The 72,089-nt window shown below is 42.4% G+C and overlaps 1 long non-coding RNA gene across 1 annotated transcript; it reads right to left on the bottom strand.

Annotated features, from left to right (window-relative positions):
• Positions 1–48,676: 48,676 nt before the first annotated feature.
• On the bottom strand, positions 48,677–71,036 carry LOC117509863. The gene is made up of 3 exons (XR_004560575.1): positions 71,025–71,036; positions 52,647–52,651; positions 48,677–48,756 (listed from the first exon to the last, which is right to left on the bottom strand). It is a non-coding gene; the product is annotated as an uncharacterized LOC117509863 (long non-coding RNA).
• Positions 71,037–72,089: the final 1,053 nt, after the last annotated feature.

Below are 72,089 nucleotides of genomic sequence, written 5' to 3'. Positions count from 1 at the left end.
TTCTGTGGCGGCGGAAACCGTGTGGTTCCGGCTCTTCTCAGGACAGACGTCTTCTATCCTCGAGCCTGCCCACGTTGTGGATTGACTGTAATCATATTCTGAGATTGTCTGTATATTCGTTGTGCACATTTCACAACATTAAATTGTTACTTTTTGGCTCATCTATTGGCCGTTCATTTGCGCCTCCTGTTGTGGGTCCGTGTCACTACACTTTCCCAACAGGATATCTCGGCCAGCGTCATGGACTCTGAGGGGCGTCACCCGGCTGTTGAACGACCAATGGGAGAGCAGGGAGCCCAGGCGTCTGCAGGAGGCGTGATTGGTGAGCTGCAGCACATTCTCACCGCCTTTACGGCTCGGTTGGATCAAATGACCGAGCAAAACATCCTCCTGAACCGCAGGGTGGAGGCTCTCTCCGCGCAGATGCGCGCGAGCGCTCAGGGCGCTGCTGCAGCTCCTCCTCCTGCCGGACCTGTACCAGGATATGAACGTTCCAGTGGTGGTTCAACAACCCCTCCCACCATCCCCTGAAGCATACATAAGCCCTCCTGAGCCGTACGGAGGTTGTGTGGAGACGTGCGCGGACTTTCTCATGCAGTGTTCGCTCGTCTTCGCACAACATCCCGTCATGTACACGTCAGATGCTAGTAAAATAGCTTATGTGATTGCTCTGCTTCGGGGTAGGGCACGCGCCTGGGCTACGGCGCTCTGGGAACAGAACTCATGGTTGTTATCAGCATACACTGGGTTTGTGAGGGAGTTCAGAACAGTGTTTGATCACCCTAACAGAGGAGAGACCGCTTCAACAATGCTGCTGTCAATTCGACAGGGGCGCCGATGTGCAGCTGAATTTGCAGTCGACTTCCGCATCGCGGCTGCGAGGTCCGGCTGGAATGACGTTGCGCTCCGCGCCACCTTCATAAACGGACTATCGTTAGTCCTGAAGGAGCATTTGGTTGCTAAGGAGGAACCGCGGGATTTAGATGGGCTTATCGATCCGTTATACGGTTAGACAATCGGTTGGAGGAACGCCGTCGGGAGCGAGGCGAAGGACGTGGCCAGATACGCGCCGCCCCTCTCCCTTCCGGTTTCGAAAAGGGGCCGCCCTCCCCATGCTCCACAGCCGCAGCGCTCTGTGGGGCAACAGCTCCCCCTGCTGACGTTGTTAGGGAAACGCACAGGGCCAAAATGAGCAGGCTGATCCGCGGGGAGTGTTTTCTCTGCAGCTCAAAAGAGCACACACAGAAAAACTGCCCCAAATGGCCACAACAACCGCCCTCAGAGACTGGACTAAGGGGGGGTCAAACATTCACGTGAGACACACAGATTGCCACACGACTCCAGTTACAATCTGAGCGGGGATTTAACCCTTCAAGCCCCAGCACTGGTGGACACGGGGTCAGAAGGGAGTCTGCTAGACAGCAGGGCAAGGGAGGTAGGGCTCCCTCTGGTGGCGCTTCCTTCGCCATTGCAGGTGCGGGCACTAGATGGCACCCTCCTCCCTTTAATCACACACAAGACACAACCAGTAACTCTGGTGGTGTCTGGAAACCATCGGGAGGAGATTGAGTTTTTTGTAACTCCTTCTACTCCCGCGTGATTTGGGCTTCCCATGGATGTTGAAGCACAATCCCCGGATTGATTGGCCATCTGGGGTGGTGGTTCAGTGGAGCGAGACCTGCCATCAGGTGTGTTTAGGATCCTCGGTTCCTCCTGGTTTACAGGCTAAGGAGGAGGTCAAAGTCCCTGCCAATCTGACGGCAGTGCCGGTTGAGTACCACGATCTTGCTGACGTCTTCAGCAAGGATCTGGCACTCACCCTTCCCCCGCACCGTCCGTACGATTGTGCCATTGATTTGGTTCCAGGCATTGAGTTCCCGTCCAGCAGGCTGTACAACCTCTCACGACCTGAGCGCGAATCAATGGAGACCTACATCGGGACTCATTAGCTGCCGGGCTGATCCGGAACTCCACCCCGATGGGGGCAGGTTTCTTTTTTGTGGGCAAGAAAGATGGCGGACTCCGTCCATGCATTGATTACAGGGGGCTGAATGAGATTACGGTTCGCAACTGATACCCGTTGCCATTGTTGGATTCCGTGTTCACCCCCTGCATGGAGCCAAAATCTTTACTAAGCTGGATCTTAGAAATGCGTATCACCTGGTTCGGATCCGGAAGGGAGACGAATGGAAGACAGCATTTAACACCCCGTTAGGTCACTTTGAGTACCTGGTCATGCCGTTCGGCCTCACCAACGCCCCCGTGACGTTCCAAGCCTTGGTTAACGATGTCTTGCGGGACTTCCTGCACCGATTCGTCTTCGTATATCTGGACGATATTCTCATCTTTTCTCCGGATCCTGAGACCCATGTCCAGCATGTACATCAGGTCCTGCAGCGGTTATTAGAGAACCGACTGTTTGTGAAGGGCGAGAAGTGCAAGTTTCACCGCACGTCTTTGTCCTTCTTGGGGTTTATCATCTCCTCTAACTCCGTCGCCCCTGATCCAGCCAAGGTTGCGGCGGTGAGAGATTGGCCCCAACCAACAAGCCGTAGGAAGCTGCAACAGTTCCTCGGCTTTGCTAAATTCTATAGGAGGTTCATTAAGGGCTACAGTCAGGTAGTTAGCCCCCTGACAGCCCTGACCTCTCCAAAAGTCCCCTTCACCTGGTCGGATTGGTGCGAAGCCGCGTTCAAGGAGTTGAAACGACGGTTCTCTACTGCACCAGTTTTGGTGCAGCCCGACCCTAGCCACCAGTTTGTGGTTGAAGTGGACGCCTCTGACTCAGGGATAGGAGCTGTGCTATCCCAGAGCGGAGAGACCGATAAGGTTCTTCACCCGTGTGCCTACTTTTCACGCAGGTTGACCCCGGCTGAACGGAACTATGACATTGGCAATCGAGAACTCCTTGCGGTGAAAGAGGCTCTTGAGGAGTGGAGACACCTGTTGGAGGGAGCGTCTGTGCCATTCACGGTTTTCACTGACCATCGGAACCTGGAGTATATCAGGACCGCCAAGCGGCTGAACCCCAGGCAAGCCCGCTGGTCACTGTTCTTCGGACGTTTTGACTTCCGGATCACCTATCGCCCCGGGACCAAGAACCAGAGATCGGATGCCTTGTCCCGGGTACACGAAGACGAAGTCAAAACGGTGCTGTCGGATCCACCGGTCCCATCATTCCGGAGTCCACTATCGTGGCCACCTCACCTGGGACGTGGAGAAGACCGTCCGGGAGGCCCTGGCACGGAGCCCGGACCCCGGAACCGGTCCGAAGAACCGTCTGTACGTCCCACCAGAGGCCAGAGCTGCAGTCTTGGACTTCTGTCATGGTTCCAAGCTCTCCTGTCATCCAGGGGTGCGAAGGACCGTGGCAGTTGTCCGGCAGCGCTTCTCGTGGGCATCTATGGAGGCCGACATCTGGGAATATATCCAGGCCTGCACCACCTGTGCCAGGGGCAAGGCAGTACATAAGAAGGCCCAAGGACTCCTCCAGCCGCTGCCGGTGCCTCATCGCCCCTGGTCCCACATCGGCCTGGATTTCGTCACGGGCCTCCCGCCGTCCCAGGGCAACACCACCATCTTCACGATAGTGGACCGATTCTCCAAGGCGGCCCACTTCGTGGCCCTCCCGAAGCTCCCAACAGCCCAGGAGACAGCAGACCTCCTGGTCCACCACGTCGTCCGTCTGCATGGGATACCCTCCGACATCGTCTCTGATCGTGGTCCCCAGTTCTCCTCACACATCTGGAGGAGCTTCTGCAGGGAACTGGGGGCCACCGTGAGCCTCTCGTCCGGGTACCATCCACAGACGAACGGACAGGCAGAGCGGGCCAACCAGGAACTGGAACAGACCCTCCGCTGCGTCACATCTGCGCACCCGGCCTGGAGTAACCATCTGGCCTGGATCGAGTATGCGCATAACAGCCAGGTGTCTTCTGCCACCGGCCTCTCCCCATTTGAGGTGTGTTTGGGGTATCAGCCCCCGTTGTTTCCCGTGGTGGAGGGAGAGGTCGGTGTGCCCTCGGTCCAGGCCCACCTGCGAAAGTGCCATCGGGTGTGGCGCTCTGCCCGTTCTGCCTTGTTGAAGGCCCGGACGAGGGCGAAGACCCATGCAGACCGCCGGCGATCCCCGGCCCCTTTACCAGCCGGGCAGGATGTGTGGCTTTCCACGAAGGACCCCCTCCAGGTGGACTCCCCAAAACTTCAGGACAGGTACATTGGCCCCTTCAAGATCCTCAAAGTCCTCAGTCCTGCCGCAGTGAAGCTCCAACTCCCGGCTTCACTGCGGATCCATCCGGTTTTCCACGTGTCACGCATCAAACCTCACCACACCTCACCCCTCTGTGCTCCCGGACCGTCGCCGCCTCCTGCTCGGATCATCGACGGGAGCCGGCTTGGACGGTGCACCGACTCCTGGACGTCCGTCGGATGGGCCGGGGGTTCCAGTACTTGGTGGACTGGGAGGGGTAGGGACTCGAAGAAACGCTCCTGGGTGAAGAGGAGCTTCATCCTGGATCCGGCCCTCCTGGCCGACTTCTACCGTCGACACCCAACAAGCCGGGTGGCGCCCGTTGAGGGGGGGTTCCTGTTGTGTGTGGGGCCGCCAGAAGAGGTAGGTACTTGCTGGCCCACCATCAGAGGGTGCCCTGTCTTAGTGCTGGGCTTCAGGCACGAGAGGGCGCTGCCGCCACGGACACAGCCGGGAGTGACAGCTGTTACTCATTACTTCCTGACAGCTGTCACTACATTCTTCATCATCTCACTCCATAAAACCCTTACGTCATCTCCACCTCATCGCCGAGATATCATACTTCATTGGAGGTAATATCCTCAGCCATTGTGTTTTCTATATCTGTATATGTTGAGTGTTGCAGGAGTAACCGGTCCCTCTTTCTGTGGAGGCTGAGTGAGTGCAGGACGGAACTCTTTTCCCCTGAGGAATCACTGCGGTACTCTGCAACATATTGAGTGAGAGGTGGAGGTGGCATTCCCACCGTTGTTGTTACTGGGTGTGCACACACCCACACTTGACTGTCTTTGTTCTCGCCAGCAGTACCAGATCCGACCAGTCCGGGGACGGTGATCACCTGGGAATCGGGACTTGGCTGGCTCCAGTATTCACCAGGGTCTGTGGCGGCGGAAATCGTGTGGTTCCGGCTCTTCTCAGGGACAGGACGTCTTCTATCCTCGAGCCTGCCCACACGCACCTTGTGGATTGACTGTAATCATATTCTGAGATGTCTGTATATTCGTTGTGCACATTTCCAACATTAAATTGTTACTTTTTGGCTCATCTATTGGCCGTCATTTGCGCCCCCCCCTGTTGTGGGTCCGTGTCACTACACTTTCCCAACATGACCACAATGATGACCTTTGGTATATTTGATCTCACTTGGGCGATGCCAAAACTCACCTAATATGTGAGGCAGTTTGGTGAAAATCAGATGAAAAATCTTCCTTTTGGCCTTTGAATTTATTGGCCTTGGCCTTTCCCAAGAACAAATCCCTTTAACAGCAATTCTGGGGTGACAATTGTCGACATATCAAAATTAACCAAAAATGGAATGAAAGGGTTAAATTCTAGCTTTTGACCCAATGATTACCCTTTGTTAAATTTGATCTTGCCTGGGTAATTTCAGAACCTGCCTCCATATGTGTACCAAGTCTGTGAGGTGGTCTGAGGTTTTTTATTTTATTTTTTATTTGTTAAGCGGTCCTTGGTCTAAAACAAGTTTGTGAAACACAGAGTCCCAAGTCGGAGTATTGATTTTAATCCATGTGTGAGCAAAAGAACACAGAGTTCAGATCTATTTTGGACCAAACGTAGGAGAATGTTTGAGGGTCAGGTCAAGGGATGTGATTCTGATTTAAAAAATAAAATAGAAAATCAGCTCAAAGTTAAAGTACAGGTTGAGGTCAATAGCTGGCCCAATGTTTATATGTAGGGGATATTTAGAATGGCTATTCAAAAGAAGTGGTTAGCGATAACTGGTAAATGGACTGCATTTATATAGCGCTTTTCCATCTGCATCAGACGCTCAAAGTGCTTTACAATTATGCCTCACATTTACCCCGATGTCAGGGTGCTGCCATACAAGGTGCTCACTACACACCGGGAGCAATAGGGGATTAAGGACCCTTGCCCAAGGGCCCTTAGTGATTTTCCAGTCAGGCGGGGATTTGAACCCAGGATCTTCTGGTCTCACAACCCAACACCTTAACCACTAGACCATCACCTCCCCTAGCGATAGCCCTATGGTACTATTAAACACGAATATGAAGTCATAGATAACTTTTCTGTTGGTCATTGTCCAATGTCAAGGCCACACAAAACCATATATTGCTCTTAGAATGCCCCTTCTTGTGCATGCAGTGATATCCATTTGCAACTGGGTGGACTGAGACAATGCACATGAAGTGTTGTCGTAGGATACAGACAGTTAAGGTAACCAGGAACCAAACCCAAGTCTACATATTGTTAGTCAGTGCCCATGTCCCACTGATCTACCTCCTGCAGTTTGTAGAGAGCTGTCCACTAACCCAAAGGCGCAGTGGTTTCTATCACCATTTGTAGCTGTGTGGCAAACTGTCCTCAAGCAAGCTGCTGAACCCCCAAAAAGCAGCTCAATTTTGGGGCACATTGCCCTCAAATACCCCACAGGTAAACCTGTTGAGAACAAAGGTATGTTTTCACATTGTTTCTGGTGCAAGATTATTTGTATTTTCTTTATGCTAATGACAGGTTTTGCGAGAACATGCAGACAACGAACTATCGTGACTAATTAGGATTTGCACATGAATATGAACAAATAAGTGCTTTCTGTTCATAATGCAAATCAGATGTAGGGTTTTCTCATTTGTTTGTTGTGGATGCTGGATAAATGATCAAATTACAAACGCTGCAGTTGAACGCACATAGGTTTCTCCACCTCGTGAACACTGGGCACGTGTACCTGTTTGTTGCACCACTCAGGAAACAAAGCATGAAGAAAAGACAAATGTGCGCAAATTCTGCACACTATATACGGGTGATTCTTAGACTACGGGCACTTATTATGTCCTTTGATCATATTGTATGAAAAACAGAAAAAAGGGGAATTCACACTTTTATAGTTATCTTTACAATGAAAGTGTGTTTAAGAAATTTGTTTCTAGTAGTCTATGATGACTTTTTCACCTTTGTTCAGCATCATTATAATGCAAATATTGCCGTTTTGTGCTTGTCCCACACCCAGACTTTTGATCTTCAATGATAAAAATGAATGGTAAAGAAATGTTTTTTTTCTATGTTTTAAAATATCTCTGAATAAAATATCAGTAAAATAATCAAAACATAATTGGGGTATTCAATGTCATAGAACTGTTGTGATTTTTTTAAACAAAATGTAGTTGTCCCACACTATTGCCGTAATTCCACCACAACACTGGTAATGTCCCTTTAAACAGTTTGTATGAAAGATTGTTTTGGATAGTTCTGTGGAGGATAAACAGTTGACATCAGAGCACATGTATATAGCGCCACATCACAACAAACAGTTGCCCAAAGGTGCTTTATTATGTAAGGCAATGGTGTGGTGGAAATTACATTTACAAGGCCAATAGTGCCCGTAGTTAAAGAATCACCCATACAACACAACGGGGAAATAGCACTGTAATTAGACAAAACGTGCGGCTGGACATGGTGCTAAAACTTTTGTCGGTATTGCAAATTAGTGAGAGCTAACTCAAAACTGCTCCAGAATATTTAGAGACTTGTTTCAAAAACTGCTTGAATCAAAAGCAATTGAAACAATGCTTCAACATACTCCAGCTGATTTGACATTGAAACATACTGAAATGAAAATGCATGAATTAAGATCATTTGTGAATTTGCTGTTTAAACGCTACAGTGAACATAGGGTTTATACATGCACAAGCACATACTCGGTTTAAAATTGGATGGGGAACAAAAGGATCTCATTGTCCAACCCCCACTCAAGTGGCCACAGTCAAGTTCTTGGTCAGCTGAACTGATGGGAGCAAATGTCCATCTTATCTTCTTACATTTGTCAAAACTAAAAAGGGGACAAATGCACATAAGTTCAACATGCACCCTTGTAGTTTCTGCAAGAAAATGATTCATTTTCAGTATCTGCAGAGGTCCTCAGCAGTACCTACAGTGTGTCAGGTCAGACAACTGCATGCAGTAGACAATGTGGACATATTGGTCCAGCACAGCATCTGTTCCCGTGGAGACGTTTATGCTGAGATAGTGCACATTTTGTGCCAGTGAAAGTAACACCAAGGATATAGTCATCAGGATTGTGGGGATAACCATGAGTTCACGTTGTGGCCTCCCACAGCTTGGCCCCTTTCATCATCCATCCCAGTTGTTGGTTTAACTCTGGCTCTTCTCAGTAGGCCCACACGGTGGAATGCCTGTGTCCAAAAGGATTTGGTCAGAGGAGGAGGGAAGTCGGCTCACACTCAGCAGCAGCTTTTCCAGCATCAAGCACCACCTACTTCCAATCATGCATTACCCCAAATCTCTTCTCTGCCTGCAAAACTGGCAGGACCAGACCTGAAGAGAAGTCTGAGCACACAGAGCTTCACCACAATAACAGCATCGTACCTGCAGGAAGCAAAACAATCACGTCTCCTTAGAAACGTCCTTGCCGTTATTACAGCGTTTATCTTTTAGTGGTGCAGTGGCACATCACAGGTGAGGGGATAATGACACACTTTATTGAAATGAAGACAAATGCACGCTCTCCTCACCGTGGGTGGTCACGTAAGGAGCGACACGGGGGGAAGAGCCCTACAGGCGATTAGCATGCAAGTCAGACTGAACATCTCTGGGTTATACATTATGCACAGCTGGACTCAAGACATCACTCAAATGCAACTCTAATGAGCGTGCATGATTTTAAGTGTGCTATAGAGACTGAGTGCCCGTGTGCATGTGTGTAAGTGTCAATGCTGGAGAACAGACACTGAGGCTCTAATTGTAAATCTTGGTGGTTGAAGCAGCAAGTCTCCAACCAGCAGAAGCAGGTTCGCCCCAACAGGAAGACAACAAACACTGGCAGACAGTCGCTAATTATCTTTGCCACCATCAAGCTATGTCATAGTTCCTTTTTACACCGTATGTTGTGTGCATGCAGAGTTGTTGTTTTCAGCACTTTGTGTGTGTCCGTCCATATTTGTGTGTGGAGGGAAAAAATATCTGAGTTTGAGTGAATTGGATCAAAACTCAGCCAAGGCCCAAAGTGATTTGACTTTGCGGATTTCAGAGCAACATACAGTATGTTGGCTTCAAGATAACATCTTTTCCAGGGACATCCGTGCATTTTTCAATAAGACAACGCAAAACCATATTTTGCACATATTACAAAGACGGAGTGGCTATACGCTCAACCGTTGGGTCAATAAAGTAAATATGTGAGCATATACGCTCAACCACAACCGACCAATGAGCATGCTTGTAAGCTCACTTCCGGTTTCAACACAGGAGGGAAAAAAGGCAGATATTTTCTCGCCCGCTGCGGGAGGGTTTTCAGCCCGCAGAGGAGCTGTGATCTAAAGTGGTTCTGTTTGGCTCATCACACCCAGGGAACAGTATCAACACCATTTTACAGCCAACAAGCAACATTTTGTCAAAAACTGTTTCATCATTGTTAACAGGCTTCCATTCAAATGCTTATGAAGTTTGTCTGTTTTTCATCCATTGCGGTGTTTTCACAGTAATTAAAGACGCCGCCATTAAATGTGTCAAACATACGCCGCAATAGAGCCTTAAAAAGTGGTTGTAAAAAAGTTAGATGCACAAAACGTGTCAAATACACGATCATGGTTGGGTGAATAAGATAAGACATTATATTTATCTGCCCAACGGTTGGGCGAATAAGATAAGACATTATATTATCTGCCCAACGGTTGGGCGAATAAGGTAAAACATTATATTTATCTGCCCAACGGTTGGGCGAATAAGATAAGACATTATATTTATCTGCCCAACGGTTGGGCGAATAAGGTAAGACATTATATTTATCTGCCCAACGGTTGGGCGAATAAGATAAGACATTATATTTATCTGCCCAACGGTTGGGCGAATAAGGTAAGACATTATATTTATCTGCCCAACTGTTGGGCGAATAAGGTAAGACTTTATATTTACCTGCCCAACGGTTGGGCGAATAAGGTAAGACATTATATTTACCTGCCCAACGGTTGGGCGAATAAGGTAAGACATTATATTTACCTGCCCAACGGTTGGGCGAATAGGTAAGACATTATATTTATCTGCCCAGTGGTTGGCCGAATTAGGTAAAACATTATATTTATCTGCCAACGGTTGGGCGAATAAGATAAGACATTATATTTATCTGCCCAACGGTTGGGCGAATAAGGTAAGACATTATATTTATCTGCCCAACGGTTGGGTGAATAAGGTAAAACATTATATTTATCTACCCAATGGATGGGCGTATAGCCTTTGCCTTACAAAGACGTGGCTACAAAAGCAGAGGGTATGGGTACTGGACTGGTCTGCCTGCAGGCCCTAATTTTTTTTTGAAAATAAATAAATAAATAAATAAATAAATCCCTGGGCGCCTAATGGTGACTTCTGCTCCTACTGGCAATTAGGATGGGTTAAATGCAGTAGACACATTTCATTGTGCAGTGAACATGTTCTTCTGTGCATATGACAATAAAATTCCTTTGAATCCTTGAATCCTTGAATCCTAATAGAGAATGTGTGGAGAATTTTGAAACAAAAATGCAACTACGTGTTGCCACAGTTACTTTGAAATTTACTTATTAGTTACTTTTTAGCTACTTTATACAGTTACTTCATTAGCAGCTTTATGCAGTTACTTTATTAGCAGCTGCCAACAACTTGTAACAAATAAGTAATGTAACTAATCAGGTAATCTAACTCGGTTACTCTTAAGATTGAGTAATCAGCAAAAGTTACTTGTCTGAGTACTCAATCTTAAAAATAACGAAGTTAGTTTAATAGTTACTTCATTAGTTACATTCAGCAGCTGCGGACAAGTTGTCTGCAGTAGCTAATGAAGTAACTGTATAACTTGACTGTAAAATGTAACAGTAAGTAACTCATAAAGTAACTTTTCAAAGCAACTGTGGCAACATTGACAACTACAACCCTGCCCTGTTGCACTCCTTAAGAGGCATTTTCTGGAAGAGTGGGACAAATTAATTGCCTGAAACTCTTAATCATCTGGTATCCTCAATAATATGATGACAATAAAATAGAAGTCAAAATAAATAAGAATCACTGCTTTTATCATTTCCATACTGTCCCAACTTTTTCCGAGTTGGGTTGTAAAATGAAATCCACAGTGCATCATTTGGTTCCTGTCCTGTTGCATTCTCTGCCTTGCTTGCATTATTATTTGCTGTTGATTTGGGGTTGTACATCGAGGTGAACTGGACACAGAGCATCTCCTCCAAGGACACAGACACTAGCATGAGTGGGATATCAAACCCATCAAGTTATCGTTTCAGGTGACTAGCAAATAACCACGGCCGCCTTCTTCGCAAACATTCTTTGCTGTTCAGTCAACTTCTGTCACCTGATTGTTGTGTTCCACAACCGTGTTGACAAAAGGGGAGCTGCAGCTCGCCCTTTGGTAAACCAAACTATGCAATGACAGCGCTTATGTTGATCTTGTGTCTCAACATTTCTTTTTTATTGTTATCTATCAGTACTTAGAAACACGGCCGAATATATCAGCTGCCGATTTATTGGTAGGTCTCTTCTCTTAAGACTAATATTCTGCAGCTGAAGCTGAAAAGATATTAGGCAGTGCAATGTTGTTTTAGCAGGCCACCTTTTGTGAGAAGCAAAATACATGGAAACATTCAAAAGTGGTGGCGTGGTGGCTTAGTGGTTAGCACTGTTGCCTCACACCATAAGGATGTGGGGTTGTGGGTTCTCCCCATTTCCACAGATATAGATTAGATGAATTGGAAACTCAATCAATCAATCAATCAATCAATTTTTTTTTTATAAAGCGCCAAATCACAACAACAGTTGCCCCCAAGGCGCTTTATATTGTAAGGCAAGGCCATACAATAATTATGTAAAACCCCAACGGTCAAACGACCCCCCTGTGAGCAAGCACTTGGCTACAGTGGGAAGGAAAAACTCCCTTTTAACAGGAAGAAACCTCCAGCAGAACCAGGCTCAGGGAGGGGCAGTCTTCTGCTGGGACTGGTTGGGGCTGAGGGAGGAGAACCAGGAAAAAGACATGCTGTGGAGGGGAGCAGAGATCGATCACTAATGATTAAATGCAGAGTGGTGCATACAGAGCAAAAGAGAAAGAAACAGTGCATCATGGGAACCCCCCAGCAGTCTACGTCTATAGCAGCATAACTAAGGGATGGTTCAGGGTCACCTGATCCAGCCCTAACTATAAGCTTAGCAAAAAGGAAAGTTTTAAGCCTAATCTTAAAACTTGACTTTAGGTGTGAATGTGATACATTCCCCTGCCACTTTATTAGGTATACCTTGCTAGTACCGGCTTCAATCCTATTTATCCTTTAGAACTGCCTTAATTCTTCATGGCATAGATTCAACAAGGTGTTGGAAATAGTCCTCAGAGACATTGGTTCATACTGACATGATCACATCACGCACTCGCCCATTCAACAAGTCTGCCCATTCTCCTCTGACATCTGACATCAACAGGGTATTTTCGTCCAGACAACTGCCGCTCACTGGGTATCTTCTCTTTTTTGGACCATTAGCTGTAACCCTGGAGATCCCAGTCAATTAGCTGTTTCTGAAATACTCAGATCAGCCCATCTGGCAAGCAATGTTCAAAGTCACTTAAATCTCCTTCTTCTGTTGTGGTTAGGGGCCCGGATGGGATGGGACGTTTACACGCGATGGACTCAAATGCTGGGAGCAAGGACGAGAACGGGTTGTGAACAAATAGAGATTTATTTACAATAATGAATAACTGAGGAATTAAAGTGCTGAGCTGGAGATGGTGCCTGCAGAGCCAAGACAGGGCCCGCTTGTATTGAAGAAAATGAGAACAACCCCAGGTTTCTTTCAGCACTGTAGCCAGGCTGACAAGAGTCAGAGCTCTATTGAGCCGAGTATTCCTTTAACTTTAACTAGTAATGACTTCATGACTTTCTTTGCTAATAAAATTTTAACTATTAGAGAAAAAATTACTCATAACCATCCCAAAGACATATCGTTATCTTTGGCTGCTCCCCTCCACAGCATGTCTTTTTCCTGGTTCTCTCCCTCAGCCCCAACCAGTCCCAGCAGAAGACTGCCCCTCCCTGAGCCTGGTTCTGCTGGAGGTTTCTTCCTGTTAAAAGGGAGTTTTTCCTTCCCACTGTCGCCAAGTGCTTGCTCACAGAGGGTCGTTTTGACCGTTGGGGTTTTTACATAATTATTGTATGGCCTTGCCTTACAATATAAAGCGCCTTGGGGCAACTGTTTGTTGTGATTTGGTGCTATATAAATAAAATTGATTGAATTGATTGATTGTAGCAGTGGAAATCCAGGAACTGCAGTGCACACAAAGCCAGGCTTGGGAGTTAGAGAGTGAGTTGGAATCCTGGCTATTGGGACTGGAACCGGAGCCAGGTGGAATGCACAGAGCTGAGAACGAGGAACGTTCTAGGAGGACGAGGTGAACAAAGGTGAGTGAATGCACTCATAACGGTGGAAGCCTTTAACAATAGAACATTCACAGTAGGCTTAATACAGGAATTGTTCACAGTTCAGGAATTGTTCACAGAGGTCAGCAACAGCGCGTCTTATAATGCAGTTCAATTAAGATGGATTTGGTTTCAGAATTGACTTGGAAGTTCTTAGTAGTTTTGCATAACAGTTCATAAAGTTCTTGGTAACAGTTTTTGGTAATGCACAGTCACAAACAGGAGCAGGGTGAGAGGCGGAATCTCACAAACTCAGAGTTGGCAGGAACTTAGCTGTTTAGCTTAATGGTGCAGAGCAGCATGCTCTGAGGCTGAGTGCTGAGGAGCAGTGCGAGGCCAAAGTGACGTAGTGCTGGTAGTGACGTGGAAGCCAGGAGACATTGCAGCATGGAAGCTGTGCAGGAAGGCATCGGGAAACACCAAAGGTGGAAAAATAGAGGAGCCAGGTTACCTTGAGATGAACTGCAGGAAGCACAGATGTTGAAGCACATGGAAGCGACAGCGTAGACAAGATCATGGATCAAAGTCGTGGATCAACGTCAGTGTCCATGTCAAAGTAAATTCTGGCTTCATGGAAGAATCTGGCAAAGACTGAGCTCAAAACCGGTATTTAAATAACCCGCTCCTGATCGTCAGGTGCGAGGAGATGATGAGTTGCAGGTGTTCCTCGGCTCTGCAGCGCGCCACCTGGAGGGAAAACAGACAAATGACACACGAGAGGAGAGAAAGGGAGGGGAGAGAGGCAGACAAAAGGCTGACCACATCTTCTCCATTCTGATGCTCAGGTTGAACTTCAGCAAGATGACTTCACCACGTCTAGATGCCTAAATGCAATTAATTACTGCCATGTGACTAGTTGATTAGGTATTTGTATTAACAAGCAATTGAACATGTGTACCTAATAAATTGGCCAGTGAGTGTATGTATTTGACTATTGCAAAGCACTCTACAACTCTGTACATCCATCCATTTTGTATACCCGCATACTCCAATTAAAGCTCTTGGGGCAACGCTGTACACAGCCACAAAAAAATTAAAAATTAAAAAAATGAAATTTGAACCGCAAAAGTTTTTAACATCTACATTGTTTTTGCTGTTCCACACAGGGAAGTGCAAGGGTTTTGTTTGTTTGTTTTTACCTGTGGTATTGTATTTTATCCTACCTTTGACAAGAATAAAGTGCAAAAGTAAACTTTTTTTAATCTTCAAAATAAGATGTCTAAAGCAAGTGTTAATAGCTCTAAAACATTAGGTTTTGGGGGGTGTGACCTTCTAGGAGATACATCATTCATCATCTCATAAAAGAGGTTTAGCAAAAAGAAAAGAAAAATACCTCAACACACTTGGAATAATCCTCACTGGAAGAGACTGCCAAGATGGGGTAAAGACGGGACCTTTTGAAAATATCCACATCTTCATTGGTAGACTGTTGTGACTGCCGCTGAGGGCAGCTGGTCTCGAGGATTGTGCACGGTCAGGTGCAGTCATCACTCAAAGACCCGGCTCTTGCTCAGTGAGTTGGCGAGCCGCCCTGAAAGCCACAGGAGATACCTGCAATTTGTCACCCCTATAAAATAACATTCTCCGTCTAAATTGGCATTTAGACACAGAGGGGTTTGTGTTCCACTGGGAATGTTTCGTGCTGCGTCGGTGTTTCATGCAAAGAGTTTTATTTTCAAGTGCACATTCACCATCAGCTCTGCCATTTACCAGCCTGGTGTTGTTTGCAGCAGTTGGCAGCTTCTTAAGGAGACATGTCATTTTTGCTGGTATTCAGATGGGCAGGAAAAGGCCCAGAGGCAGCACATCGCCTCTTTGTTAGAAAATTGCATTGGCAGATTGCCACAGTGTGATTTCTCACACCATGCATGCCACAGCACACCTCAGGCTTAAGAGTCACAGAAACAGATGGAATGATTAAGCAATGAATCAAAATCGTGCAATAAGGCTTTTAGAAAGGTTGCTGGATGTTTTGTCAGTTGTGACTATGGAAATATAATGTTAAACTGATGATTGTGTCCATAGCACATCCCTTTTAGAGATAGAAATGTTTTGAAGATAAGAATGCGTCAGCGCTGCGCCTGAACACACCTCTGTTCTAGAATAACACAGTACAGGAAGAAACAGGACACTGGGCGTGGAAATGTCAAATGCATCGGCTGGAATCTAACAATGACGCTATGGTTGTGCACTGCTGTGCGCAGGTGGAATCCAGCGATGATAGTAGAATTGCACAGTGTGCCACTGTGTCCAACCGCTATTCGGGTGGAAACTCGCAGTGATAATAGTGCCGCACTTTTTGATGCTGCACGCTGCCAGGCATCTGGTGGAAACTTGCAATGCCACGCGTGCTTCACTGTACACCCCTGTACACTGAGTGGAAACTAACAAGGAAGATAGGTCTGCACTGCAAAGCACTGTGCATGACTATGTGCTGGGTTAAAACTAGCAATGACACAAGTACTGCACTGTGCACCCTTCTGCATTGTGTAGAAACTAACAATGACAATAGCTTTGTGCTGTGCACTATTGTGAGCACTGAGCCAACTATTAAGTTTATATTACACTTCTAAGTTACCTTCCCTTTGTTACTTCCACCTCCGGCTGTGATAATGTTGTGGCTAGTTACAACATTAACCAATCTGGCACCATCTGAATTAGGAACAGACCATCTTTCGGGGGCTAAAAACCAGCATGGAGTCCATTCACTCGTCATGCACACCATGTGTGATTCTCCTCCCTCAGCCGTGTGCACTTACAGTGAGGCTGAGTGTCAACAAAGCCATGAAAAAGGCACTGTCAAACAGACATGTGTACTCAGCAAACCTTTGATTATGAAAGATTAAGAAAACATGAATGCACGCACATGTACAGCAAGTGTGTGCACAGGTGCAAAGACACGACTGCTGACAGAACTGTTACTGAGTTAAACATAATTGTATCTTCAGATTTCCATAACTGAAAATACATTGAGGAAAAATGTGTTTTTATTTAAGTGTCAACCCAACAACAAAGTGTGAGTAGCCCACAGTGTGAATATTGAATATTTGCATGCTTGCATGTATCATGTTCATGAATATGTACATGTACGTTCATTGCACTTTAAGAGTCAAAAGCAAAGTACACTGAAGTACACACAATGTGCATGGTCATCCAGGTGTATAGGTCTTTGGGATCATATGGCAAGGTGAAATTAACATTAAATGTCTGACTGGGTGTACATACACACATATATATATGTATGTGTAGCAGCTTGCTCTGCATTGTGTTGTGTATGACTCCTCCCACTCCCTCCCCTCAGGATGTGAACAAACAATCCTCAGCATGGGAGGCGGACTCTCTAACCAGAAGGCCAAAACCATATATACACTCAACAAAAATATAAACGCAACACTTTTGGTTTTGCTCCCATTTTGTATGAGATGACCTCAAAGATCTAAAACTTTTTCCACATACACAGTATCACCATTTCCCTCAAATATTGTTCACAAACCAGTCTAAATCTGTGATAGTGAGCACTTCTCCTTTGCTGAGATAATCCATCCCACCTCACAGGTGTGCCATATCAAGATGCTGATTAGACACCATGATTAGTGCACAGGTGTGCCTTAGACTGCCCACAATAAAAGGCCACTCTGAAAGGTGCAGTTTTATCACACAGCACAATGCCACAGATGTCACAAGATTTGAGGGAGCGTGCAATTGGCATGCTGACAGCAGGAACGTCAACCAGAGCTGTTGCTCGTGTATTGAATGTTCATTTCTCTACCATAAGCCATCTCCAAAGGCGTTTCAGAGAATTTGGCAGTACATCCAACCAGCCTCACAACCGCAGACCACGTGTAACCACACCAGCCCAGGACCTCCACATCCAGCATGTTGACCTCCAAGATCGTCTGAGACCAGCCACTCGGACAGCTGCTGAAACAATCGGTTTGCATAACCAAAGAATTTCTGCACAAACTGTCACAAACCGTCTCAGGGAAGCTCATCTGCATGCTCGTCGTCCTCATCGGGGTCTCGACCTGACTCCAGTTCATCGTCGTAACCGACTTGAGTGGGCAAATGCTCACATTCGCTGGCGTTTGGCACATTGGAGAGGTGTTCTCTTCACGGATGAATCCCGGTTCACACTGTCCAGGGCAGATGGCAGACAGCGTGTGGCGTCGTTTGGGTGAGCGGTTTTCTGATGTCAATGTTGTGGATCGAGTGGCCCATGGTGGCGGTGGGGTTATGGTATGGGCAGGCATCTGTTATGGACGAAGAACACAGGTGCATTTTATTGATGGCATTTTGAATGCACAGAGATACCGTGACGAGATCCTGAGGCCCATTGTTGTGCCATATATCCAAGAACATCACCTCATGTTGCAGCAGGATAATGCACGGCCCCATGTTGCAAGGATCTGTACACAATTCTTCGAAGCTGAAAATGTCCCAGTTCTTGCATGGCCGGCATACTCACCGGACATGTCACCCATTGAGCATGTTTGGGATGCTCTGGACCGACGTATACGACAGCGTGTACCAGTTCCTGCCAATATCCAGCAACTTCGCACAGCCAATGAAGAGGAGTGGACCAACATTCCACAGGCCACAATTGACAACCTGATCAACTCTATGCGAAGGAGATGTGTTGCACTGCATGAGGCAAATGGTGGTCACACCAGATACTGACTGGTATCCCCCCCCCCCAATAAAACAAAACTGCACCTTTCAGAGTGGCCTTTTATTGTGGGCAGTCTAAGGCACACCTGTGCACTAATCATGGTGTGTAATCAGCATCTTGATATGGCACACCTGTGAGGTGGGATGGATTATCTCAGCAAAGGAGAAGTGCTCACTATCACAGATTTAGACTGGTTTGTGAACAATATTTGAGGGAAATGGTGATATTGTGTATGTGGAAAAAGGTTTAGATCTTTGAGTTCATCTCATACAAAATGGGAGCAAAACCAAAAGTGTTGCATTTATATTTTTGTTGAGTGTATATATATATATATATATATATATATATATATATATATATATATATATATATATATATATATACACTCAACAAAAATATAAACACAACACTTTTGGTTTTGCTCCCATTTTGTATGAGATGAACTCAAAGATCTAAAACTTTTTCCACATACACAATATGACAAAGTGACAAAGTTTTTTATTCGGCACACTAAATATTCAAATAGAAAAAAATGAACAATTCCACAAACAAACACAGACAAAACTAGTGAGTCCGAAAGAGTGTGGGCTGAAGCAAAGCTTATTAGCGCCCACCCCTGCTAGTACAAGTCCAACAATTCTAATCAGTCATATTTACATAAATACAAATTCACTACTACATGTCGACACACAGACATACACATCAATATACTATTCACTTATAATTATATTTATATAGTACCAGATCACAAGAAAGTTGAATCAAGGCACTTTACGCCAGTAAGGACTAACCTTACCAACCCCCAGAGCAAGCACTACGCAAGTGTGGTGAGGAAAAACTCCCTATAAGGAAGAAACCTCAAGCAGACCAGGCTCTTGGGGGTGACCCTCTGCTTGGGCTGTGCCATATATACCTATATACATACGTATATACTTTACAAACATAAATATATACATACATATACACAGTCACTTATATACATATACATATACACCTACCCATATTTATATATCTACATACGCATATACATACCCACACATTCAAAAATACAATAATTCCCACTTATAAATTGAACATTCCGTATAAATCAAATTATATTTGCTTCTTTATGATACTTAGACATGATGTTCTTTTTGAGTAGTTTCTTAAATCTTACTAAGGTACTACTCATTCTAACCTCTGTTGAACATTTGTTCCATTTCCTCACCCCAACCACAGACACACAAAAACCTTTTACATTTGTTCTTACTGGTGGTTTCATAAAAATTGCACAACCTCTTAAACTATATCTGGATTCCCTCAATCGGAACAGACTCTGGACATGTCTCGGTAAGGCTTGGTTTTTCGCTCGAAATAAAGTTTGAATTGTAATGTAATCGACCAAATCTATGAATTTTAATAAATTTAAAGACACAAATAGAGAATGAGTTGGTTCACGATATTGTTTATTGCAGATGATTCGTATGGCTCGTTTTTGCAAAAGGAATATTGGATTGGTATTTGATTTGTAAGTGTTTCCCCATGACTCAACACAATATGTCATATATGGTACCATCAGAGAATGATATAAAGTAAGTAACCCTTCTTGCGGCAGTAGGTCTTTGGCTTTATACAAAATGGCTATAGTTTTTGACAATTTTGATTTCACATAATTTATATGTTGTTTCCTAGCTAAGTTTATTATCAATTATAACACCTAAAAATGTATTCTCTGTTACTAACTCAATTTCCTTATTGTTTATAGTTAAATTTTTACATTTGGGTGCCTGTTTATTTCCAAATATAATACATTTAGTTTTCCCAAGGTTGAGTGACAACTTATTAGCGTCAAACCAAACCTTAAATTTTTCCAGTTCTTTCTCCACTATGTCCAGAAGCTGTTCAAGATTTTCACCGCTACAGAACACAGTTGTATCATCCGCAAAAAGGACACATCTCAGTGAACTCGACACCCAACTTATATCATTTATATAGATTATAAACAACAAAGGACCCAGCACTGAGCCCTGCGGCACCCCACATGTGACATCCCTGAGTTCAGAATTTGTATTATTGAATTGAACATACTGAAATCTGCCTTGTAAATAACTAGCTATCCATTCATATGCCAGACCTCTGATTCCATATTTCTGCAGTTTAATTAATAGTATTCCATGGTTAATTGTGTCAAACGCTTTCTGTAAATAAAAAAAACACCTATTGTATATTGTTTATTGTCAATTGCAGTTGCTGTACTTTCCACAAAGTCCATTAAAGCATGTGATGTAGTTCGAGACCTACTGAATCCATATTGTTCTTCACAAATGATGTTGTGCTTCAGTAAATAATCATTTAATCTTTTAGCAAATATTTTTTTCAAAATTTTGAAAGTTTTGAAAATTGTGGCAGGAGTGATATAGGTCTATAATTAGAAAATGTGTGTTTGTCACCAGTTTTAAACAGAGGAATTACTTTGGCTATTTTCATTTGAGAAGGAAATTTACCAGTACTTAGTGACATATTGCAAATATAATTGAACGGTTTTACTATACAATCAATAACTTTTTTTAATAAAGCCATATCCAAATTATTAAAATCAGTTGATTTCTTACTTTTTGAACCATGAACCAGATCAAGTATTTCCCTTTCATGAGTACCACCAATGAACATTGAAACAGATTTGTTAAACGTTGAATTATTTACCCAGAAGTTATTAGTTGATGAGTCAATTTTACTGGCAAGATTTTTACCCACATTTCTATTTTTGACAAGTAACTCATTATAATATATTTTTTTACTGAGTCTCATGATATTGATGAACTTATTCTTATATGTTTTATACTTACTTTCAGCTTCCTTAGTTCGTAGTTTTATGAATTGTTTATATAGTACGTTTTTCTTTTTACATGCCCTCTGAAGCCCCTTAGTTATCCATGGTTTGTTGCTATATTGATTTCTATATATTTTGTCAACAAATGGACAGTGTTTATACAAACTGGAAAAAATGGAAATGAAAGTATCATATGACCTGTCAACATCATCAACAAAATCATCTGACCAATTCTGACTTGATAAATCCTCCCTTAAATTATCAATTGTTTCAGGTGTTACTTTTCTACTCATGAATTTGATATTGCTTCGATACATACAACAACCCTCCAATGCAAAGACTGAGAAAACTGGCAAGTGATCACTGATATCACTGACCAGTAGTCCCCCACTAAGATTACCGGATATAACGTTAGTTAAAATATTGTCAATGAGAGTTGTTGAGTCCATAGTTATTCTGCTAGGATGAACGATGGTTGGAAACAGTCCTAAACAGTACAAGGTGTTTATAAATGAGGTAATTTGTGGATGATTGTGAGGGTTTAAAAAATCTATATTGAAATCTCCACAGACAAATAAATGCTTATTTCTGTTGATTTTGTTGTACATTCCTAAGATAATGTCTTCAAAGGTGTCAATATTTGTCCCAGGAGCTCTGTAAATGCAACTAACAACTATGTTTTTGGAGTTTATAGATGTAATTTCTATGGTGTAACATTCCATGATGTTGTCCACTGTAAATGACATGTTGTTAATGAGTTTACAGTTATAATCTGACCTTACAAACAATGCAACGCCTCCGCCCCTTCTCGTCTGCCTATTAACCAGGAACAATTCATAACCATCAAGATATACCAGATCTTTATTATCCTCATTTAACCATGTTTCTGAAATTGCAATAACTGAAAAACATTTTTTGGATGTTTTCAAACAATCATTAATAGTGGACAGATTACGAGAAAGACTTCTGTTGTTGAAATGTATAATTGAAAAATCTTCATCATTGATTTTATAATTTTTTAATTGTTCTTCTGTAAAATATTTGCACTGTCTCACAATATTCTCACTGAAAAAGGTATCAGGATCATTTTCAGATTCGAAGGGGTGGTTAGCAGAGTTATTATAATTAAATGTATCTAGACAGAGCTCCTGGGCAGAAATAAATGGATCATTATCCTTAGTCATTATGTCTCTCTTGTCTCTGGATGTAGATGATGTGGATGAGTGGGTTGCTCCAGTCTGCATCATGGTGCTGTGATGTGTTTGAGTCCTCATACCTATCGTTCATATTTGTCCAGCTCCTCCATGTTCCTTATTGCCATGACTTTTGCTTGTTCTGGTGATCCGTTCAGTTTGATGAATATTTTACAGTTTGAAGTCCATGTGTGCTGGATTTTTCCCTGTTTCTTTAAGAAGCGTGCTTTCCTGGCGATGTCGGCATTCCGTTTGGTGAGATGTTCATTGATGAATATGTTTGTCCCTTTCAGTTTTCTTCCTTGTTTTAACAGTGCTGTTTTGTGTTTTCTGTTGATGAATCTCATGATGACGGTTCGTTTATCACCGTCATTTCTCCGGGGCAGAGGGTGGCACGCTTCAATGTTATTTAAATCCATTTCTATACCTTTAGATAGGAGGAAATCAACAACCTGTTTTTCCACAGAGCTGACCTCCTGTTCACTGGGCTCCCCTCCGCTCTCATCTGTTACCGCCCGTGCGTAGGACCGTGGTTTAATGTGAAGACCTGTGATGATGACGTCGTTAATTCTGGTGTACTGCTCCAATTCAGCCACTCTATTTTCCAGCTGCACCAGATGCCGGTCTTTCTCGGCGTTCTGGAGCCGTAATGCCTTCACCTCCTTTACCAGATCCATGATTGATTTCTGTTGCTGCTTCACAACAGAAATCTCCTCTGATAGAAAGTCCAGAGATTTTTTAATATTGTCACCTTCCTCCGCTGTCAGAACCTTCTTAGGCCCCATGGTCGGCTTATGGGCAGCTTGACGATCGCCGATGTTAACAGCCTGCGTTGTTTGTCACCGGGATGGATCTGCACTGCGCTGGTGCCGCGCGGCCTCGGTGTTTCCCCGCTGATGGATCCGCGGTGGCTGCATGAGGCCTCGGGGAAGCGGCACTCGTGACGTGCGGCTTTAATGATGCAGCGCGCGGCCTCAGTGAATTCACCACGTTGGGCGGGCCTCGGACATTGTTGCTATCCATTCGCGGGGCTAAGTTGCTGGTTGAGGTGGTATTCCCACTGTCCGGGTTGGCAAACACCGGCGTGGCAGATGGCAACTACAAACACCACCTCTGAAAACTCAGGTACAACTTTTTGCAGCTCGCTCTGACGACACGCAGCTCTCTAGTGGTGACGACACGCTTTCCCTCAAATATTGTTCACAAACCAGTCTAAATCTGTGATAGTGAGCACTTCTCCTTTGCTGAGATAATCCATCCCACCTCACAGGTGTGCCATATCAAGATGCTGATTAGACACCGTGATTAGTGCACAGGTGTGCCTTAGACTGTCCACAATAAAAGGCCACTCTGAAAGGTGCAGTTTTATCACACAGCACAATGCCACAGATGTCGCAAGATTTGAGGGAGCGTGCAATTGGCATGCTGACAGCAGGAATGTCAACCAGAGCTGTTGCTCGTGTATTGAATGTTCATTTCTCTACCATAAGCCGTCTCCAAAGGCGTTTCAGAGAATTTGGCAGTACATCCAACCAGCCTCACAACCGCAGACCACATGTAACCACACCAGCCCAGGACCTCCACATCCAGCATGTTCACCTCCAAGATCGTCTGAGACCAGCCACTCGGACAGCTGCTGAAACAATCGGTTTGCATAACCAAAGAATTTCTGCACAAACTGTCACAAACCGTCTCAGGGAAGCTCATCTGCATGCTCGTCGTCCTCATCGGGGTCTCGACCTGACTCCAGTTCATCGTCGTAACCGACTTGAGTGGGCAAATGCTCACATTCGCTGGCGTTTGGCACATTGGAGAGGTGTTCTCTTCACGGATGAATCCCGGTTCACACTGTCCAGGGCAGATGGCAGACAGCGTGTGGCGTCGTTTGGGTGAGCGGTTTTCTGATGTCAATGTTGTGGATCGAGTGGCCCATGGTGGCGGTGGGGTTATGGTATGGGCAGGCATCTGTTATGGACGAAGAACACAGGTGCATTTTATTGATGGCATTTTGAATGCACAGAGATACCGTGACGAGATCCTGAGGCCCATTGTTGTGCCATATATCCAAGAACATCACCTCATGTTGCAGCAGGATAATGCACGGCCCCATGTTGCAAGGATCTGTACACAATTCTTCGAAGCTGAAAATGTCCCAGTTCTTGCATGGCCGGCATACTCACCGGACATGTCACCCATTGAGCATGTTTGGGATGCTCTGGACCGACGTATACGACAGCGTGTACCAGTTCCTGCCAATATCCAGCAACTTCGCACAGCCAATGAAGAGGAGTGGACCAACATTCCACAGGCCACAATTGACAACCTGATCAACTCTATGCGAAGGAGATGTGTTGCACTGCATGAGGCAAATGGTGGTCACACCAGATACTGACTGGTATCCCCCCCCCCCCAATAAACAAAACTGCACCTTTCAGAGTGGCCTTTTATTGTGGGCAGTCTAAGGCACACCTGTGCACTAATCATGGTGTGTAATCAGCATCTTGATATGGCACACCTGTGAGGTGGGATGGATTATCTCAGCAAAGGAGAAGTGCTCACTATCACAGATTTAGACTGGTTTGTGAACAATATTTGAGGGAAATGGTGATATTGTGTATGTGGAAAAAGGTTTAGATCTTTGAGTTCATCTCATACAAAATGGGAGCAAAACCAAAAGTGTTGCATTTATATTTTTGTTGAGTATATATATATATATATATATATATATATATATATATATATATATATATATATATATATATATATACTCAACAAAAATATAAACACAACACTTTTGGTTTTGCTCCCATTTTGTATGAGATGAACTCAAAGATCTAAAACTTTTTCCACATACACAATATGACAAAGTGACAAAGTTTTTTATTCGGCACACTAAATATTCAAATAGAAAAAATGAACAATTCCACAGACAAACACAGACAAAACTAGTGAGTCCGAAAGAGTGTGGGCTGAAGCAAAGCTTATTAGCGCCCACCCCTGCTAGTACAAGTCCAACAATTCTAATCAGTCATATTTACATAAATACAAATTCACTACTACATGTCGACACACAGACATACACATCAATATACTATTCACTTATAATTATATTTATATAGTACCAGATCACAAGAAAGTTGAATCAAGGCACTTTACGCCAGTAAGGACTAACCTTACCAACCCCCAGAGCAAGCACTACGCAAGTGTGGTGAGGAAAAACTCCCTATAAGGAAGAAACCTCAAGCAGACCAGGCTCTTGGGGGTGACCCTCTGCTTGGGCTGTGCCATATATACCTATATACATACGTATATACTTTACAAACATAAATATATACATACATATACACAGTCACTTATATACATATACATATACACCTACCCATATTTATATATCTACATACGCATATACATACCCACACATTCAAAAATACAATAATTCCCACTTATAAATTGAACATTCCGTATAAATCAAATTATATTTGCTTCTTTATGATACTTAGACATGATGTTCTTTTTGAGTAGTTCTTAAATCTTACTAAGGTACTACTCATTCTAACCTCTGTTGAACATTTGTTCCATTTCCTCACCCCAACCACAGACACACAAAAACCTTTTACATTTGTTCTTACTGGTGGTTTCATAAAAATTGCACAACCTCTTAAACTATATCTGGATTCCCTCAATCGGAACAGACTCTGGACATGTCTCGGTAAGGCTTGGTTTTTCGCTCGAAATAAAGTTTGAATTGTAATGTAATCGACCAAATCTATGAATTTTAATAAATTTAAAGACACAAATAGAGAATGAGTTGGTTCACGATATTGTTTATTGCAGATGATTCGTATGGCTCGTTTTTGCAAAAGGAATATTGGATTGGTATTTGATTTGTAAGTGTTTCCCCATGACTCAACACAATATGTCATATATGGTACCATCAGAGAATGATATAAAGTAAGTAACCCTTCTTGCGGCAGTAGGTCTTTGGCTTTATACAAAATGGCTATAGTTTTTGACAATTTTGATTTCACATAATTTATATGTTGTTTCCTAGCTAAGTTTATTATCAATTATAACACCTAAAAATGTATTCTCTGTTACTAACTCAATTTCCTTATTGTTTATAGTTAAATTTTTACATTTGGGTGCCTGTTTATTTCCAAATATAATACATTTAGTTTTCCCAAGGTTGAGTGACAACTTATTAGCGTCAAACCAAACCTTAAATTTTTCCAGTTCTTTCTCCACTATGTCCAGAAGCTGTTCAAGATTTTCACCGCTACAGAACACAGTTGTATCATCCGCAAAAAGGACACATCTCAGTGAACTCGACACCCAACTTATATCATTTATATAGATTATAAACAACAAAGGACCCAGCACTGAGCCCTGCGGCACCCCACATGTGACATCCCTGAGTTCAGAATTTGTATTATTGAATTGAACATACTGAAATCTGCCTTGTAAATAACTAGCTATCCATTCATATGCCAGACCTCTGATTCCATATTTCTGCAGTTTAATTAATAGTATTCCATGGTTAATTGTGTCAAACGCTTTCTGTAAATAAAAAAAAACACCTATTGTATATTGTTTATTGTCAATTGCAGTTGCTGTACTTTCCACAAAGTCCATTAAAGCATGTGATGTAGTTCGAGACCTACTGAATCCATATTGTTCTTCACAAATGATGTTGTGCTTCAGTAAATAATCATTTAATCTTTTAGCAAATATTTTTTTCAAAATTTTGAAAGTTTTGAAAATTGTGGCAGGAGTGATATAGGTCTATAATTAGAAAATGTGTGTTTGTCACCAGTTTTAAACAGAGGAATTACTTTGGCTATTTTCATTTGAGAAGGAAATTTACCAGTACTTAGTGACATATTGCAAATATAATTGAACGGTTTTACTATACAATCAATAACTTTTTTTAATAAAGCCATATCCAAATTATTAAAATCAGTTGATTTCTTACTTTTTGAACCATGAACCAGATCAAGTATTTCCCTTTCATGAGTACCACCAATGAACATTGAAACAGATTTGTTAAACGTTGAATTATTTACCCAGAAGTTATTAGTTGATGAGTCAATTTTACTGGCAAGATTTTTACCCACATTTCTATTTTTGACAAGTAACTCATTATAATATATTTTTTTACTGAGTCTCATGATATTGATGAACTTATTCTTATATGTTTTATACTTACTTTCAGCTTCCTTAGTTCGTAGTTTTATGAATTGTTTATATAGTACGTTTTTCTTTTACATGCCCTCTGAAGCCCCTTAGTTATCCATGGTTTGTTGCTATATTGATTTCTATATATTTTGTCAACAAATGGACAGTGTTTATACAAACTGGAAAAAATGGAAATGAAAGTATCATATGACCTGTCAACATCATCAACAAAATCATCTGACCAATTCTGACTTGATAAATCCTCCCTTAAATTATCAATTGTTTCAGGTGTTACTTTTCTACTCATGAATTTGATATTGCTTCGATACATACAACAACCCTCCAATGCAAAGACTGAGAAAACTGGCAAGTGATCACTGATATCACTGACCAGTAGTCCCCCACTAAGATTACCGGATATAACGTTAGTTAAAATATTGTCAATGAGAGTTGTTGAGTCCATAGTTATTCTGCTAGGATGAACGATGGTTGGAAACAGTCCTAAACAGTACAAGGTGTTTATAAATGAGGTAATTTGTGGATGATTGTGAGGGTTTAAAAAATCTATATTGAAATCTCCACAGACAAATAAATGCTTATTTCTGTTGATTTTGTTGTACATTCCTAAGATAATGTCTTCAAAGGTGTCAATATTTGTCCCAGGAGCTCTGTAAATGCAACTAACAACTATGTTTTTGGAGTTTATAGATGTAATTTCTATGGTGTAACATTCCATGATGTTGTCCACTGTAAATGACATGTTGTTAATGAGTTTACAGTTATAATCTGACCTTACAAACAATGCAACGCCTCCGCCCCTTCTCGTCTGCCTATTAACCAGGAACAATTCATAACCATCAAGATATACCAGATCTTTATTATCCTCATTTAACCATGTTTCTGAAATTGCAATAACTGAAAAACATTTTTGGATGTTTTCAAACAATCATTAATAGTGGACAGATTACGAGAAAGACTTCTGTTGTTGAAATGTATAATTGAAAAATCTTCATCATTGATTTTATAATTTTTTAATTGTTCTTCTGTAAAATATTTGCACTGTCTCACAATATTCTCACTGAAAAAGGTATCAGGATCATTTTCAGATTCGAAGGGGTGGTTAGCAGAGTTATTATAATTAAATGTATCTAGACAGAGCTCCTGGGCAGAAATAAATGGATCATTATCCTTAGTCATTATGTCTCTCTTGTCTCTGGATGTAGATGATGTGGATGAGTGGGTTGCTCCAGTCTGCATCATGGTGCTGTGATGTGTTTGAGTCCTCATACCTATCGTTCATATTTGTCCAGCTCCTCCATGTTCCTTATTGCCATGACTTTTGCTTGTTCTGGTGATCCGTTCAGTTTGATGAATATTTTACAGTTTGAAGTCCATGTGTGCTGGATTTTTCCCTGTTTCTTTAAGAAGCGTGCTTTCCTGGCGATGTCGGCATTCCGTTTGGTGAGATGTTCATTGATGAATATGTTTGTCCCTTTCAGTTTTCTTCCTTGTTTTAACAGTGCTGTTTTGTGTTTTCTGTTGATGAATCTCATGATGACGGTTCGTTTATCACCGTCATTTCTCCGGGGCAGAGGGTGGCACGCTTCAATGTTATTTAAATCCATTTCTATACCTTTAGATAGGAGGAAATCAACAACCTGTTTTTCCACAGAGCTGACCTCCTGTTCACTGGGCTCCCCTCCGCTCTCATCTGTTACCCGCCCGTGCGTAGGACCGTGGTTTAATGTGAAGACCTGTGATGATGACGTCGTTAATTCTGGTGTACTGCTCCAATTCAGCCACTCTATTTTCCAGCTGCACCAGATGCCGGTCTTTCTCGGCGTTCTGGAGCCGTAATGCCTTCACCTCCTTTACCAGATCCATGATTGATTTCTGTTGCTGCTTCACAACAGAAATCTCCTCTGATAGAAAGTCCAGAGATTTTTTAATATTGTCACCTTCCTCCGCTGTCAGAACCTTCTTAGGCCCCATGGTCGGCTTATGGGCAGCTTGACGATCGCCGATGTTAACAGCCTGCGTTGTTTGTCACCGGGATGGATCTGCACTGCGCTGGTGCCGCGCGGCCTCGGTGTTTCCCCGCTGATGGATCCGCGGTGGCTGCATGAGGCCTCGGGGAAGCGGCACTCGTGACGTGCGGCTTTAATGATGCAGCGCGCGGCCTCAGTGAATTCACCACGTTGGGCGGGCCTCGGACATTGTTGCTATCCATTCGCGGGGCTAAGTTGCTGGTTGAGGTGGTATTCCCACTGTCCGGGTTGGCAAACACCGGCGTGGCAGATGGCAACTACAAACACCACCTCTGAAAACTCAGGTACAAACTTTTTGCAGCTCGCTCTGACGACACGCAGCTCTCTAGTGGTGACGACACGCTTTCCCTCAAATATTGTTCACAAACCAGTCTAAATCTGTGATAGTGAGCACTTCTCCTTTGCTGAGATAATCCATCCCACCTCACAGGTGTGCCATATCAAGATGCTGATTAGACACCGTGATTAGTGCACAGGTGTGCCTTAGACTGTCCACAATAAAAGGCCACTCTGAAAGGTGCAGTTTTATCACACAGCACAATGCCACAGATGTCGCAAGATTTGAGGGAGCGTGCAATTGGCATGCTGACAGCAGGAATGTCAACCAGAGCTGTTGCTCGTGTATTGAATGTTCATTTCTCTACCATAAGCCGTCTCCAAAGGCGTTTCAGAGAATTTGGCAGTACATCCAACCAGCCTCACAACCGCAGACCACATGTAACCACACCAGCCCAGGACCTCCACATCCAGCATGTTCACCTCCAAGATCGTCTGAGACCAGCCACTCGGACAGCTGCTGAAACAATCGGTTTGCATAACCAAAGAATTTCTGCACAAACTGTCACAAACCGTCTCAGGGAAGCTCATCTGCATGCTCGTCGTCCTCATCGGGGTCTCGACTGACTCCAGTTCATCGTCGTAACCGACTTGAGTGGGCAAATGCTCACATTCGCTGGCGTTTGGCACATTGGAGAGGTGTTCTCTTCACGGATGAATCCCGGTTCACACTGTCCAGGGCAGATGGCAGACAGCGTGTGGCGTCGTTTGGGTGAGCGGTTTTCTGATGTCAATGTTGTGGATCGAGTGGCCCATGGTGGCGGTGGGGTTATGGTATGGGCAGGCATCTGTTATGGACGAAGAACACAGGTGCATTTTATTGATGGCATTTTGAATGCACAGAGATACCGTGACGAGATCCTGAGGCCCATTGTTGTGCCATATATCCAAGAACATCACCTCATGTTGCAGCAGGATAATGCACGGCCCCATGTTGCAAGGATCTGTACACAATTCTTCGAAGCTGAAATGTCCCAGTTCTTGCATGGCCGGCATACTCACCGGACATGTCACCCATTGAGCATGTTTGGGATGCTCTGGACCGACGTATACGACAGCGTGTACCAGTTCCTGCCAATATCCAGCAACTTTGCACAGCCATTGAAGAGGAGTGGACCAACATTCCACAGGCCACAATTGACAACCTGATCAACTCTATGCGAAGGAGATGTGTTGCACTGCATGAGGCAAATGGTGGTCACACCAGATACTGACTGGTATCCCCCCCCCCAATAAAACAAAACTGCACCTTTCAGAGTGGCCTTTTATTGTGGACAGTCTAAGGCACACCTGTGCACTAATCATGGTGTCTAATCAGCATCTTGATATGGCACACCTGTGAGGTGGGATGGATTATCTCAGCAAAGGAGAAGTACTCAGTATCACAGATTTAGACTGGTTTGTGAACAATATTTGAGGGAAATGGTGATATTGTGTATGTGGAAAAAGTTTTAGATCTTTGAGTTCATCTCATACAAAATGGAAGCAAAACCAAAAGTGTTGCGTTTATATTTTTGTTGAGTAAGTTGATATTTTGGGGGGGGGTTTGGGGGGGGGGGTTTGCTCCCATTTTTCATGAGCTGAACTCCAAGATCTAAAACATTTTCGAGATACACAAAAGACCTATTTCTCTCAAATATCCTGTGTTAGTGAGCACTTCTCCTTTGCTGAGATAATCCATCCCACCTCACAGGTGTGGCATATCAAGATGCTGATTAGACAGCATGAATATTACACAGGTGTGCCTTAGGCTGGCCACAATAAAAGGCCAGTCTATACACCACAAAAAAATTCTAGGTTCTTCTTATCATATACACACTTTTGTTATTATTATTATTATTATTATTATTATTATTATTATTATTATTATTATTTCTGTTATTATTATTATCAGTATTATTGTTATATTTTATTATTCTATTTTGTCTGATTTTTAAACAAATCACAATGGAAACAAGTGTTTTCACTTTCTTCTGTCATTCATCTATTTTTAATGTATTTACAATTATATTATGTACTTACACTGAACTTACTGAAGACAATCACGCCTACAGGCACTCACGTTTTTAATATAAAGATGTTTACCAGCCCCCTGTTGGAATAACTTGTTAGACCAGAATGTAGTAAGCAACATCATATAATACCTGTAGTTTCTCCAAAAATATTAGTATATATATATATATATATACTAATAGCGATATATACGATCGCTCGCCTTTCTGTGTGACCCTCTCTTCACAAAATATCTTCTAGATTGGTGGTTTAGCATACAAGCAAAGTACTTTGCTTACAGGTAGCTTTCCGATGTTGTTAATGCATTCTGACAAAATGTAATTTTCCTCTATAAAATTTTGGGGAACATTTACATGTACTGACACAGTACCAGTGTAAAAATATGAGCACGTCACAGTTTCTGGTAGTGTAACTAGCCGTCAGATGTCTGTACTGGTTTGACCCATGCATGTTCACATCAAGGCAATTATGAAATGGAAAACCTCTTGCAGAACAAATTGTGAAATAAAACATGGTGATTGGCAGGGCCCTCTGCAGAGAGCCGACAAGCTGCCTGGCTCCCTGGCCAAATGGTTAGGGGTTTTCCTCTTGTGCAGCTGGAAAAGAGTGAGACACAGGGGTGAGGCAAATGCAGTGGGGTAAGTAAAGGAGCAACTTACACACAAATCGATCATGGAGCCAGCAATTTGCTCTGCTATTGCCCTGGGATCCTTAATAAAACGCACCAATCAAGTGACTGTATCCCCTTACTTTACTGGAGGGACAGTCCAACCAAATTCAAAAAGTTTGCGTATTGGGTGAATGTTTTGTGGGTGATTTCATCAGAATAATTGCACTAAGGCCAGCGGGTGGTAAAGTGCCATAAACAGCAATATGCAAATTAGGTTATTGCATGTCCTAATGACCATAAGCACAAAATAAATTGAAATCAGTCGCTTGCAGGTATGCACAAAATAAGACAAGGAAGGCATATTTTAACTGTAAATGTTATTGATTGAACATTTACCTAAATAAATGGCTTTTCTGTTTCAGGGGAGGTGTGAGGTGTGTGCCTCAACCCGGGATTCAGCACTGCTGACAGAAATACCACCAGTACTTCTAAACATTGTCTGTTTAAGGTAACAGTCTTGTGTTTTCTGGCTTGATAAATCACATTGTGTATGCTAAATTAACCTATTTGCATGTTCACCACCTAGTATTTTGTGCATTTGGGTTGACATGCCAAATTATATATTAATTAATTAATTCATATTCTATACACTTATCCACTTATTCCTAAGGGTCGGGGGACGGCGGGGGGGTCACAGGAGCCTCTCCCTGCAGTCATTGGCCGGGTACACCCTGGATAGGCTGCCAGTCCATCATCACAGGCCTATATACAGACAAACACATTCACGCCTGCAGTCAATCAAAAGTTTTTATATAACAGCTGAGTGGATTCTTGTCATTTGATTGGTGCGTTGTATGTCACATGACATGGATTAATTCATCCCATTTGTGTTGCATTGCATTTAGAGTGCAGTTTGGTTCCATTTCGAGTGCAAATTTGGTTCCATACGTTTGGTACCATTGCACTCTGCACACACATGCACACATGCAGAGGCGCACACGTGCCTGTGCACGCACATGCACACACGCACCTGCACGTACTCTTGCACTCACATGTACACATGCCCACACATGCACATGTGCGCGCGCACACACAAAACAAATCCACTGCACTGTCTGGAGGCTGTTAGCAGGAAGAAAGAATGAAAAGCTGTACTAATTTCTGATGTGATTCTTTTTTTCACTGCATTGAGGATGTACAGTCTTTTTTGGTAGTATACAAGCGCCGACCCGGTGGTGTGTGTGTGCGCACGGGGAGAACAACGATATGATGATTTGATTGAGCTAACTGACGCTGCTAATTCTTGTAACACACACACAGACACACACAAAATCCACTCCGTTGTAAGCTATCTGGATGCATAAAGAGCTGTTCAGATGAAAAGCTGACATGATTTTTGGCTGGACTGGGGAACTACACAAAGTCTTTTTTTTTTCTTTTTTTATGGAAGTCCTAAGTCAGTGCACAGCACGACTGGACTACACGTCACAATTTGGACCTTAGCAGCAGTGGAACACCAAAATGCAAGTCCATTTTCTGTTGTTTATAAATTAATAAAATATAAAATGACAAGGATCTATTTTAGCCATTATATAAAACAAATAATGAATGTTTTTACATTCTTTCAATGGAACGAATATTTAATTTGGTGAAAGCTGGAACAAACCATTCAACAAGGCGAAGCCAAGTTGAATGGTATGTTCCAGCTTTCACCTCATGAAATATTCATACCAAGTTATTTCACAGTCCCGTTCCCAAGACGTGGAATATCAAAAGTGCAGCCTGTTCTATTTATTCGAGGAACTGCATTGTATCATTGTGAGTGTGGTGTATGTGTCGTGATCCCCCCACTATTAGACAGGAGACTGCACTGAACAAACTACACAACGATAAAATGACATGAAAAAACTCATCCCAACAGCTCTTTTATCATCCTTAGGGTCTTCTGCACCAGTTTCCGAATTTTCCGACCAAAGGAAAAAACACACTAGACCACTGCTACATCAGAAATGCATGCAAAGTTGTGCCCAAACCCCACTTTGGCAAATTTGATCATCTGGAAATCCTTCTAAAACCCACTTACATCAAACGACTGAAAGCTGACCCAGTCATAATCAGAACCACCAACACCTGGTCTGACAATGCATTGGCATAACTGGAGAGCTGTTTAGAGTTAACAGATATGACAGTATTCAAAGAAGCCACAGCCAGCATACATCCTCGTAAATACACAGAGACAGTTACTGATTACATCAGCTGGTGGATGTCCATCTGTGTCTCCTCCAGATCTGTCTGTGGTTTCCCAAATCAAAGACCATGGTTTAACACAGATGTCTGCAAGAAAATCAGGAATAGACATATGGCTAACAAGTCAGGAGACAGTGAAAAATATGTGGGCCCGTTATGAGCTGTGTAAAACCATCAGAGCTGCTAAAAGGGAATGTTCCCAAAAACCTGAAGACCCCCCCTCCCCCCAATTTGCTTATCTCTCTTCAATTTGCCTATAGTCCAAACAGATCAGTGGACATTGCTGTAGCCATAGCCTTCCTCCACACCCTCCAACACCTGGACCAGAGTGGAACATATGTCAAGATGCTCTTCCTGGACTACACGTCTGCCTTCAATACCATCTGACCAAGAAAGCTGATTGCAAAACTGTCCAACCTGGGGGGCCCAACTGCCACCTGCAACTGGGTTCTGGATTTCCTCACAGACAGATGGATGGGGGGAACAGTCTCCGGATCACCTCAGGGCTGCTGCCTCAGACCCAAGCTCTTCACCTGATACACTCACGACTGTGTATCCAACATGGACAGCACACTCATCATCAAATACGTGGTGATATGACCATCCTGGGCCATCATCAAGATTGAGGAAGAGATTGGGTACAGCAGACTTACCAATGGAGAAGAATATGACCTCATCCTCAATGTAGGAAAGACAATAGAAATTCATCATTGACTGAGAACAATGTTGGACTCCTATTTAAAGTTTGTGTTGGACTGTTGACGTCACACCAAAATATAAGTCCCTTTTCTGTTGTTTATAAATTAATAAAATATCAAATGACAAGGATCTACAGTGGTATGTAAAAGATTGGGATCCCCTGATGATTTCCATGATTTTCCTTTAAAAATCATTGGTTGTTTGGATCAGCAATTTCAGTTAAATATATCATACGAGGTCTGTGAGAAAAGTAACGGACCTTATTATTTTTTTCAAAAACTATATGATTTGAATCACGTGTGATTACATCAGACATGCTTGAACCCTCGTGGGCATGCAAGAGTTTTTTCATGCCTGTCGGTTACGTCATTCGCCTGTGGGCAGTCTTTGAGTGAGGAGTGGCCCACCCTCTCATCGATTTTTTCATTGTTTAGGAATGGATCAGAGACTGCTGCTGCTTTGTTTGATAAAAAATTTTTCTAAACCTGTAAGGCACAACTGAGTGGACACCATTCGATAAATTCAGCTGGTTTTCGGTGAAAATTTTAACGGCTGATGAGAGATTTTGGAGTTTTACTGTCGCCGTAAGGATGGCCCACGGCGCCTGACAGCGATCTGCGCTCCGAGGTGGCGGCGTCTCGCTGTTTCAAGCTGAAAACCTCCTAATTTCAGGCTCTGTGGACGCAAGACATCGTGAGATAACAGAGAACTTTCAGAAGAATTCGGGATCAGGAGTTTATCCAGACATTCCACTGTTAAAGGAGATTTTGTAATGAAAGAACGTGCGGGCAGATTCGCATGTCGGGCCGGACCCGACCGCGGGGGGTCGCCACAGGAAAAACACCTCCGTTGGAAACCTTAAAGGACAAGTTGGAACATGCCCAAGCTGTTAAACAATTTCTCAGATACTCACTTGTTAAAAGCCATCAAAAGCCGCCTGAATTTTACAAATGGTTTTCAACACGGAGGTGTTTTTCATGTCGCAGCACAGACGGATTTGCCACATCGTCACGGATCCGACTCGGCAAATTCGTCCGCACGTTCTTTCATTACAAAATCTCCTTTAACAGTGGAATGTCCGGGTAAACTCCTGATGCCGGTTTCTTCTGAAACTTCTCTGTTCTCTGACGACGTCCTGGGTGAACAGAGCTTTAAATTAGGATGTTTTCAGCTCGAAACAGCCAGACGGACACCACCTCCGACCGCGCCGCGCCGATCCGCTTTGTGGGCTGTGCTTAAAGCGAAAGAAACTCCACAATCTCTCATCAGCCGTTAAACTTTACACCGAAAACCAGCTGAATTTCTCGAATAGTGTCCACACGGATATCCCTCACCGGTCCTGAAAAAATTTGATAAAGCAACGCGCGCCGTCTCCCTGCAGCTTCTCAGACAGAGATTCCGACGGGAGGGGGAGTCCACACCTCACTCAAAGCCTGCCCACAGGCGAATGACGTCACCGACAGGCATGACAAAACTCATGCATGCGCACGAGGGTTCAAGCTTGTCTGACGTAAAAACATATGAATTAAATCCATTTATTTTTTGAAAAAATAAAAAGGACCGCTTTTTTATCACAGACCTCATATAGCAGACAAACACAGTAATATTTGAGAAGTGAAATGAATTCCTGAAACAAAATTAGGCAGGTGCATAAATTTGGGCATCCCAACAGAAAAAAATACATCAATATTTAGTAGATCCTCCTTTTGCAGAAATAACAGCCTCTAAACACTTCCTATAGCTTCAAATGTTAGTCTGGATTCTGGTTGAAGGACCATTTTTCTTTACAAAACAGCTTAGGTTTGTTGGTTTCTCAGAATGGACAGCCCGCTTAAAATCACACTACAGATTTTCAATAATATTCAGGTCTGGGGACATAGATGGCCATTCCAGAATGTTGTACTTGTTCCTCTGCATGAAGGCCTTAGGACAACCCCAATTCCATTGAAGTTGGGACGTTTCGTAAAATGTAAATGAAAACAGAATACAATGATTTGCAAATCCTCTTCAACCTATATTCAACTGAATACACCACAAAGACAAGATATTTAATGTTCAATCTGATAGACTTTGTTGTTTTTGTGCAAATATTTGCTCATTTTGAAATGGATGCCTGCAACACATTTCAAAAAAGTTGGGACAAGGCAACAAAAGACTGGGAAAGTTAATGAATGCTCAAAGAAAACCTCATTGGAAACAGGTGAGTGTCATGTTTCTGTGAAGGCTCTCAGTTGTCCAGGTGGTTTCCATAGTAGAGAAGCTTGAATCTTCGACTGGACTGGGTTGCTTGACGTGAGGACATTTCGCTTCAAAAGAAGCCAAACTCCAGCTTTTGTGGCTTCTGTTATTCTTCTCTACAAGAGTCAAGACAGAAGTCAGACTACCAGAGCAAGAATTTTAGCTGAGGAAGCTTCTGCGATTTGAAGCGAAAACGTCCTCACGTCAAGCAACCCAGTCCAGTCGAAGATTCAAGCTTCTCTACTAAGGTGAGTGTCATGATTGGGTATAAAAGGAACATCCCCAAAAGGCTCAGCCATTCACAAGCAAAGATGGGGTGAGGATCACCACTTTGTGAACAACTGCATGAAAAAATACTCCAACAGTTTAAGAACAATGTTTCTCAATGTTCAGTTGCAAGGAATTTAGGGATTCCATCATTTACAGTCCATAATATAATCAGAAGATTCAGAGAATCTGGAGAACTTTCTACACATAAGCGGCAAGGCCGAAAACCAACACTGAATGCCCATGACCTTTGATCCCTCAGGCAGCACTGCATTAAAAACCAACATCATTGTGTAAAGGATCTTACCACGTGGGCTCAGGAACACTTCAGAAAACCATTGTCAGTTGACACAGTTCATTTCTACCTCTACAAGTGCAAGTTAAAACTATACCATGCAAAGCGAAAGCCATACATCAACAACATCCAGAAACGCCTCCACCTTCTCTGGGCCCGAGCTCATTAGAAATGGACAGACAGAAAGTGGAAAAGTGAGCTGTGGTCTGATGAGTCCACATTTCAAATTGTTTTTGGAAATCACGGACCTCTGGACAAAAGAGGAAAAAGACCATCCAGATTGTTACCAGCGCAAAGTTCAAAAGCCAGCATCTGTGATGGAATGGAGGTGTGTTAGTGCTCATGGCATGGACAACTTACACATCTGTGATGGCACCATCAATGCTGAAAGGTACATCCAGGTTTTGGAGCAACACATGCTGCCATCCAAGCAACGTCTTTTTCAGGGACGTACCTGCTTATTTCAGCAAGACAATGCCAAGCCACATTCTGCACATGTTACAACAGCGTGGCTTCATAGTAAAAGAGTGCAGGTACTAGACTGGCCTACCTGCAGTCCAGACCTGTCACCCATTGAAAATGTGTGGCGCATTATGAAGTGCAAAATACGACAACGGACTGGACTGTTGAACAACTGAAGTCATACATCAAGCAAGAATGGGAAAGAATTCCACCTACAAAGCTTCAACAATTAGTGTCCTCAGTTTCCAAACGCTTATTGAGTGTTGTTAGAAGGAAAGGTGATGTAACACAGTGGTAAACATACCACTGTCCCAACTTTTTTGAAATGTGTTGCAGACATCCATTTCAAAATGAGCAAATATTTGCACAAAAACAAAAAAGTTTATCAGTTTGAACATTAAATATCTTGTCTTTGTGGTGTATTCAATTGAATATAGGTTGAAGAGGATTTGTAAATCAATGTATTCTGTTTTTATTTACATTTTACACAATGTCCCAACTTCATTGGAATTGGGGTTGTACTAAATATAGATCAAAAGGACTTTTTAATGTTAAAATCAAACATCCACTAAATCCACAATATGAATCAGCTGCAGATCAAACTTAGTGGGGTAAGTTTGATTAAGATACAGTGTAAAGTATACATTAAATGGGGTTTTCAATGTTAAATTTAAATGTCCACCAAATCTATAGTCTGGATCAGATCCGGATCAAACTTTGTTGTTCGATAAAGGATATCATTTTACATAAAGTTCTCAATTGTGAAAGAAATTTGATCTTTTGACAGATTTATTAATTTCTGAAAATTTGTTCACTGTTAAAGAGGGATTTTTCCAATTTTCCAAGGTTATTCCTGACTCTTCCTTTGAAAACTGAATCACTTCTTGCCTATCATAATGTGAATCTTCAGTAAAAATTTCATAATGATATATGAAAAACTGCGGGCTGCAGGCTGTTCTGAACAAACAAACAGACAAACAGGAACACAAACAAACAGGGGTGATAACATTTCCTCTGCTAACGTTTTTTGGCGGAGAAAATTATCATATTGTCTGCATCTATACATGTAGCTTAATTCAGCGGCAGCGCAGTGTCTTTTGATGCCACTAATAAGATTACGTTTGACCTTCAATCAGACATCCCTCCTGGATGATCTTGACATGGAAACACCCTGTAACCTGGAAAACTCTCTCATTCCATTCATCCCACAGCCTGCCCTTCACCCCCACCCACAGGCAGACAGTGCAGCTGTCCTAACTGTCTCCAGGGTCAAAGGTAGCATCCTAATGATTGTCCCACTGAAACTGGCACCTGTTGGCTTCATCTTAGCCTGAGCTTCACAAAGACAACACAGAATTCAATAAAGAAGGCTAAGAGACACGAGGCCTGCTGGAACCTCCATTCCCACTCTTTCCTCCATGTTTTCACACAATGCTCAAGTGATTTGAAATTGATTATTAGAAATGTCACCAACAAAACAAACTCTAATGTCATACAGACTTTTTTATATTATTGTATTAATCGAATGTATTGTTTCAACAAATTGACTCAGCTCATTTGGCCAGGGTCAGTCATGTAGCTCAGTATCGCATCACAGTGGAAGTTATAGGCCCAATAATACAAAATGCTGGAAGAACGTTGGATGACTTTGCCTTTGAGTTCAGTCTCAGCAGCCGTGAGAACGGACAGGATCCAAACTGTTTACACTTGAAACCAGAAGACACTTGAACAATGGCACAAAACACCTGACATTGTTAATAAAAGAGTTTTAAATTGTTTGGAGCAGCTCAAATGGTTTATATTCCAAGCCAATCACAACTGCTTCTTTTACACAAACCCCTTAAGCTACACGCCATGTTGCTGCTCCAGCTAGATCTAAAACACAGTGGAATTCCATCTCCTGGGGGTCAAGTTTGGAAGCATTCATTGGTAGCACAGTACATAACTGCCTTGGGTCCTGGATGGCAGCCACCATCACTCTGCTGCGGCCAGGTGAAACATGGACATCCTCTTGACATTTTCCAGGTGCCTGAGTCCTCATCACTGAGACACCTGCGTTCTGGATCATCTACAGAGAAACGCATCACATGGCCAAAATGTGAAAGTCCATACACGCTGAGATGGAGATAGTATACGGGCTCAACACACTCCAGAGGATTTAACAGTTATGAGGCTTAGTGCTGCTGCAGGGACTGATCATGCTGGGACTTGTCAAGAAGTGGAAAACGTGAGGATGTCTTTTGGCATATAAAATAATGATCTAATTTAAGGCCTTGATTTTCATCGAAAGACCATGAAAAGCAAACATGTAACCATTAATTTACACATTGGTTCTTCAACACAGAATGACATGTTTAATTTCCAGAGACAGAAACATTGAAATGCTGCCAACAACTGACGGTTGTGTTCATGTGCACTATAGCCACGGACACACACACACACATCAGGAACCTTAGGCGGTCTTGTGCACAGGTGCTAGCATGGATCGGACCGGCTGCTGTCCCACTAAACATTAACTACCATGCCAACCTGCCAACGTTTGTCTCGTAAACCGGTCTGGTGGCTGCATTTCCTCGTATCACTGACTGGTTTTAGATTTACTTGCATTCAGCTGTCCAAAACTGTAATTAGTGGGCAGATACATTCCACAGCAAAGCGCAGGAAAGTTTGCCCGATTGTGACTTTGACAATGTGAGTCCCCATTCTGATCCTCTCCTTCATTAGACTAAATCCCTGCCACAAAGACCAATGAAGAAGAGATTTACTGTCGTGTGGGAGGTCTGGCCCCAAAAGGCTCACGTGCTAGTGCGCGTGTGTACTGTATTTCCAGGTTTTCCTTTACTTCCGTTGTGCTTCTATAATCGCCTCTTCTCTCTGTCACTCACACTCAGAAACAACCTTCTGCATGACTTATAATTAACTGCAGTTGTTAATGGGCTCAAGAGGAACTTAGCTTGTAAGCTGATCCTACAATTAGGGCCTGTTGACTTTGCATAAATGTTGAAGGCTGTTCTCCCCAGGGGCGCGGGGCAAAAGAAGGCCGTCTTTGAGGGGCTGGCAGGCCTGGTCAGACCTCCTAAGATGTTGAAGGAAGTGGGATCTAAAACACACAGAGAAACTCTTCCAACAATCTTCCCTTGAATCCACTGGGGGTCACACAGGACATCAGGTTATCCTCGAGAAACTTAGACGGCACCCCATGAACCGTTGATTCTCACGCTGGAATCCTTCAGAGGCTTCTTTGAAAGTTGCTGAAAATGTCTCTGGAAATAAAAAGGTTTAAAAACTGGCTAAAAAACTTTTTTAAAAATCCTCTATTTTTGATTCTTTGTTTAGTCTGAGTAATCTCAGTAGGTGCGCCTAGGTAAACATTTGTTTTAGCACACAAATATACATGGTAGATTAGATTTTTTTTTTTTTTTTTTTTTTTTTTAAAGCTTTTCCAAATGTAGAGTGGTGGACAGACCTAGGCTTTGGAAAGGAAGAAGCCTCTGCTTCAGCTGTATTCACACAAAATCTTTTCGGCAGGGTTGTGTGGATTTGTGGGTATATTTTTTGAAATTTTCCAAAACATATAAGCAGGGGATCTAGGAGCACCCCTAGGTACCCTCCACAACCCCGCCCCCACTCCCCCAAGGAGAAAACCAACTTTTTTAGGTTCATAAAGACAACAGGTCCCAAAAAACCTGCCTGTTTAAATGGTAAACATAATGTACAATTAAATGTTGCTGCGTCCTCGGTGGGTGTCTGTCATGTGTGATATCTTCTCAGTCAGCAATAAGCAGAGGTGCCCACATAAAATAGCTGATGCGTACTCCCCACACTATGACGTGATATCAGTTGACTTGACATGCCAACGATTTGTGGAAATGAAAGTCTCTTTTTTGTGAACGCTTGTGCCGCCCCCTCCAAGTTGGCACCTGCAAAAGATGGCACCCTGTGCAGGTGCCATCGTGGAGGGGGCATTCTGTACAGGTGACCACATCGCCTATATCAATATTCACCTGTGACAAGACCATTCCACAGGGCGCCATTCTACTATGATGGCCCACGATCAAAAAAGTGCAAAAATGGGGTGAAACACTTTAATCTGGTTTGCGTCCTAACAGGTTGGTTTATAAAGTGCAGAACTGGCAATAGGCTGACTTATAAAGTGCAGAACGGGCAACCGGCTGGAAAACAAAAGAAAGGAGCTGTGCCCTCAGCCAAAACTGCAACAAACGCTGCTTCAGCTTCAAATATTTACCTCGATGGAGAGCGATAAAACAGGTTTCAAAGCCGGAATCACTACGAATATCCCGTTTCAAGAAGTTTGAACATGACTGAAGCCATTAAGACTACGCATACCCTGACGTTACACGTACTATCAACAATTTCAAGAATTGGGATGAAATGTTTGAACAGTTCGGAAATTGGATCCCAAAGTCTTAAAAACCTCATTTGGGACTTGAATTTTACACACAGACACACACACACACACACACACACACACACACACACACACATATATATATATATATATATATATATATATATATATATATATATATATATATATATATATATATATATATATATATATATATATATATATATGAATAAATGTGTTGGAGAACAGTGCCTGTTCACACACAGCTGTGGGTTTTCTCCAGAAAACAAACTTTAATTGTCTCTTTCCTTTAACTCGACGCTGCGAGTCACGACAAGTGTCAGCACTCGCTTTTTTCTTCTTTCCTGTTGCTTAACATGGAGGTGATTCAGCAACACAAAGAGAACACGCTGTAAAATAAGAAACAAAATGATCAGCACGTCCCTATGTGCATGCCAACACAACTTCCACCCAGACACATTCACTGTGTGAAGTTTTCAGTGCTGCTGGAGGGGATATTTGCATAAAGTCCTGGCAGCCAGTTGCAACTAAAAATACAGTTTTCTCTCAGAACTATTGAAAGCAATTGACTATTTGAGCAATTATCACCATCCTCTGTCCAATTTTGATTTATGGTTGATGATGAAGTTAAATCTTTCAACAATTTTAGAGTGAATCTTGCATTGTTATTAAAATGCTGTTTTCATGCTGTCAGGGACTGGCAGCTCTCCAGGGTGGAAGTTGTTCAGACGCTGCAAGAAAAAGCTTTTCTGAGGTGTTGCTTTATGTTATTACAACCCCAATTCCAATGAAGTTGGGACGTTGTGTGAAATGTAAATACAAACAGAATACAATGATTTGCAAATCCTCTTCAACCTATATTCAGTTGAATACACCACAAAGACAAGATATTTAATGTTCAAACTGAATGTTATTGTTTTTGTGTAAATATTTGCTCATTTTGAAATGGATGCCTGCAACATGTTTCAAAAAAGTTGGGACAGTGGTATATTTACCACTGTGTTACACATCACCTTTCCTTCTAACAACACTCAATAAGCGTTTGGGAACTGAGGACACTAATTGTGAGTGTCATGATTGGGTATAAAAGGAGCATCCCCAAAAGTCTCAGCCATTCACGAGCAAAGATTGGGCGAGGATCAACACTTTGTGAACAACTGCGTGAAAAAATAGTCCAACAGTTTAAGAACAATGTTTCTCAGTGTTCAATTGTAAGGAATTTACAGTCCATAATATAATCAGACGATTCAGAGAATCTGGAGAACTTTCTACATGTAAGTGGCAAGGCCAAAAACCAACATTGAATGCCCATGATCTTTGATCCCTCAGTAGTCACTGGATTAAAAACTGACATCATTGTGTAAAGTATCTTACCGCGTGGGCTCAGGAACACTTCAGAAAACCATTGTCAGTTAACACAGTTTGTCGATTTTGTCCATCAATCCATCCATTTTCTATGCACACGTACTCCAATTAAGGGTCACAGGGGGCTGGAGCCTATCCTATCAGCCATAGTGCGTGAGGTGGGGTACACCCTGGACAGAACGCCAGTCTGTCACAGTGCCATCTTGATATTCATGTAGAATAGAGCTACTTTAATCAGCTATTGAGCTGAAACAGTTTCCTAATTGGATGTCATGTGTCACCGATTGAGTGTGACTAAAGCAATCCACTTTCAATTTTAGGTTAATATGTCATAAAAAAAAAGGTAACCAATTACATATATGCTTCCAAAGTGGGCCATGGAATATGGTGGCTGCTTGCTTCAAATGGCTGGCTCAGTGTTTCCTTTGACTCAGACACAGACAGCAGTCTGAAGGGGCTGACCACACCTCCTGCACAGAGCATGAGAGTCGAGGGATACAGTGTGTGGACATCAGCGGCGCGACTCGCTGAAATGTCTGTAATTTACGGAAACAAATACGCATGTGTGTATGTACAATAAAGAGACAGTATTTATGGTGAAGTACAGTATAACTGGAGAATGTACAGTGAAGTACACAAAAGTGTGGTAAAGACGTGGAAGATGTGATCCTGCATTTACACATAATAGCTACAACTCACGAATGCCACGAAGTATACATTCTTGGCCACTGATCAAGAATGTGATGATTTGAGGCAGAGGCATCAGGTGTCCTCAGAAACTGCTGCGACCTGTTACCACGCATTACAATTAAGGGCACGTGTTGCTGGAGAATTATCAGGAACCATTACGCACGGTCAAGAATAATGTTCCGCGTTGTTGCGTGCTGTTCCGCGCGATTGCATTCTGTCACGTTGTGAATGAGGCAAATTGTCTCCACACACACACTCATATTCATCCATCAGCTGCTGAACAATTCAGATCATTCCAGTTTGCTCCTCAAAATCCACAGCAGAAGATCTTTGTGACTGTATACTTAGTTGGGCTCTGTGCCATGGAGTGGTGCAGAGAGGAGGAGGAGGAGACGGAGAGAGCCAGATGTGTGGCTCCACATGGCTCTTGTCTCGCTCGTTTTCCCAAACATCAGGCACAGCAGCAGCAGCAGGTCAAACACCTGCAGGAGTGCACTGAGGAGCACTGGAACAAAACTTTTAGCCGACTTGGCGCCACTGTCCTTCTTCAGCATACTGCAGCAATGAAACTGAATGCTGTGCAGCAGGGTTTAATTGTGCACACGTCAGAGAAGAACACTGTCACGCTCTATTAAGGATCACCACTAATCAAGATGGATCAACATGCTTAATTGCGACCTCCACGAGATGAGGTAAAATGATGGTGGTGCGTGACATTTGTGGAAGATTTTTTGACAGCCAAAAACATGCTCCACAAAAATCATGAATATTACGCACCAACCAACACGCACTATTAAGAAACCTATTCAGATGCATTAAGTCATGAAAATTCAGTATATCTTATATATTATATTCCAATTCTAAGGTGGAACTATGCTAGTATATAAAGATATTGCTAAATATCTAAAAAGGAAGAGTAAAATAGGAGAGTAGAAAAGAGTAGATTAGAGCCACTTAGGTGCCTGGTCTTGAGAACCAGGGATGGTAGGTTAAAAAACTTCATGTTACGAATGTCAGGAATGTGCCACGAATGACAAATATGACATTCGTAATGCGTCCTGCCTATGTGTAAATGCAGCATGAGATTGTAGTTGGACTTTGGTTACAAATCAGTGGTCATGGCCTGCATTTCTGCAGCACTTTTCTAGACATTCAAAGCAAGTTTCCAGTGATGCCTTCACATTCAACCATTGACGCCAATATCAGCGTGCTGCCATGCAAGGTGCTTAAATCCATCCTGGGAGCAACTTTGGAGATTTTGTACCTTGACTTCCTCAAGGACACCTTCGTTGTCTATCTAATGGGTAAACAAACCAAGGACCTTCTGGTCACAAGCTCACCTCTCCAACCTCCAGGCCACCACATCTCCAACGATTTGGCTCAGAGTGAGTACTGTAGATCAAACTCACTGTGCACATTGAGACCTCTGGACACAACAGCTCCATCCTGCTGCTGAGGCGATTAGATCAAAGCAATTCTTTCACTTTTGTTAGTCAGTTGGCCAACACAAAAGGTAAGACAGGTTTTGGCAGAGTAAATAAGTACATGTACAGACTTTGTGATGTGCCAAGTACTGTGTGTCTTGTCACACCTGATACGCAGCTGCTATGCTGGCAGCCTGTACCGTTTCTTTGTAAGGCTGGTTATGTTTGTTAATCTACTGTAGTTTTCAATGTGTTCTGTTCCAAATCTGCATAGTGTCTCTTTGCAGTCATGTATGCAGAGGTGATACATTATAATCAGCAGTTCGCTCCTGGTTTTGCCTTGTGACAAATACATAGTCTGTATATGTGGTGGGAAAAGCCTGCATGACATCACCCATAATTTTAAACCAAAAGTTGGTTTGAAGCTTAAATGAAGTGGTTCTAAATGTTACTGTCTTGACAGTGCTTGACTCCATAAATAGGTGAAGTGTGACTAAGACCATTGTGACCTAGGTGGGACAAATGAAGCCCTCCATCTCCGAGTTACCATACAAGCTAAGGCTAACAGGCTAATCTTGGTTCAGGTTTTTATTAATGCATTTTTGTTGTTGTTGTTGTTGTTTTTGTGGCTAATAAGTGGCTTGGGTTCAAGTATTAAAAATTATGGCTGGTACACTGCCACAGTAACTGTGGCGTACCTAACATCGAGCTAATATCACTAAGCTGTTGATACCTGATAATAAGTGCTTACAGTCCTAACATATAAATTATTTGAGTCATTCATTCATTTTCTGCCACTTATCCGGGTCCAGGTCGCAGTGGCAGCATACGAAGTAGCTCACTGCACGCTTTCCTATCCTCAGCCAAATCATCTAACTTTTCCTGGGAGACAAATATGACATTCGTAATGCGTCCTGCCTATGTGTAAACGCAGCATGAGATTGTAGTTGGACTTTGGTTACAAATCAGTGGTCATGGCCTGCATTTCTGCAGCACTTTTCTAGACATTCAAAGCAAGTTTCCAGTGATGCCTTCACATTCAACCATCAACGCCAATATCAGCGTGCTGCCATGCAAGGTGCTTAAATCCATCCTGGGAGCAACTTTGGGGATTTTGTACCTTGACTTCCTCAAGGACACCTTCGTTGTCTATCTAATGGGTAAACAAACCAAGGACCTTCTGGTCACAAGCTCACCTCTCCAACCTCCAGGCCACCACATCTCCAACGATTTGGCTCAGAGTGAGTACTGTAGATCAAACTCACTGTGCACATTGAGACCTCTGGACACAACAGCTCCATCCTGCTGCTGAGGCGATTAGATCAAAGCAATTCTTTCACTTTTGTTAGTCAGTTGGCCAACACAAAAGGTAAGACAGGTTTTGGCAGAGTAAATAAGTACATGTACAGACTTTGTGATGTGCCAAGTACTGTGTGTCTTGTCACACCTGATACGCAGCTGCTATGCTGGCAGCCTGTACCGTTTCTTTGTAAGGCTGGTTATGTTTGTTAATCTACTGTAGTTTTCAATGTGTTCTGTTCCAAATCTGCATAGTGTCTCTTTGCAGTCATGTATGCAGAGGTGATACATTATAATCAGCAGTTCGCTCCTGGTTTGCCTTGTGACAAATACATAGTCTGTATATGTGGTGGGAAAAGCCTGCATGACATCACCCATAATTTTAAACCAAAAGTTGGTTTGAAGCTTAAATGAAGTGGTTCTAAATGTTACTGTCTTGACAGTGCTTGACTCCATAAATAGGTGAAGTGTGACTAAGACCATTGTGACCTAGGTGGGACAAATGAAGCCCTCCATCTCCGAGTTACCATACAAGCTAAGGCTAACAGACTAATCTTGGTTCAGGTTTTTATTAATGCATTTTTGTTGTTGTTGTTGTTGTTTTTGTGGCTAATAAGTGGCTTGGGTTCAAGTATTAAAAATTATGGCTGGTACACTGCCACAGTAACTGTGGCGTACCTAACATCGAGCTAATATCACTAAGCTGTTGATACCTGATAATAAGTGCTTACAGTCCTAACATATAAATTATTTGAGTCATTCATTCATTTTCTGCCACTTATCCGGGTCCAGGTTGCAGTGGCAGCATACGAAGTAGCTCATTGCACGCTTTCCTATCCTCAGCCAAATCATCTAACTTTTCCTGGGAGATCCTGAAGTGTCCCAAACCAACTGGGAAACATACTGTAATTACTCCAGCATATCCCATGTCTTTGGTAACAGAGCAACCTAAATTCTGCCACTTGTATCTGTGACCTTGTTATTCTGGTAATTACCCAAAGCTTATGACCGTAGGTGAGGATAGAAGCATAAATCTTTTCACATTACAGTATGGTACAGCGTCTGCAGGACCTCAAACATGCTCAAAGTGACTGCATCCAAAGTTATTCATAAGTTAAACTGATGAGTTATTTTAAACAGTCCTTCCTTCCATAGTGTTGTCATGAACAAAGAAACTAGCTATACCAAAGACCAAAACCGATTTCCGCACCATGCTGCAAACATTTATTTCTGCAGTAAAGTTGACAATTTAATATAGGGTTCAGTGGAGAGTGACTCACTTTTGCAGCCATCCTCAAACAGCCACTCAAGGAGCTGCAAGTTGCCACTTCCACATTGACTTCATTTTTTTGGCACTGCAGGTTGGAGCTTGGTCATGTTATTGCCTTTCTTCTGAAAGTGATGTTCAAAATAATCTTTTTTATTTATTTTTTACTTATTTTCATTTATATAGCGCCAAATCACAACAGAGTTGCCTCAAAGCGCTTCACACAGGTAACGTCTAACCTTAACAACCCCCAGAGCAACAGTGGTAAGGAAAAACTCCCTCTGAGGAAGAAACCTCAAGTAGACCAGACTCAAAGGGGTGACCCTCTGCTTGGGCCATGCTACAAACATAAATTACAGAACAATTCACAGAACAATTCATGGACGAATATACAAGAAATGCTATTGGTGCACAGGACAGGAGCGTCACCAACATGAATACAACTCCCATCTCTGGATGGAGCTGCACCTTAAACAGAGAGAAAAAACAGAATCAGGCATCAGAAAGACAAAAAAATACTGTATAATTTCCCAGCATTAAACAACAAGAAAAACAGAGAAATACTAAGGTGATCGCCGGCCGCTAGACTAAACTTCACTAAAAGACCCAGAATTTAGGTAAAGTTGAGGCTGCGGCCCACTCCAATTACTAATAACATGAATTAAAAGAGTAAAAAGCGTAAAACAAAACTGTACCAGTATGCTAGCCATATGAAAGGGAAAATAAGTGCGTCTTAAGTCTGGACTTGAAAATCTCCACAGAATCTGACTGTTTTATTGACGCAGGGAGATCATTCCACAGAACAGAGGCACGATAAGAGAAAGCTCTGTGACCCGCAGACTTCTTATTCACCCGAGGGACACAAAGTAGTCCTGCACCCTGAGAACATAAAGCCCGGGCCGGTACATAAGGTTTAATTAGGTCAGCTAGGTAGGGAGGTGCAGAACCTTAAAATCTGATCTCACTGGGACAGGAAGCCAGTGAAGGGATGCCAAAATGGGTGTAATGTGGTGGAAGTTTCTGCTTCGTGTCAAAAGTCTGGCTGCAGCATTTTGAACCAATTAGAGACCCCTAATGCTAGACTGCGGTAAACCAGAAAATAGAACATTGCAGTAGTCCAATTTAGAAGAGATAAACACATGGATCAGGGTCTCAGCATCAGCCATAGACAGGATGGGATGAATCTTCGCTATATTTCGCAGGTGGAAGAAAGCAGTCCTAGTAATATTTCTAATGTGGAGGCCAAAGGACAATGAAGGATCAAAAATTACCCCAAGGTTCCTCACTTTGTCAGTGTGATGTATGACACACGAGCCGAGGCTGAGCGTTAACTGGTAAAATTGATGCCGATGTTTCACTGGACCAAGAACCATCATTTCAGTCTTATCAGAGTTTAAAAGTAGGAGGTTTCTAGACATCCAACCTCTCACTGCTGCAAGGCAATCTTCTAAGGATTTTATGTGAACGAGATTACCAGCAGTTATCGGCATGTAGACTATTTCCTGAAATGAAATATACAGTGTCAAACAATAGTGAAAGCATTAATATGTCAAGAAGGTGATCAGTGAAGTCAGGTGTTCTTTGCATTACTTTTTATCCACTAACCAATCATTAGACCTGAACACTCCCAGAATATAACTTCCATCACATTACAGATCATCACACTGTTTGAACAGATGGCAGTCAAAGCATTCATATACATCTCAACCTGTGTGAATAGAGCTGAGGGTTTGTGCTTGAGCTGAGGCGTCCATGTGCACAAGCTTTGGATACAAAGTGCTGAATGGGACACCTGTCATACGACAAAGCTCTCTGAGGCTCATGATCCACAGCTTACCGTCAGTCAGTGGCGCTGTTTGTAGTCATTATGTTTCATGCATCGCAAATACAAACTTACTTTAGTATTTGCCGCAAAAAATATCCATTTCACCTCTGATCTTTGTGCATTTGAATCATAATGTACCCCTTAAGTAGACGAGAGTTGCCAAACAAAATTGAAATCTTACAACATGTTCTGCACATGTTTTGGTCTTGAAATGTGAAGAACAGGATGAAGAAGGCAACTTCCACCATTGACCTGTGGGGGGGGGGGGGGGGGGGCATCATTTTAATGCAATTTGAGTGCCTGCATTAGATGAAAAAGCCCAATTGAAATGTCACATGAGCTTCATAAATCAAGATTAAATTTGACTAAACCTCCACCTAACATTAAAATTATAAATAATCATCAAGTATCTCCTGCTTGTTTGGTTTGCCTTCAGGGTTATTCTGAGGCCTTCGGGCTGCAGTACTTATTAATTATCTTTTAGAATGTGTAACTGTAAATTATTGTGGAGACTTTTCAGTTTCATGATTTACTACTTTTTTGTTTTTTTGGGTTTTTTTGTGCACACCTAATCCTAATTTAACCAGTGTATAGAGTGTTCAAAAAAAATGCCATAATGTCCTGCATGGTTAGATCAACAACAGAGTTTTAATTTCCATCAGTGGTTCCACTGATATTACAGCTTGATACAACTATACACAACAACATTAGTCAATTTTTTAACAATGTACGATCTGACTTGAATTTTTTTCAAGCTTTGGTTGTTGTTAACTTTCATTTATTTATTTATTTTACTAAATTAGCCTAAAATATAGTTTACTATGACTATGGGAGCATTATGGGCCATTTGACTTGATGATAAATTAATGGGAAAATGATTTTCTCTCATCTATGCAAATGGTGTCTACACCTGAATTTGCTTCTTGCCTTGCGTGTACGAGTCCTCAAAACAATGCAGCCAGGCTGTACAATATCTGTGCACCTGTCAACTGACAGACTGTTTTGTCCAATGCACGATAAACACAGAGGAGTTTGAAACTTGGAAGCTCCCAGGAGTTGACCCAGAGGTCATCTGCTGTCCTTTCTTATGTCCGCCAAGGACGTAATAAAATCATTGGCGATTATTTGTTTGTCTGTCTGTCTGTCTGTCTGTCTGTCTGTCTGTCTGTCTGTTAGCAGGATTAAGTCAAAACTACTGCATGGATTTTGACGAAATGTTCAACACAGATAGAAGAAATTTTGGAGGTGATCCAGATCTGGATCCGGATTCTGGATCAAGATTTCACTTTATATACGCTTTGAAGGATTACATAAAAACTACTTCATGGATTCTCACCAAATTTACACTACAGATAGATATTAGGACATGGAAGACTCTGAATTTTGGGGGTGATCTGGACCCGGATTGGTGGACATCAGAAATCCCTGATTGCTCTTGTTTAAGATATTTTGTCTCTTTTAAAAGCGTCTACAGCAATCACACAGCTGAACACAAATTAATGCGTGGCCTAATACTTACGTGTCAAGAATATGTAAGCGCCGTGGTGATTCCAGTGCGTGTATGTAAGACGGATGAACAGTTTAGTCCAACTGTTGAACCTCATCTCGCAGAGAAACAAGGTTTCAGGACAGCAACTCAATCTGTAATGAAGTCATTGCTGCAACCAGCCCAAAGCGATTGGATTTGTGTTCCTCTGTACAATGATGAACGACTGTAGCGGGATGTGACTAATGATCACTGTAAAGAAAAAAAATCCAAATAGCATCAATATTACTTAATTACCATCATTTCCTGTGCAATTCTCTGTTGACAAAAGTGGGGCAAAACAATCAGTCAGGAAAAGAAAGTAGCACGTGGGAACGTAAGAAAGATTTCATTATTTTCAGTGGATTTTCACGTTATAAAAAAAGACAAATGAATAACTGTGGGAAAGCAGGAATCATTGTGACTTTCTGTGGCCTCAAATCCTCTGACACCTGCATGCCAGTGGATACGTGCTGTTTAAGGTGGTTTAATGGCCTGTCAGCTGTGTAACACACACACACACACACACACACACACACGGCAGTTCAAAGGCTGCAGGCTACGCCCGAGCTGTCAGAGGAGTTATGTACTGTACGCATATGTGAAGCCAGTGTTTGCTCTGAAACTGTAAATATACATATCACCTTCTGTTGGATGCAATTAAAGTAGGAGGATGTTGGCAGGTGTACATGTGCATGTGCATATTTAACTATACACACATGGTGATTCATCATATCCTGTACATCCAGTACCTCCAGTACATAAAGGACGTCTGCAGCAGAATTACAAATACACAACACAAAGTTCTGAAGTGAAACGTCAACGCATTGCCACCTTTTATTTGTCATGACACTTTCATATTGTCTTTATTGTCTTTTGATCACATCCTGTCTTCCCACATTTAAAGCTAAAAAGGGGATCATGCAACTTCCAAAATCTGGAATTTTCTGATTCCGATGCTCCAACGGCAACCTCATTCTCAAGTGCTGATTGTTCAGCTTGTCATAGGCACGTTTTTACTTCGAAACTCGTATTAAATTTCATGCAAACACAGTAAATTTTGCAGAGTAAAATACACTCTGCCAAGACTATAGGAGACTGTAGTTTTGTGTGAATATTGTGGGATTTGACCACTTACGGGGACCTCCATTTAATATATACACAGTTCACACAGATAAATGGGGTACTGTCTTGTTTTCAGCTGCAATCACCGAAGCAGTTGCGAAAAGTTTTTTTTTTTTTTTTTTTTTTTGGTTCCCGGTGGAGAAGAACAGGCCAGGAGGTTAGAGACGTCATGTCGGTAAGTGTTAGCCTAAACAGCTAACCAGAGTAGCTCCATTCTCTCGCCTGTAAAACCGCCTCGACACATTTGTGCTCCGGATCATAAACAAACCGCAGCACGTGTCCACTTTCCCACCGCATCATCACTTTTTCTTTGCATTTTCACTTTGTTTGCATGTAATTTGCCCAAAACCCCACTGAAAGTGCTGTGGTGTGTACCCCAGGAGAAGAGAAATTACGCCATATGCGTCATATTTTACCCCTTTAGCGCCCGCCCCCAGACGAGACTGCACTGCCCCCTATATATATGACTCTATTTGAGTAGAATAACTTGATTTAACACTATGACAGAGTTGATTTAACACAACAATATTTACTCTGCAAATATTACTGCGTACTGTTTCTTCTTTCAAAAGTTATTACATTGACAAGAAATGTATGCAACATAAACAAGTAACATACAGGCCTACTGACACACAGATAATGCATCGTGTTTCTCTTTTAATTCAGTGTGGATGGGCATATTTTGTTGGCAGCTAATCTGGTTTGATTGTTATTGTTGCTTCTGTAATAACCCGGTGTTGCCGACCGAATGGTCCCCCAAACCATCAGTCCCCCCTGATGACGCAGTTCACGGATTATTACCTCGTTTCTGCTTCAAACTGCACACCAGTCATCGTACAGTAGTGTCCAGAATAATAGTAGTGAGATGTGACTAAAAAGATTAATCCAGGTTTTGAGTATATTTCTTATTGTTACATGGGAAACAAGGTACCAGTAGATTCAGTAGATTCTCACAAATCCAACAAGACCAAGCATTCATGATATGCACACTCTTAAGGCTATGAAATACTCCTCTACTGGTGGTTGGCTCTCACTGCGGTATTGTATCACTTCCTGTTCCGGAGCACAGCGGTGTTTTTCTGTATCTGTTAGCTGTTTAATCTGCGCAGTTAGATTGATCTAGTTATCTAGATTACGATTTGTTTCCCAGTGTAATCTTTACGTGCCTTAACTAAAGCACTCCTTCTGCTGAATCACCTCTAAATTATTTACACATTATTCACTTTGCGTGTTTTTAGGAATCTGCTAGCCTTAGCGTAGCTACTAGCTCTTAGCCGGTTAGCATGGCGGCTTCTCCTGTCTCTCTCCCGCACTTTTCTGCTCTGGGTGTGAAATGTTTAGTTATTCCTCGGCCTCCTTTAGCAGTAACGGTACTTGTAATAAGTGTAGCTTATTCGTAGCTTTGGAGGCCAGGCTGGGCGAATTGGAGACTCGGCTCCACACCGTGGAAAATTCTACAAAATTCTATTGAGCTGATTATTCCATTAACTTTAACTAGTAATGACTTCATGACTTTCTTTGCTAACAAAATTTTAACTATTAGAGAAAAAATTACTCATAACCATCCCAAAGATGTATCGTTATCTTTGGCTGCTTTCAGTGATGCCGGTATTTGGTTAGACTCTTTCTCTCCGATTGTTCTGTCTGAGTTATTTTCATTAGTTACTTCATCCAAACCATCAACATGTTTATTAGACCCTATTCCTACCAGGCTGCTCAAGGAAGCCCTACCATTATTTAATGCTTCGATCTTAAATATGATCAATCTATCTTTGTTAGTTGGGCTATGTACCACAGGCTTTTAAGGTGGCAGTAATTAAACCATTACTTAAAAAGCCATCACTTGACCCAGCTATCTTAGCTAATTATAGGCCAATCTCCAACCTTCCTTTTCTCTCAAAAATTCTTGAAAGGGTAGTTGTAAAACAGCTAACTGATCATCTGCAGAGGAATGGTCTATTTGAAGAGTTTCAGTCAGGTTTTAGAATTCATCATAGTACAGAAACAGCATTAGTGAAGGTTACAAATGATCTTCTTATGGCCTCGGACAGTGGACTCATCTCTGTGCTTGTTCTGTTAGACCTCAGTGCTGCTTTTGATACTGTTGACCATAAAATTTTATTACAGAGATTAGAGCTGCCATAGGTATTAAAGGCACTGCGCTGCGGTGGTTTTGAATCATATTTGTCTAATAGATTACAATTTGTTCATGTAAATGGGGAATCTTCTTCACAGACTAAAGTTAATTATGGAGTTCCACAAGGTTCTGTGCTAGGACCAATTTTATTCACTTTATACATGCTTCCCTTAGGCAGTATTATTAGACGTATTGCTTAAATTTTCATTGTTACGCAGATGATACCCAGCTTTATCTATCCATGAAGCCAGAGGACACACACCAATTAGCTAAACTGCAGGATTGTCTTACAGACATAAAGACATGGATGACCTCTAATTTCCTGCTTTTAAACTCAGATAAAACTGAAGTTATTGTACTTGGCCCACAAATCTTAGAAACATGGTGTCTAACCAGATCCTTACTCTGGATGGCATTACCTGACCTCTAGTAATACTGTGAGAAATCTTGGAGTCATTTTTGATCAGGATATGTCATTCAAAGCGCATATTAAACAAATATGTAGGACTGCTTTTTTGCATTTACGCAATATCTCTAAAATCAGAAAGGTCTTGTCTCAGAGTGATGCTGAAAAACTAATTCATGCATTTATTTCCTCTAGGCTGGACTATTGTAATTCATTATTATCAGGTTGTCCTAAAAGTTCCGTAAAAAGCCTTCAGTTAATTCAAATGCTGCAGCTAGAGTAGTGACGGGGACTAGAAGGAGAGAGCATATCTCACCCATATTGGCCTCTCTTCATTGGCTTCCTGTTAATTCTAGAATAGAATTTAAAATTCTTCTTCTTACTTATAAGGTTTTGAATAATCAGGTCCCATCTTATCTTAGGGACCTCGTAGTACCATATCACCCCAATAGAGCGCTTCGCTCTCAGACTGCAGGCTTACTTGTAGTTCCTAGGGTTTGTAAGAGTAGAATGGGAGGCAGAGCCTTCAGCTTTCAGGCTCCTCTCCTGTGGAACCAGCTCCCAATTCAGATCAGGGAGACAGACACCCTCTCTACTTTTAAGATTAGGCTTAAAACTTTCCTTTTTGCTAAAGCTTATAGTTAGGGCTGGATCAGGTGACCCTGAACCATCCCTTAGTTATGCTGCTATAGATGTAGACTGCTGGGTTCCCATGATGCACTGTTTCTTTCTCTTTTTGCTCTGTATGCACCACTCTGCATTTAATCATTAGTGATCGATCTCTGCTCCCCTCCACAGCATGTCTTTTTCCTGGTTCTCTCCCTCAGCCCCAACCAGTCCCAGCAGAAGACTGCCCCTCCCTGAGCCTGGTTCTGCTGGAGGTTTCTTCCTGTTAAAAGGGAGTTTTTCCTTCCCACTGTAGCCAAGTGCTTGCTCACAGGGGGTCGTTTTGACCGTTGGGGTTTTACATAATTATTGTATGGCCTTGCCTTACAATATAAAGCGCCTTGGGGCAACTGTTTGTTGTGATTTGGCGCTATATAAAAAAATTGATTGATTGATTGATTGATTGAAATTGGGCTATTAGTAAAAAAAAAAGTAGAAAAGGGGTGTTCACAATAATAGTAGCATCTGCTGTTGATGCTACAAACTCAAAACTATTATGTTCAAACTGCATTTTTAGCAATCCTGTGAATCACTAAACTAGTATTTAGTTGTATAACCACAGTTTTTCATGATTTCTTCACATCTGCGAGGCATTAATTTTGTTGGTTTGGAACCAAGATTTTGCTTGTTTACTAGTGTGCTTGGGGGTCATTGTCTTGTTGAAACACCCATTCAAGGGCATGTCCTCTTCAGCATAAGGCAACATGACCTCTTCAAGTATTTTGACATATCCAAACTGATCCATGATACCTGGTATGCGATATATAGGCCCAACACCATAGTAGGAGAAACATGCCCATATCATGATGCTTGCACCACCATGCTTCACTGTCTTCACTGTGAACTGTGGCTTGAATTCAGAGTTTGGGGGTCATCTCACAAACTGTCTGCAGACCTTGGACCCAAAAAGAATCATTTTACCCTCATCAGTCCACAAAATATTCCTCCATTTCTCTTTAGGTCAGTTGATGTGTTCTTTGGCAAATTGTAACCTCTTCTGCACATGTCTTTTATTTAACAGAGGGACTTTGCGGAGGATTCTTGCAAATAAATCAGCTTCACACAGGCATCTTCTAACTGTCATAGCACTTACAGGTAACTCCAGACTGTCTTTGATCATCCTGGAGCTGATCAATGGGTGAACCTTTGCCATTCTGGTTATTCTTCTATCCATTTTGGTGGTTGTTTTCCGTTTTCTTCCACGCGTCTGTTTTTTTTTTTTTTTTTTTTTGTCCATTTTAAAGCATTGGAGATCATTGTAGATGAACAGCCTATAATTCTTTGCACCTGCGTATAAGTTTTCCCCTCTCCAATCAACTTTTTAATCAAACTATGCTGTTCTTCTAAACAATGTCTTGAACGTCCCATTTTCCTCAGGCTTTCAAAGAGAAAAGCATGTTCAACAGGTGCTGGCTTCATCCTTACATAGGGGACACCTGATTCACGCCTGTTTGTTCCACAAACTTGACAAACTCACTGACTGAATGCCACACTACTATTATTGTGAACACCCCCTTTTCTACTTTTTTTTTACTAATAGCCCAATGTCATAGCCTTAGTGTGCATATCATGAATGCTTGGTCTTGTTGGATTTGTGAGAATCTACTGAATCTACTGGTACCTTGTTTCCCATGTAACAATAAGAAATATACTCAAACCTGGATTCATCTTTTTAGTCACATCTCAGTACTATCATACTGAACACTACTGTATATCTCAGCGACAGATATTTGAAGCTTTTGTACATCATAAAAGGTGACAGAAGTGATCAGAGCACCACGGATAAACAAGCTCTTAGCTGATGCGTTCACTGCGCATTGGACATTTCAACGCATCACGGAATTTTGCCTCGTTTCTGCTTAAAAGTAACTTTAGAATGATTTAAGAGGCTTTATCTTTATCATCTGATGGTTAATAATTCCATTAATCCATTTGATCGCTTTGGGTGAAGAGACTCCGTCTCAGACGTGCTGCTGTGGTCTGAAATGACGCATGCGCAGATGCAAAAGGCGGACTGATTTTTAGGGGCGGACCGTTCGGTTTGCAACACCGGTATTATGATCCATCATTGTACCACATTGTACATATTATTATTATTATTATTATTATTATTATCATTATTATTATTATTAATGGTGTTGTTCGTATTATTATTAATGTTATCATATGCAAAAAATGTGTCAAATGTCTTGTAAGTGGACCTTTACTGTAAGAATCTTGGGGAGGGGGGTTGTTCTGTCCCGTTGCTCCTCTGGCTATGCACCTGCAGTCTGTGTGAGCAGGAAGGAAGCATGATGAGAAGAAAAATTTGTGTATTAATGAAGAAAGCTTTACCTGATTGACAGGAAAGAAGACTTTCTCACAGGCACCGTCCTCAGAAAGAGACTTTGTGCATATTAGAAAAAAGGCCATATATATTAAATATGTTTACTGAACCCACTGCGGGTGTGCTGCTGTTTTTTCGCTGAGTCAGCAGCGTGCTATGAAGCACAGTGAAACTACGTGCACTGTTGATATCTGTTTTTTTGTTTTGTTTTTTCAAACTTAAAGCGCTCAGTGCTGCCGCACAAAAAAGTTGACCACATCCAGTACTGACATATTAAAACACAGGTATGGGAATATCAGTACACCTACTGACATCTTAAACGGTGTTTCGATAATACCTCAAACTGGTATGAACCCCTAATATCTTTGATCAGAGGTGATCACATTAACTCTTACATACCAACATGTGACATGGCAAATAAGATGCTGGCATTCTTAGGTTTGGGGTTACCGTGTCTGAAAGACTGTAGATTCACTCACTCACACACTCAATCACTCTTTCACTCTCACATAAATGGTATGCAAGCCATGATGGGTGCATGGGAAAAAGTCATTAGATTTCATATAAAGAGGTTTGCATAACATTTTATTCATTAGGATTTCATTTTGTTCAATTTTTCCCATGTTATTACTTGATATTGTATTTCAAATTAGTGTGTGCTTTGGAGCCCATTATGTCTTCAAACTGAAACACTGCAGGTCCTTAAATTTTTATGTATAATACTCATGTTACAATATGTTCTTAGTAACTGGGTGTTTAAAATTCTAAATTGCTGATTTATAATGCATTAAATCACATGTGTATTTTCAGTGCATGTTGCCTGTGTATGGCTAAGTGTACCTAAAAACAATCATGCACTGAAGAGAGCATGTTTTAATTAGTAAATGCACAAAATATCACATTAAAACAAATTATATTTTAGGTCACTGTTGATTTCTTTGTGCATGGCTTCATCTGTGGCAACATGTTCCACTGGAGGAATGCACAAGGACATGGGTACGTTTACTGAAAACCAACTGGACTTCTTATTTTGAAACAGTTTTGCCATGCATCCAGATCTGGGAAACATGCACTGGGGCCAGCACGTTGCCGCATCCACCACACCACGAAAGCGCCTTGGGTTCTGGATGGCTACCACCTAGGAAATCAACTGGCCCATCCCCACCTCCATCACCATGTGATGGATTCTTCAAAAGCTTGTACATGTGTGCTATGTGGATGACTGGCAGCCTTCATTGACAGTGTGATTAATCATCTTCCAGCACTGTAAAAAGTGAAATTTAGACATACTAAAAAAAAAAAAAAAAAACTATAATTACTTACTCTGAAATGTATTAGTTTGTCTCAAAGTACATTCACCATTTGGTTGAAACATTAAATTCTAAATATCATTATAGTAATAAATTTACATGTAACAAATTACAGTACTTTTTTAAAGATTGTCCAACTTCTTAAAGGCTGAATGATTTTGTGGTTCCATAGTTTTAATCTGAATTTATAGACTCTGCTTCAGACAAACTAAAGTTTCCTTGAGGCCTTTCCTGTTTGTTACAACTGAATAGTTGTAGTTTTGAGCAGGAAATCCGGATCACTGGGGCAATAACTTTTCTTAAGAAATCACCAAAAAAAGCATGCACGTCTCTTCAAACCTATACATACCCAAAACATCCACATGCACATACTTGCACGGAGTGTAGGAGCTTTTATAAAGCTGATGCATAACAAAACATTGAGGTCATATTTCTGTCCCTCGTGTCTAATCTTCTAAAGCTTCAGCTGCTGGTAAGTAAAATGTATGACTGTTGATGTGAAAATTTGGTAGGAAGCATAAAAAAGTAAAGTATTGATGATAGACTGAACCACTGCTGAAATAATCATTAAAAGAATTTTCATTTGGACTGGATGATCAGACCTCTAATGCACAACAAGTCCTTCAACATTAACTCTCTAAATTCACAGACTTTGTCTTGTGAAGCTTTACAGACATTCATACAGTAAGTCCACACAAATTAAACACAAACCTCTGCAAAACTATTTCACATGTGTAGTATACATGCCTCAACCTTCACCCACTCTGCCCCCCCACCCTATCCCAGCCACCCACCCACCATGCTTTCTGTTAACTAGGCTCTCCAGTGTGAAAGGCTGGGATTAACCTCGGATTTGAAATGGACCGCATGCCCGAACAATCAGCAATCTCTCCGTCAGATCCACCCTCATGAGCTCATCTATCCCTAATGAATGGCCTCGGCCAGATAGAGGAACACACACACTAAATCTGAACAAATACCAACTCATTCATGCAGGCAAAACAAGTCACCTCACTGGATGGAAGATCTCCTCTAAGTCTTCATCATCATAGCCTGATGAAGAAAGTAAAAAAGTTACCAACCATCAACACCCAGATCCCACCTGGGGTACTCTGGCTTGATGTATTTGATCATTGCAACAGGTTTTGTGGAGATAGAAACTTTGAGGTGGAAGTAAATATATGCAAACTCTCACCCACAACAGCAATTCATCAACTCTCCTGTTTTTGTGTGCAAGCTGTTTTGTTAAATGAGGGTACTTCAAAAAGTTCCCGTCACCCAGAAACAAGTATCTGGGGGCTCAAAATGTGACTATCTTCTACAAAGGGATAGGGAAGCTTGAGCAGGCAGCTTAGTGGGTATGGAGCTGGCCTGCCTATATGTAGACATAGGTTTGAATCCCACTCTTGATGCTTGTCTGTGTCCTTGGATCAGACAGTCCAACCAGCTGTAAAATGGGTACTGGCCTTGGCTGGGAAGCAACTAGCGATGGACTAGCGTCCCAACAAGGGGGAGTCTTTTTCCCACCACGGAAATCAGAGATCAGCACCAGCCTGATGGGCCCCAGAGCCTATGAGAACTTACTTAGTAAAGCTTGAACATTGGTGCGACCCAATGTCATGAACTTCAGTCAATGTCTCTAGTCAGGAATGATGTCCTGCTGCAGTGCGTTGCTGCATCTACCACATGGAACCACCCTGGTCCTGGACAGAGGTGAGTAGGTCCCATTTTCATTATAAAAGTCCTACCACATATTTGTTCCATCCACTCACTCAACCAGCTGATTCTAATTAGTTCAGCTCTTGAGGCAGATAGATGAGCTAATCAGTAAAATCACCTGTTAGGTGCACAGATAGAAACAATACATTGCAGGACTTTTACTCACTGAAGCCAAGATTACCCACCTCTGGGCCTGTATGGCGTCCACTCAGAGAACCAACTAATCCACCTCACCTCACAAAAGGAACTCTCTATCTGCTGCAGCAAGGGGAGACATGGACATGCCCTTGGCCTTCTCCAGCCGCAAGACAATCTGCAACATATTATAGCATGGGGCAGCACTGTGGCTCAGTGGTTAGCACGGAGTCTCACAGCGAGAAGGTCTGGGATTCTATTCCACGCAAGCCCAGTTCCTTTCTGTGTGGACTTTGTCTCTGTATCTGTGTAGGTTTCTTCAAAGTACTCCAATTTCCTTGCACCTTAAAAAAAAGAACATGCACGTCAGGATCATGGTCCTTTCTCTGCTTTTGACCAGTCCAGCAAGTCCAGCATGAGTAGATCAGGAGTTAGTCTCTGGGCACGGGATTGTGGCTGCTCACAAAGGACATATGTCACGAAACAGTATGGATGTGCAGTGACAAGAAAGGGTGCTTCTTTCAACAACACACTGTGCATAAGTGTATGTTTGATGTTCTTCAGTCTCTCATAGTTTTGTAATGTGGTCTGCTGAGAAGGTAGTGCTTATTACTGTCCTATAAATCCTCTCGACCTCCCAGTGAGGCTCTGAGTCATAAATTACAGCAACACGTGCTGCTGTTGTGAACTCTTCAGCCTTACAGCACCATGGAGCTCCTGGTGGAATCCAATTAGGGTGATCAATAAAAGGTTGCATTCACATCAGAAGAGAAAACAGTAATTTTCGCATGAGGGCAAAGGTGCACAGCATCGTCTCTTTGGAACCAAGTGACTACAATCAGCGAAAATTGCTACCTCCATGAAGGCATGCAGGTGGAAGAAGAGAGAAGTTCCACAAGGATAGAGAAGGTAAAAAAGGAGTAGCTGAGGGTGGAGAGAGGATAAATCTTGTCTCTTCTGTATGTGGCACGAGACTTGTCAGAGCTGAAACGTGACATTTATGTGGACGTGTATTGGCCATAACTCTAATAATGGCTCCAGAAACGGACACCACGTGGATTAACCACAGTCAATCAATCAATTTCAATCAATCAATTTTTTTTATATAGCGCCAAATCACAACAACAGTTGCCCCAAGGCGCTTTATATTGTAAGGCAAGGCCATACAATAATTATGTAAAACCCCAACGGTCAAAACGACCCCTGTGAGCAAGCACTTGGCTACAGTGGGAAGGAAAAACTCCCTTTTAACAGGAAGAAACCTCCAGCAGAACCAGGCTCAGGGAGGGGCAGTCTTCTGCTGGGACTGGTTGGGCTGAGGGAGAGAACCAGGAAAAAGACATGCTGTGGAGGGGAGCAGAGATCAATCACTAATGATTAAATGCAGAGTGGTGCATACAGAGCAAAAAGAGAAAGAAACAAACAACAGTCGAGTGTGAGTGAGAGTAAAGCTGCACACAATGCCTGGGAATGAGCCTGTAATCTAGGGTATCGGATTCAACACGCGGGTACAATGTTGTGCTGGGAGAGAAAAGGGTCTTTGTGAGGGCCACACGCTTTACAGGCTCATTTGCATGAAGTGATAAACGTTGTTTACACTGGACATACAGCTCTGTGAAGTGGTATGTAAACGCAGCGGGGAATGATGGATTTATTGCCTCGCATGCAAGCCAGACGCTCACACGGTAAGCGCACGCACACAGACCAATTCATGCAACAGGTATGCAAGCATGACCTGCACACAAAGATGTGCAAACACATACACCCGCGGGTTTAAGCATTCAGGCAGACTGTTTCATGCAACAGGGATGCGAATGTAACATACACAAACATGATTTGTGTCCATTCCCCTGTGGTGATAAATGCTCATTCCTTTCCACTGTGGTTGACCTCCATATTTCCTGCCAATCCATCAACATTACGCTCAAAAAATGTTTATTTTCTCCCCGTCGATTTGATAAACAGAAAGGTATAAGCTGGGGTTCTTGTGTACGTAGTGGTGGTGCTGGGGTGGGAGAACAACATTTTGAGCTGAGCAGTTCCACTGCCTCATTCCAAGATGAGGAATTCCTTTTCTAAGTAGACAAGGCAACCTGCAAGAGAGACCGAGGCCAAACAGGGCCTCAGCTCCATTTAAGGAGCGGAGGGTGATTTGTCATTCTGTGAAAGCGACGGACAGAAGGGTGACGGTTTGGTGATGGGGAGCGTGGAGTAGCAGAGGGGTGGAGGTTGCACACAGGGCTGGCAATTTAAGGTAGTAAACGGGTTTTGGGTCAGCGGCATCGCACAGTGGGCCAGTCACTCAGCTCCAGTTTGTATTACACTGCTCAGTGTTACTTGCACAATGGTGGCTCAAAGACAGGGGGCGCCATGTAGTACGTAACCTTACAATCTACAGACTAATGATGGAGATCTTTGATCCAGTCTCTCACAGTGTGTCTTATTATTTCTGTTTGTGAGCCATGGTGTGAAAGGAACACGTGGACCCCAAATAAACCCTCGCCACCAGGCCGCCTCACCCATAAAGGCATCGTTCTGTCCATGGCAGCAATAATATTGAGCTTTCCGGTTTCCCACGGAGACTCGTAATGGCAACACGGTGTGGGGATCAGACATTTTTCTCATGTGGTGCCAGTCGCCAACTGCAGTCAGGCCGATAAATCAGCAGCATCGTAACCAGGCTGAATGTGACCCTAAACAGTGAAAAATAACAGACAGAGTTCACATGTTGCAAAACGGTTGCTTCATTTTGTAGATGTAGGTCAAAGGTCAAGTGGTCACTCAGAATTGGATCTGACTACCCACTGTGTTTCATTGGAATCAGTTCATTCCTTTTTGAACGGTCCTCCTACAGTAACAAAGAGTCAACCGGAACAGTCGGGTTTCAAGCCCAAGATGTCAACCATCGACCACATTGTAATAGCTCAGATAACACAGGCGTAAATATTGACAGTGCTTCTTTGTTGCCCATGTTGATTTTCATAAAGCATTCATCTTGAAAATTTGTCAAATCCTCAAGATGCTGATGGACATCCCAGCCAGCCTATACACAGATACTGTGAGTGCTGAACAGAGTGGAAGACTGGTTTGTGTCAGGGATGTGATCTGACCATAGACTGTATATATTCTGGACAAACCCTGCGTAACGTTATCCACTGGTTTTCTATAGAGACCCAGAAAAGCCGGAATGATGCCTTGTCTTGGCGTTGCCATGTTGTAAGCCTCGCCTGCACTTATTTACGATGAACTCATTCATGCATAAAGGGGTGGAGCATGGGTGGATCCGTGTGTGATGAAAAAAAGCCTGAACACGCCCCTTTCTTTGAGTCCAAAGCACCAGCTAACAGGCTAACCTTCGTTGGGGTGTTTATTAAATCATACTTTTGGGGACTGCGCAGTCGTTCTCCTAATAGTTTACATTGGTGTGGACAGTACAAGTTATGAGCTCTGTATTTCCTCAGTAATCATGCATTAACTTGACCTACCGACAGCTGCTAAAAGTGCTAACACCATTAGCACACAACATTAAATGAGATGAGAGTTCAACTCAGCAGGAATATTGCAACAGAGACATGTTAGATGATCTGTTAGAACGTTTCACCGCACAACAATAATATTCCAAACAGACACAGTAACGACACAACAGACAGCAGAGTTACGGTCAGAGGCTACAAGAGGTGGCGCCACTGAGCACGGCCAGAGTTACTCAAAGCAACCACGCCCACAGTTATACAGAACTTTAGCGATTAGAACATCTTAAACTAAGAAGTTAGAAAAAAAGTCACCCACCATACAGTTGTCGTAGAGGAGGAAACTATCTATAGAGACCAAAACTGTTTCTTGTACCAAGCTCTAAACATGTTTATTTCTGCCCTAAAGTTGGACATTTTAAAATGGGCTACTGTGGGAATGTGCAGTATTTTGGAGCCAGCCTCAAGCGACCAGGCAAGGAATTGCACTTCCAGATTGTGTTCAAAATACAGTGCAAAGTACAGGCTCAAGTGTTGACGCTTGGTTCTCACTCCTTCAGTGCTTGAATGGACTGGATGGTGGGTTGGGTTGTGAAAACCAATGATTTTAGTGTTTTTGTTGGTGCTGTGTCTGAATGTATGATTGTGAGACTTAGAGGTTAACCAATAACCTAAGGTGACTACTGGATAGAGCTGGTCTCTTCTGAAGATCCCTGGGCACCTCTGAAATTACTGTGTCAAATGGGAACTTAGGAAGGCTCAGATGAGGAGCATCACGTGCAACTTCAACATTTGAGCTATGTGGTGTGTTTCTCTGTGCAGGATCCAGTACATAGGTGCCTAAGTGTTGAGGACCCCAGCGGCTGGAGAAAGCTAAGGGAACGCCTGTGCCTCACGTGTCTACTTCAGACAGATGCTTACTTTTGAGATGTGGGGATGGACAGGTTATCTGCCTGGGTGGTTGCCATACACAATTAAAATCAGTTTTTTCAATTTCAATTTATTTTAATTTATATAGTGCCAAATCACAACAGAGATGCCTCAAGGTGCTTCACACAAGTAAGGTCTAACCTTACTAACCCCAGAGCAACAGTGGTAAGGAAAAACTTCCACGGTATTGGAGACGTGGTGACATGAGACACCAGCACATGCTCCAAGAGTTGAGTTGACTACTAACAAACCAACAGTGCTTTACCTCAGTAAAGGTAAAACTGCCCCATTATCTTTTGTTTCTTAAAATAATTGATGACCACACAAAAAGTGCTGTACTTCCTCCACTCTTCATCTTATTTGGATGCAGCATTTTATGTTCAACCTCTTGAATTAAAGCTGAAAGTCTAGACTACAATCATGTTGACTGTTTCATTTTAACCCCATAGTGGTTGCGTACAGAGGCAAAATTACAATTGTATCATTGCCCAAATTCATGTGGATCTAACTGCACAAACTCACTCTTCCAGGCGCATGTGCACGTATAGTATGCTTGCATTTTGTACTAAAGCATCTGTGCATCTATGCACAAAGGCACTTGATTTAGCTGGGTCTGGCAGAAGTCTTACTGCTGTCTCAGTCTCTGGGTGGGCTGATTTAAAGTGTCCCTGAGGTCTCATTCCAGGTAGGGAGACAGACAGGAGCCTCGAACCCCCTGCCCACCCCCTTTTTCTCCTGCACACCCACTGATGCTGTGGCTCCCAGTGAGCAAATGTCATCCCCACACTCCTCAGGAGCACAACATCTTTCTCACACTGGTCCAGGCTGTCTGGGTCTCTGGGCTGCGTTGATTTCTCACCCGTACTCATCCTGTTCCGTCCTCAGCGAGCCTCTGCACATTCCAGCAGCACCCAGGCTTATTATTGTAGAAAATTTATAGGGCCATTTATTTAACTGGATCCGAATGACATTGGTTCTGGATGAGTGGAACTAGGGCAAACTGCCGGGCCATGTGGTCTAGGGATAACAGAACAGGGAATAAATCAACTGTCAGAGGGAGCACGAGACAAGGAAGGTGGGAACTGGTGCAAATAGAGGGGACATACAAACAAAATGTTCAAGTGGGAAGATCATATCAGTATCACATCAATATGCGTTTTTTGATGTTGGGATGTTTGTGGGACACTTCAGATCGACATGGATTTGTATACATGGGAAACGACAGTAGCTGATTTGGAACATCTGTAGTCATGACAACAATTTGTCATGATGTTATTGTAACAATAAAATCAAGAGTTTCTCTGCGCTTTAGAACTTTGGAACATGTTCCAGACACTAAGAAACAAAGAGAGATTGAGTTATTGTGCCATTTGTCCTTCTTTTTCCCCTCTTGCCTTGTATTTCGGATTTGGGTGAAAACTTTATGTGACTCTTCTTGATTGCTTCTTGAACCAAAATAACACTTGAATAAGGATTTTGTTATTATTAATATTATTATTATTATTGTCTGTTGCCTTGAGTCTCAGGTGTCATTATTTTTTGTCCACAGGAGAACAGAGCATGAACATCAGCTAGCGGAAAGGGTTCATCCACATTATCAAGCATTAGAGAGCAAATGATTACAGATAAGGAAGACAGTAATTTAGCTACATGTGACTCAAGAGCCACACATTTGTAGTATGTAGACTTGAATTTGATTGCTGGACATGTTATCTGTCTGTGTCCGTGGATAAGACACTCCAGTTTGAATTACACTGCTCACTACAACGATGCATTAACTCCTCAACTAAGACTGAACTCAAAGCTAGACTGCCTGATGTCTTAGCTTCACTTTTGGCAAATACCAATCAGTTGACAGACTTGTGGATAGTTTAAACTCAGTGCTGAAAAACTACACTCGACATGATTGCACCACCTGTGTTAAACAGCGCTCCCCCAAATCACAGTCATCTTGGTTCAATGATTACCTTCGTGACTTCAAGCATAAGGCAAGATGTCTAGAACGGAAATGGAGTCGTTCAAAATTAGAAGTATTCCACCTTTCATGGCGTGATGCTATCTTAGACTATAAGCATGCATTATTGGCTACAAAGCAGATTTACTACCCTGATTTGATCAACAAAAACAAGCATAACTCAAAGTTCTTGTTCAACACAGTGGCAACACTTATTCATGGACAACCACCTGTAGTTTGCTCTCCTTTTACAGCGCAAGATTTCCTGTATTACTTTGAGAAGAAAATAGAAGACATTAGGTTAAACATATCCCGGCATGCCTTAACCCAGCCACTTCACCCTACTATTGAGGTGGGCGCCACTACTGAGGTATTACCTAGATTTACAGAATTTGAGAGTATCTCTCTCGGCATGCTGATGAAACTCGTAACGTCAACAAAAAGCAGAACCTGTTTATTTGATCCTATACCAACAAAACTCTTTAAGGACCTGTGGCCCACTCTTGGGCCAACTGTGCTGGAAATGATTAATCTTTCTTTAACTTCTGGATCTGTTCCTAAATGTTTCAAATCTGCAGTCATTAAACGATTACATAAGGAACCTAATCTTGACCCTAGTGTACTGAAAAACTATCGGCTGATATCAAATCTATCATTTTTCTCTAAAATTCTGGAAAAAGTGGTTTCACGGCAGCTCGTGGACTATCTAACTGAGAATAATCTCTTTGAGCCACTGCAGTCTGCTTTTAGAAAATATCATTCCACAGAGACGGCTCTCACTAAAGTAGTGAATGATCTTCTGCTTACAATGGATTCGGACACCACTACGGTTCTGGTGCTGTTAGATCTCAGTGCTGCATTTGATACCGTGGATCATCATATTCTACTTGATAGTCTGGAAAATCATTTTGGGATTACTGGGAGTGCCCTTGCTTGGCTGACGTCATACTTGACCAGTCGTTCTCACTGTGTTTTGTACAGTAACACTACCTCTAACTTTAGTGACATGAAATTTGGGGTTCCACAGGGGTCCGTCTTAGGCCCCCTGCTTTTCTCCCTTTATGTAGCACCCCTTGTGGACATATTGCAGCGTTTGGGGATTACCTTTCACTGATATGCTGATGATACTCAGTTATACATGACGATAACTGCTGATAATCTCATTCACATAAATCCTTAGAAGATTGCCTTGCATCAGTGAGAAGTTGGATGTCTAGAAACTTCCTACTTTTAACTTCTGATAAGACTGAAATGATGGTTCTTGGTCCAGTGAAACATCGGCATCAATTTGACCAGTTAACGCTCAGCCTCGGCTCATGTGTCATACATCACACTGACAAAGTGAGGAACCTTGGGGTAATTTTTGATCCTATATTGTCCTTTGACCTCCACATTAGAAATATTACGAGGACTGCTTTCTTCCACCTCCGAAATATATCTGTCTATGGCTGATGCTGAGACCCTGATCCATGCGTTTATCTCTTCTAGATTAGACTACTGCAATGTTCTATTTTCTGGTTTACCGCAGTCTAGCATTAGGGCTCTCCAATTGGTTCAAAATGCTGCTACCAGACTTTTGACATGAAGCAGAAAGTTTGACCACATTACACCCATTTTGGCATCCCTTCACTGGCTTCCTGTCCCTGTGAGATCAGATTTTAAGGTTCTGCTACTAGTCTATAACACTGTTCACAGACTGGCACCTCCCTACCTAGCTGACCTAATTAAACCTTACGTACCGGCCCGGGCTTTGCGTTCTCAGGGTGCAGGACTACTTTCTGTCCCAAGGGTGAATAAGAAGTCTGCAGGTCACAGAGCTTTCTCTTATCATGCCCCTGTTCTGTGGAATGATCTCCCTGCGTCAATAAAACAGTCCAATTTTGTGGAGACTTTCAAGTCCAGACTTAAGATGCACTTATTTTCCCTTTTGTATGGCTAGCATACTGGTATAGTTTTGTGTTACGCTTTTTACTCTTTTATTGAATTTTATTAGGAAATGGAGCATACCTCAGCCTCAACTTTACCTAAATTCTGCATTTTTTAGTGAAGCTTAGGGCTAGTGGCTGGCAATCACCTTAGTGTTTCTTCTGGTTTTCTTGTTGTTTAATGCTGGCAAATTATAGAGTATTTCTTGTCTTTCTGATGCCTGATTCTGTTTTTTCTTTGTTTAAGGTGCAGCTCCATCCAGCGATGGGAGTTGTATTTGTGCTGGCGACCCTCCTGTCCTGTGCACCAACAGCATTTCCTGTATATTCGTTTTGTGAATTCTTCTGTGAATTGTGTCTGAAGCATGGCCCAAGCAGAGGGTCACCCCTTTAAGTCTGGTCTGCTTGAGGTTTCTTCCTCAGAGGGAGTTTTTCCTTACCACTGTTGCTCTGGGGGTTATTAAGGTTAGACCTTACTTGTATGAAGTGCCTTGAGGCAACTCTGTTTGTAATTTGGTGCTATATAAATGAAAATAAATTGAAATTGAAATTGAAGACACATCGTCTCCATTGTCCCAATTCAACCAGCTCTAAATGAGTACTAGCTTTGGATGGGGAAGTAACTTGTGATGGATTGTGTCCCATCCAGGGAGAGTCATAGGCTGGGTCCCAATTCAGGGGCTGGCTGCATCCTTTGAAGGCTGTGTCCTACAAGGATCTGGAATTCCGAGACCACGGAAGCCAAAGCAACTGTTCTGAAATTAGATGGGATAGCCTACTGAACATTTTGAACATTTCATTGAGTACTTATTTATGCTTGTGTAATGAGGGTTTAAGAGACAATATATTGTGATTTTTGGAAAAAATGAGATTTGATGAATGAAAAGGGCCAGAAGCTGGAGCAACAAAACAAGGCAAGCATTAATAATTAACATAATAATTAACAATTTATTTACAAATAATTTAAGGTATTAAAAAGATAAAAACACAATTTAAAATGAGAGGTCACAGCTAAGATAATAGCTACGCCAGTGGGCGGAGAGTGAGCAGTCCGGACCCAAATGAAGCACCCGCAAGTCAGGTCACCACAAATACATGAACTGTACTCACGGAGCCGGCAGGGTTCTCCCCAGCCACTGTATATGATCCAGGTTGTGGTGCTCCTTCCGGACGGTAAACCAGCTAGGCCCTGTGGTGCCTACCAGTGCAGTTCCCGATTTCTCTGGCAGCATCTCCTCCTGTCCTCTGCTCTCTGCTCCACACCCTGTCGCTGCTCCCGCGTTGATTGCAGGTAATCAGATTAAACAAGAGTCAGGTGCTTCTAGGGTTGCCATGACAATCACTGAGGAGGCAGAATCCAAAGCACAGCAAATAAAGCAAAACATGCAAGCACAGCAACAAACACAGATAAAGCCTTCCCCAGGGCTGTATCATACTTGTTGTTATTATTA

This window comes from Thalassophryne amazonica, chromosome 5 (assembly GCF_902500255.1).
Source record: "Thalassophryne amazonica chromosome 5, fThaAma1.1, whole genome shotgun sequence".
Taxonomy (NCBI): Eukaryota; Metazoa; Chordata; class Actinopteri; order Batrachoidiformes; family Batrachoididae; genus Thalassophryne; species Thalassophryne amazonica.
The sequence above is the reverse complement of the archived record's forward strand: the minus strand, read 5'-3'. Positions and strand labels throughout refer to the sequence as shown.